This window comes from Sminthopsis crassicaudata, chromosome 1 (assembly GCF_048593235.1).
Source record: "Sminthopsis crassicaudata isolate SCR6 chromosome 1, ASM4859323v1, whole genome shotgun sequence".
Lineage (NCBI taxonomy): Eukaryota > Metazoa > Chordata > Mammalia > Dasyuromorphia > Dasyuridae > Sminthopsis > Sminthopsis crassicaudata.
Genome location: NC_133617.1, coordinates 419103616 through 419175704, shown reverse-complemented (window position 1 = coordinate 419175704; position 72089 = coordinate 419103616). Strand labels below are relative to the sequence as shown.

General features: G+C 37.7%; 1 protein-coding gene across 2 annotated transcripts; it reads right to left on the bottom strand.

The window, feature by feature from the left end:
- Nucleotides 1-13129: 13129 nt before the first annotated feature.
- On the bottom strand, nt 13130-44039 carry PHF24 (PHD finger protein 24). 2 transcript variants are annotated; one of them, XM_074280269.1, is made up of 10 exons: nt 43712-44039; nt 32471-32521; nt 29794-30175; nt 29028-29213; nt 24455-24533; nt 23799-24004; nt 23151-23311; nt 22663-22764; nt 19084-19196; nt 13130-14543 (listed from the first exon to the last, which is right to left on the bottom strand). In XM_074280269.1, exons 3-9 carry the CDS (start codon nt 30169-30171, stop codon nt 19100-19102), a joined length of 1209 nt encoding a protein of 402 aa, XP_074136370.1. In that variant the 5' UTR covers nt 30172-30175; nt 32471-32521; nt 43712-44039; the 3' UTR covers nt 13130-14543; nt 19084-19099. The 2 variants fall into 2 exon arrangements, with proteins under 2 accessions (XP_074136370.1, XP_074136369.1); XM_074280268.1 differs by lacking the exon at nt 32471-32521 and having other exon boundaries at nt 13130-19196; nt 43712-44038.
- Between the last annotated feature and the right edge of the window lie 28050 nt (nt 44040-72089).

Here is a 72089-nt window from a genome sequence, read left to right as displayed (position 1 = left end):
AATGCTTATTATCATTGCCGCATCTATATTTGAAGCCTTTTAATCTTAATTAGACCAGGATTTTGTGCTTTGCTGGCATAACCTTTGAGTACCCAGAATGACCTCCACTGATAGCATATGGCATCAAAACAGGGTTTGGTGGAACAAAATAAATGATTTAAATAGCATTTTAATGTACATCATTGAATGAGCATACTTTTCATTTTGAATGTGTATCTCATTTTATTTCATATCAATGCTGTAAAGAAATTAGTATAATTATTATGCTTGCTTTTCAAATGAGGAAACAGATTTAGAGGTAAGTAATTTGTTCAGCTAACAGAGAAAAACCAGAATTCAAACTCGTCTTTTGACCAAAATAGGGTTAGTCCATTGCCCTTTGCAATATAGCTCTTAATAATCTGCAGTCAAGCCTTTGTGCCTCTTCAAAATTCTCTTCTCCAAGAAGCCTCTCCAGATTAATTTGAGAATAATCCAAATGTTCATTTATTCATTCATTCACTCATTCATTCATTCAAGAAGTAGTGATGAAGTGCCTACCTTGTATGTTGCATATGCTATCATCGCCCACACTGTGTGTGTGTGTGATGTGTGTGTGTGTGTGTGTGTGTGTGTGTGTGTGTGATGTGTGTAGGTGTTTGCCTGCAAGTCTGCATCTGCTGGAGATTTAACTCTTGTAAGTTTGTTAGCAGGGACTGTGATTATTTCGACAGCTCTGGATAAATCACCAAACCATGGAATTCCTTGTGGAACTCAATATATTATTTTTCCATCAGACAAGATAAGTCAAGCACTACTGGAGGAGATTAGAACTAAGATGGGGTGGGATAGGATATACAATTAGAACTAATTTCAAAGATGGATACTCTAGTTTGGGAAGTAGAAAACTGAGAAGGTTCAGGATCACCGTCCATAGAATTAGAAAGGGGTGGAATGGACTTGGTTCTCAAACCCTAGAATTTGAAATCTCTTGTCTTCAATCTCAGTGTCTTTCTTGAGGTATATATATCTAGAGTTTGACCTACGTCAGGCTCAAGATTCTCTCCCAAGTATATTTCCCCTAAATTTACTTAGGTTGATGGAACTATTATTCACTCATCTTGAATCCATTCTTTTTTTTTAAATTTTATAATTATAAATTTTTTTGACAGTATATCTGCATTAGTAATTTTTTTATAACATTATCCCTTGTATTCATTTTTCTAAATTTTCCCCTCTCTCCCTCTACTCCCTCCCCTAGATGACAGGCAATCCCATACATTTTACATGTGTTACAGTATAACCTAGATACAATATATGTGTGTAAATCCAATTTTCTTGTTGCACGTTAAGTATTGGATTCCGAAGATATAAGTAACCTGGGTAGATAGACAGTAGTGCTAACAGTTTACATTCAATTCCCAGTGTTCCTTCTCTGGGTGTAGTTGTTTCTGTCCATCATTAATCAGCTGGAAGTGAGTTGGATCTTCTTTATGTTGAAGATATCCACTTCCATCAGAACACATCTTCATACAGTATTGTTGTTGAAGTGTATAGTGATCTTCTGGTTCTGCTCATTTCACTCAGCATCAGTTCATGCAAGTCTCTCCAAACCTTTCTGAATTCATCCTGCTGGTCATTTCTTACAGAGCAATAATATTGAATCCATTCTTAACTAACCTTTCATTTTCACTTCCCACTCCCATCAAATTAGTTGTCAAATTCTATTGATTCTCTACCTCAATAATATCTCCCCTTTCATCCCCTTTCTCTCCACTCTTAATGGGTATTCCTAACTCCAATATCTTCCTTCTCAAATCTACCTTGTACACAGTTGCCAAAATATCTAATACCTGCTTGATCATGTTCCTCTTCTCTGCTCAAAAATTTTCAATGGCTCACCATTTTTGACTAGGATAAGAGGATGGGAAATGATCAGAGGACTTTTTTCTTTTTAAAGTAACATTTTTCTATTTTTAAAATATACGTAAGAATAGTTTTCAACATTCACTCCTGTAAAACTTGGCACTCCAAATCTTTCTCCCTCCCTTCTTCCCCACTCCCTTAGACAGCAAGCAATCCAACATATGTTAAACATATACAATTCCTCTCTCTATATTTCTATATTTTATCATGCTGCACAAGAAAAATCAGATCAAAAAATGGAAAAATTGATAAAGAAAATTTAAAAACAAGCAAATAACAAAAAAGATGAAATTACTAAGTTGTGATCCACATTCAATCCCCACAGTCCTCTCTCTAGATGCTGCTGCCTCTCTCCTTCACAAGTCTATTCGAATTGGCCTGAATTACCTCATTATTGAAAAGAGCCATGGAGGACACTTTATACTGTATATATATTTATATACAGAACATTCAAAAGTTCTGACTGAACCTATCTTTTCAGACTTATGTCAGCTCAAGAGTGTCTCTTACGGTCTCTTACGGCTGCACATACACTGGACCATGTGATCATCTCCTATATCTTTCTCTCTGTCTCTGTCTCTCTCTCTCTCCCTCCTGAGTCAATTGGGGTTAAGTGACTTGTCCCAGGGTCACACAGCTTGAACTCAGGCCCTCCTGACTTTAGGGCTGGTGTTCTATCCACTGCAACACCTAGATGCCCCATCTCCTATATTTCTTTGCTCATTTCCATTTCTATGTTTTTGTGCATGTCATCTCCTATACTATCTTTTTTCATCTTTTACTTACTGACAACTTTTACTTTCCTTCAGAGTTCAGCCTGGGTCCAACTGTCTTCATGAAGTTGTCTCTCTCCTCCAAACCCACAAACTTTTTTTTTATTAATTTTTTTAAAATTTTAAAATTAAATTTATAATTATAGCTTTTTTTTTTGACAGTACATATGCATGGGTAATTTTTTTTTACAACATTATCCTTTGTATTCACTTCTTTCCCAAAATTTCTCCTCTCTCCCTCTACTCCCTCCCCTAGATGACAGGCAATCCCATACATGTTAAATGTGTTACCGCATATCCTAGATACAATATATGTGTGTAAAACCAAATTTCTTGTTGCACGTTAAGAATTGAATTCCAAAGGTAAAAGTAACCTGGGTAGAAAGACAATAGTGCAAACAGTTTACACTCAATTCCCAGTGTTCCTTCTCTGGGTGTAGTTGTTTTTGTCCATCATTGATCAACTGGAACTGAATTAGATCTTCTCTATGTTGAAGATATCCACTTCCATCAGAATATATCTTCATATAGTATTGTTGTTGAAGTGTATAATGATCTCCTGGTTCTGCTCATTTCACTCAGCAACAGTTCATGTAAGTCTCTCCAAGCCTCTCTGTATTCATCCTGCTGGCCATTTCTTACACAGCAATAATATTATCCATAATATTCATATACCACAATTTATTCAACCATTCTCCAATTGATGGGCATTCATTCATTTTCCAGTTTCTAGCCACTACAAAAAGGGCTGCCACAAACATTTTGGCACATACAGGTCCCTTTCCCTTCTTTAGTATTTCTTTGGGATATAAGCCCAGTAGTAGCATTGCTGGATAAAAGGGTATGCACATTTTGATAGCTTTTTTGGGCATAATTCCAGATTGCTCTCCAGAATGGCTGGATTCTTTCACAACTCCACTAACAATGCATCAGTGTCCCAATTTTCCCACATCCCCTCCAACATTCATTGTTATTTGCTCCTGTCATCTTAGCCAATCTGACAGGTGTATAGTGGTATCTCAGAGTTGTCTTAATTTGCATTTCTCTGATCAATAGTGATTTGAAACACTCTTTCATATGAGTGGAAATAGTTTCAATTTCATCATCTATCAGAACCTTTAACTGTAAAAATGTTTTCCCAGTTTATTGCTTCCCTTCTAATATTGTCTGCATTAGTTTTGTTTGTACAAAAGCTTTTAAATTTGATGTAATCAAAATTTTCTGTTTTGTGACCAATAATGATCTCTAGTTCTCGTTTGGTCACAAATTCCTTCCTCCTTCACAAGTCTGAGAGATAAATTATCCTATGTTCCTCTCATTTATTTATGATCTCATTCTTTATGCCTAAATCATGGACCTATTTTAATCTTATCTTGGTATGTGATGTTAAGTGTGGGTCCATGCCTAATTTCTGCCATACTAATTTCCAGTTTTCCCAGTTTTTGTCAAATAATGAATTCTTATCCCAAAAGTTGGGATCTTTGGGTTTGTAGATTGCTATAGTTATTCACTTTTTTGTCCTGTGAACCTAAACTATTCCACTGATCAACTAGTCTATTTCTTAGACCATAAACTTTTTTATTTCCCACCAGGCTGCTCTCTTCTGGACTTTTCCATCTTGCTCTCCATCTGAATGTTTTCTCTTTTCCTCCCCTCTCCCCCATTCTTTTCAGTTTCCTTATATCTGTTGTTTTCCTCATTAGAAAGTAAGTTCTTTGAGAGCAGGGACAGCCCCTTTTTTCTATTTGTATTCCCAGTGCTTAGCACATAGTAAGATTTAATAAATGATGTCTTAGCTTGGCTTGAAGAAAGTTTTCCTTCCTTAAATCTTGTAGGCCTCAGGGTGGCTAGGTGGCACAGTGGATAGAGCACCAGCCTTGAAGTCAGGAGGACCTGAGTTCAAATCTGACCTCAGACATTTAAGACTTACTAGCTGTGTGACCTGGGCAAGTCACTTAATCCCAACTGCCTCAGTAAAGAAAAAAAAAAAAAAAAAAATTCAGTAGGCCTCTCTATTTTACCTATTTTACCCAGTGTTTTTGAAACTTATATTGTGTGTGAGTATACCTTTTCCATTTTGCAAAGACTAATATATATTATATCTATCCCTAATGCCTAACATAGTTCCTTGTATATAGTAAATAAATGTCTAAGGTTTGTTGAGTTTAGTTGAACTAGAACTGGGGTAGATGGCAATGTCTCCTTAAAATTTAAAAGTGGTAATTTCACGACAAATAACAGTAAGATTTTCTTTCTTCCTTCCTTCCTCTCTCCTTCCTTCTCTCTCCCTTTCTTTTTGTCTCTGTCTCTCCCTGCTCCGCTCCTCCCCCCCTCTCTCCCCTCTTCCAGTAGTTACTTCATTTCTTCATACTGGATTACTGGGATTGTTATTCTAATAGATTTCCTTATCGCTAGTCTTTCTCCTTTCCAATCTATCCTATACATTGCCTTCCTAATGCAGATGTTGAGAAATAGTGTAGCATAATAGATAAAGAGTTGCCATAGAGTTAGGAAGTCCTGAGTTTTACCTCTGAACCTCAGGACTTCAGGCAATTCTCTAGGTCTACACTTTAAAGCAGATAAGAGTTTTCTCATTGAAGAAATCCAGTGAGATCACAAATTTGGTTTAAAAAAAATTCAAGCCAGTCCCTTGCTCAGAAACCTTCAAAGCTTTCTGTTACCCATAGGAATAAGGCCAGATTATTTGGCTAGGCATTTATGGTCAGGCCCCAAGCTAATTTTACAATCTTATCTCCTACTGATTCCCAATGCACACCCTCCATTTCAGTCAGCCTGGCCTATTTCATAAATATATCTTGTGTTCTCTTTGTGAACTCTTCCTTCATGCTGTGCCCATAGTTGAAGTTCCCTTCTTCCTTTTCATTCTCTGTTGACCCAAATTTTGCCCACATTTCAAGGTCCAATGAAGTTCTATCTCCTCCATGCAGTCATCCCTGACTGAGCCAGCCAATGACCATTTCTTCCTCAAGTTTCCTAGCACTTCCTTCCTCTGTACCATTCATGAACACTTAGCATATCCTGCTCTGCATTGGCATTTCCCTTTCTGGGTCTTTCTATGCCTTGCTTTCCCTTCTCTGGTAGCCCATGTTTTATTTTTAAAAGCCTTGAGGGCAAGGGATAGCTAACAGGCCCAGTGACTAGAATTCAAAGCACCTTGAATTCAGATAGGACTTCACACACTGGTTGTGTGACCCTTGGCAAGACCCTGACTTCAGTTTTCTCAACCATAAAATGCGGATAATAACAATACCCATCTCCTAGAGTTGTTGTAATGAGCACTTAACATAAAGCCTGGGATCAATAGCTCAATAAATGTGTGTTTTCTATCTTTTTAATCCCTACAATGTCAAACTCATTGTTTTACCCATAGTATTGCTCAGAAAATAACAGGTTAAATGAATAAGATAGTGGTTCAGGTTGATAATACAATAAATTATAATATTTAAAATATAATATATACAGTTTATAATATTTACAATATTTAAAGATATACTGCCTAGATGAATACGTGATGTTAGATCTCCAATTCCAGGGGAAATTGGAACTCTTATGAAAATGTTATCATAGAGGGAAGCTACCACTCTCCCCAATAAAACAACTGGGTCAAAATCAGATCACTGGACTGGAAGGAACCCAATTCCAACTTAGTGATAATGAAGAGAGTACCAAAGATTGTCACCAGAGGGCACCTAGAGCTCAGCTCTTAACTAGCTCTCCTCTGTTTTCCAAAAGTTTAGGATGAATGATGAATTCTTCAAACCCCCCGCCTGTTCTCTAGGCCAGACTCTTCCTCCCTGCAGGGCAAGCATGGATGACTGAGAGGTGGTGGGAGCTGTGTGGAAGAAGGGAGAAAACGTTTACAATTGGGTATTTTTTTTTATTTTTATTTTTATTATTATTATTTTTTTAGTGTTGCAAATCCAGAATGATTTTCTTTCTTTTTTCTTTTTCTTTTTCTTTTTTTTTGAAGAGTCTAAGGCAATTTTCTTTTCTTTTTTCTTTTTCTTTTTTTATTATAGCCTTTTATTTACAAGATATATGCATAGGTAATTTTTCAGCATCGATAATTGCAAAACCTTTTGTTCCAATTTTTCCCCTCCTTCCCCTTACCCCCTCCCCCAGATGGCAGGTAGACCAATACATGTTAGATATGTTAAAGTATATGTTAAATACAATACATGTTCATACAATTATTTTGCTGTACAAAAAGAATCAGACTTTGAAATAGTGTACAATTAGCCTGTGAAGGAAATAAAAAATGTAGGCGGACAAAAATAGAGGAATTAGGAATTCACTCAGCATCAGTTCATGTAAGTCCCTCCAGGCCTTTCTGAAATCATCCTGCTGGTCATTTTCTTACAGAACAATAATATTCCATAACATTCATATACCACAATTTATTTAGCCATTCTCCAACTGATGCACATCCACTCAATTTCCAGTTTCTGGTCACTACAAAGAGGGCTGCCACAAACTTTCTTGTACATATAGATCCCTTTCCCTTTTTAAAGATCTCTTTGGGATATAAGCCCAGTGTACCTTTTTTTTTTCTTTACTATGACTTCATTGATGTACAGAATTCTAGATGAGAAACTTTTGTCCTTTTCTCAGAAATTTAGAGACTTTGTGAGTTGCCTGGGATACTGAGAAATTAAATAACTTGCCCAGGAACATAAAGCCTATATGTGGTAGAGGCAGGATGTCCAACTGGGTCTTACTGATTCTGATATCAGCTCCCTGTGATTTAGAACTAGAGGTGATTTCAGAAGACATTTAGTCTAACTCTCTTATAAACCGCTTTAAGTCCCAATGAGATCCACAGATTCACAGAGATCAAATGATCTGTCCAAGGTCTCACAGGTAGAAAAAGATAAGAACTGAATATAGATCTTTTAGGTCCAATACTCTTTCCACTGAATTTATCCATTGGACATATGTCCTTTATGTTTGGGCACTTTTTAGGATACCAGTATCTCTCATGTCAGAGAAAAGAGCTGGGGACTGGGTTAGGAAAAAGACTGAAAGGATTAAAATCTTTACACTCCTCAATTTCTCCCCAATTTCTACAAGAAAGAGAATGTGCCCCCTATCTTCTGTCAGCTCACGGGTGCAGTTTACAAAATTTTCTCACCACAGTCCAGGGAAATATCTCTGGGTTTGGAGTCAGTGACCCTCAAATCCTGGCTTTGCCACTTACTACTGCCTTGATCATTATGTGACTAGCCAAACCACTGCAACTTTTTTTGAGAGTCAGTTTTCTCATCTATATACTGAATTAGAATAGCTGATTTCTAAGATATCGTCTAGCTGTAATAGATAGATTGTGTAATTCGATTCCTTTGAACTTTAGCTTCTTAATTTGTGGCTGTTATGATCCCATGGGAGGTCTTCTAATTGAATGTGAGGGTTGCAAAATTATGATTTATTATCAGCAAATGTTAGATTTGCATACCTATTATATATACATTCATAGATCCTGAGTCACACAAAAATTTCTCAAGCAAAAAGGGCCTCGATTTAAACCACATGGAGTAATGATGAGAATCTATACTGGGATGGTGGCTATGGAAAGAGAGGGGAAAGGCTGGATGAAATAGAATCAAGTGGCATTTGGGAACTGAATAGATATAACCAGTGAGGGAGAGGGGGAAATCAAACCTCACCTAAATGGGAAAGGTAATATCAAAAAAAGAGTGAAGTCATAGGGAAAAGCAAGTTTGTGAGGAAAGATCATGAACTCAGTTTTATACAGGGTGAGCTTGAGATATTAATGAGAAATCCAAGTGGAGATATCCTCTAGGCTGTTCAAAAGAGAGGTCAGGGCTGGAAAATAGATTGGAATTTTTCTTCAAAAGATAACAAAATTATGTTCCATACAAAAGAAATTGGAAGTCCGGGCAACAAGATTGCAGAGGAAGACAAGGACAAGCCTTTAAATAATAACCCCCAAAAGATTTAAGGTGAAGAAAGCAAAGAAAACAGAGTGGGGAAAATCAGGGGAAGAGTATGGTGTTTCTAAATTTGAGAGAAGAAGGTGTTGGCTATGTCAGAAGTTGCAAAGAGGTCAGGGAGGTTGAGGACTGAAAAATTAGTGGGGAAACATGTTATAGTGTTTTCTGATGCACAGTTATCACTTAAAAACTGCAATTTTCTAGACAGGGGACTTAGGATTGGAGCAAAGTTCCCAAAAATGTTTGAAAGAAAAAGGCTTTTATCTTAGGTCTTTGTCCATTGTACATGCGTTATATAGTTATTATCTGCCTCCAGGCACTCTACAGAGAAGTATATTTCTCTCCCTAGAGAAGAGGAGATATTTTTAATATTTCAGCAAGTTCTCAAGGGCTAGTTGGGAAGTGGTAGAGGACTGAGAAGAGAAGGAAATCTCAAGGAAAGGCCTCCTTGGGAAATAAAGTTTGTGGAGTTAAGATTCTAGGACATCGTGAGGGGGAGTTAAGGGACATGCCAAAGCCACTGCTAGGAAGGCTTCCCTTGGGAAAGGGAATCTGGGAAGGGACCAGTAGAGGAGGAATGGTATAACTTCACCTTCATTACCATTAAGATACACAGTTTAATACTTTTCACTCCCAGTTAGGGGCAGTCATACCAAGGAAGGGTGACTTACTTCTTAGAGAATTTGATTCTTATCTTCATACCTTCCAGTCCCATTGAGGAATTCAGGAAAGGATGAAGCTGAAAAAAAGCACGGTGGTAGACTCCCTCTGCCCTAGGATACAAAAATGTTCCTTTGGTACAAGAGGACAACAGGCCTGGGAGAGGGGGGTAAAGTGATAATGAGACTATTAGGGAATGTTAGGCCATTGCAGGTGAGGGAGCAGAGGGTTTAGTGAGGAATAGGATATGGCCTAAGGAGAGCAGAATCACAAGGTTAAAGCATCCTGGATTGAGGCTGTTGGTTATACCTCTAAGTGGGGGGAATAAGACAATTATATACAGATGATTATAACATATAATCCACACAATGAGTGCATTAGAGAGGTTCAGAACAAAGTTCTTTGCCATGGTGGGGGTGAGGGCTTTGTGGAAAAAGTATCTTTGAGTTAAGCTTTAAAGGATGATTAAGAATTCAGTAGAATTATTAGGTATCGGAAATAACAGAGCAAAATTAGAATAGACATACCTCTCTCTCACGATTGTGTAGAGTCATAGCCACAAATTGTGGAGAGTCTTAAATGATGGATAGAGGTATCTAAATTTTACTTGGACTGAAGATTTTTGAGGAGTGACTTTACATAAGAAAATGTAACTTGAAGTTACACAAGTATTAGGTCATATTCATTTGCTTCCAATTTGTTTTTGTTTTCTTTTTTTGAGGCTGGGGTTAAATGACTTGCCCAGGGTCACACAGCTAGGAAGTGTTAAGTGTCTGAGACCACATTTGAACTCGGGTCCTCCTGAATTCAGGGCTGGTGCTCTATCCACTGCGCCACTTAGCTCCCCCCCAATTTGTTTTTAATCATGTGGTTGAACCCAACCTTTGCTGCTTATTATGTGACATAATCCAATTCATTTAGCCTCCTAAAGTCTTAGTTTTTTCATGTATAAAGGGGACTAGGATAGATAATCCCTAAAGTCACTTTTAGACTCAAGTCGCTGGACATGTGGTCCTACGAATTGTGATTTGGATGTTACTGTTGACCTTTAGAGAGTAGTAGACTGGTAGTAGTGGTGGTAGGGATGAAGTGGGATCATTGAATATTTCTCAGAAGTTTGCTAATGAAAGGGAAGATAATAATAGGACAAAAGGTAAATATAATTGAACCTTAAGGAAAGGCTTAAAAACAAAAGGATTGAAAGATCTAAGTATGCCTATGCAAATAGGAAGGTGCAAAGGGAGGAGAAATTGAAAGTGTTGTGAGAGAATTGTTTGGATTAAGGTTCTGCTGGAGATCAAGGACATAAGCAGAGGGATTAATTTTAGTAACAAATGCATCTCTTTAGATTCAGAAAGATGGTGAATGTGGATAATACTGCAAAGTTTTGAGGAATGTTAGAAGTTCATGTTAAATGATCTTGATTTTAGCTAAGTAGGAGACTGGATCACAAGTGTTGGGGTGGAGGTTGGTAGTAACCATGAGTAGAAAAAAAAAGTAATGTCATGCTGGGGAATCATGGGAGATAGATAGAGAATGAGGGTAAAGTAGAATTGTTAAGCACAAAGGGTTTAAATGAGGAACCAACCTCATAATCTACTTTTTCACCATTTCACATGTTGGCCTTTTTCAAAAATATTGTGAACTTTTTGACATCATGTACTAGATCTTTTCCTCTTTCCCCAAAATAGGATTAGGTACATATCAACCATTCAGCAGTTCTGGGCAATTTTTATTGCAAAACCACAAGTTAAAAGCTTTTATATAGTAAATACTTAATGTAATCTATATTACATACAGAATATATAATATTCTAAACCTAGAATGTTAGATCTAAAAGAGACATTCCTTGAATACCATCAAATACTTCATTTTTATGAAAAAACTAATGCCCAATTAAGTTATAGTATGATATAATTTTGAAACGTGCAGTGTAGGATAGATTTACAAAATGTAACATTTAATTTAGTTTTATCTTGATAATGTTTTTGATTTTCTTTGGAATATGGGGTGATACACTGGGGATGTAAATAACTTTCACGCCCTCAAAAAACAGGGTCTAGGATTTGTGGGACAGTCTCAATTGGGTTGTCTGGTGCCTTCAGCACCACGGACAACAGCCCCAAAGTGTCAGCAGTGGGGATACCTTTGAAAAGCAGAAAATCAGCTGCTAGGAAGAAAATGAATTCTGTTAACGTAAAATCTTGTTTCATTTTGGTTGGAAAGGGAGGTATTTTTTAGTTCTATTAAAGGCTATTGATTTCATTAGAGAGTTCAGGACAATGGCTCCTTACTCTTAACTCCTTTTTCAATGGAGTATAAATCCAAAAAATCTCAAAAACCCCTTTTTTAGCCAGAGACTCATAAGGCTCACTTACAGTATGTTGTCTTTGCTCTGGACACCCTTCTTTTTTCTGGTAAATTTTATGCTCCACACTTTTCCCCTATATGATTCCAGGATCATTTACTAGTGTCTCCCTTACTATGCCTATATTTCCTATTAAGTATATCTATCTTTGATTGCCTTAAGAAGCTAGCCTGCTGTGAAAATGGGAGCACAAGACGTTATCAACTAGGAGTGAAGCAGAGGACAGTTTGCCAAATTCAATGGTAACCTCTGAAATATTTTTGATCTTTCTCTGCTAATTATGATCTGAAGGATTGAGGCTATAACACTTGATCCTTACCACTCAGTTGAATCCACCTATTATGGCAACTGTAATCCCAGTGATATTTCTTAGGCCAAATCTTTTGCTTTCCTACTAGGCCTCTGCCCCAAAGGTTTCATTTTAATCCTTAGTCCTAAAACCAAGTTCAGATGGGATGTGATGGTTTTGGGGATTGATTTGATCCAGCAAGGTCTGAAAAGCTGGGGCAGCCCAATCTCCAGGCTAGAACTCAGGGTATTTGTATTTGTGTATCCATCTTGTTGGTTTATGAAAATTTTAAAAATGAGATAGCCCAACTCTTTCCTCTGAAAAGCTTTACTTAGCAAAATACACCACCATTTAAGAAATTGTAACATAGTAGTATTTTCATTTTTTCTGTTTTCTTGCATTTTGTGTTTGTTTTTGTTCCTTTTATTGTGCATCATGATAATTGTGGAAATATGTATATAGAAGATTTGCACATATTTAACATATTGGATTACTTGTTGACTAGGAGAGAATGAGGAGAAAGGAAGAAAAAATTTGGAACCCTGCAAAGATGAATATTGAAAACTATGTATATGTTTTGAAAATAAAAAGCTTAAAAAATTAGGTAGCAGTGTTGGTCCATAGATGATCAGAGATCAAGACTGTTTGCTCAGATGCAGAGAACACAAAAACTCCAAATAAAAATGTGTGTTTAATCTAGGATCTTTGTGTGCTTTGTTCCAAACTTCTAATATGGGGAAAACCCAGCCTTGGTGATTCCAGGTTATCAGGACAGTGTGAGTGTGTGTGTATATGTAGGAGATCAGAATTTCCATCAGAGGTGGTATAACCACCCTTTTCCCCTTTCTATCCCTTAATAGTTCTTAAGAAGATTAATACCAGAAATGTCCTGGAGATAATTCAGGATCTGTGATTCCTTGGGAAGACTCAGTGTTATGTATTTTCCTCCTTTCTGGGAAACTGTAGACCCTCTCCAACTAAAGGGACAAATGTAGGTCAACATCCTGAGAACATGAGTATCCATGTCAAGAGACATGGGATCTGCAAATGAGTCTGGCAAACATATATTTTCTAAGGCTTGACAAGAATGTTTTGAGTTCAGGTCTTTCTAGCTGGCTCTTGAATTAAATTTCCACCTTCTTATAAACACCACACATGGAGGTAGTCATGTAAAGATTTCTTTATTAGGATATCCTTTATGTGCCCAGACTTTGGGAGTACCAGCTCCATTTGGCTGCATTGCCCACAAGGACTGGGCACCGGTAGAAGAAACATGCAATTATAGTCAAGGGAAAAACAAAATTGGGGATCTTAACCCCTTAATATCCAAGTTAGTTATTCGCAGATAGGCAGGTACAGGGCTTGGGGGTAGATTCTTTTAAAAAGGGCATGCCAACTCCTAAGAGTGAGAATGTGGAGGAAGAAGGGATATGTGACCCCCTGCCTAAGTACTCCTCAAATATGTTTTCAGTGTTCTTCAGAAAAGGATCAAAGGAGACAGATATCTCTTCAGGCATTGTGGCCAAGCTCCCAGAACTAGGATCCAAGACACCTCAATTCTATCTTCAACCCTCTCCTTGTTTTAGTATAGATTTTTAGGAAGTCCCTTTTTTGTTTTGTGCCCTACTGCCATTATCTATTAAAGGGATATGCCAACCCAATGCCAAAGGTTACAAAAATTTAGAGAGCTGTGGAAAGAAATAACCACCTAAGGCCAGTTCCAACTGCCTACATACATTCCTTATCAGGATGAGGCATATATCCCCAATATGAAACTGAAGACTTCCCAAGAAGTAATAAATGCCTGGATTATACAATAGGACCCACTTCAAAAGCACAAAGAATGAATGACATGCCACATTGTATCATGAAAGAAATATGGCACAGAGAGAACGACTCTAGTCATCCTTAATTTTTCTTTCTTTAAAAATCGTGGCTCATTCCAAGGTCTACCAAGGGTAATGGTAAAGACTGGATCAAATGTAGGACAGTGGCTGAACTGTCATGAAGAGTCTGATAAGGAAGTCAAGTTCACTGAGCTGCAGCAAGCACACAATAATGTACTTATTCTCCAGAAGCTCAGAGATCCCAAGTGATTATAGAGTAAATGGCATGCAAAAGGCAGCAGCTGAGGGTTTCAACTGTAAACCTGTATAGTAAGTGGCTCTGGCTGTGGCTTCATGCTGGCTGATGGTGTCTCCTGAAATTCTAGAATTTGGGCTGCTCAGCTTCTTACTGCATTATCTGCACACTTCACACTACAAGCTGCCAGCTGAAAGAGAGTACACTTTGGTTTGCAGGGTCCACTAAGAATTCTGGGTGGAGAAAGCATCAGCATCCCCATGCCACCTGCTATGTTGCTTCTGGCTACAGTTTTGACATCTGTGTTCATTCACATTGGTGCTGGCATGATTACAGTAGGTATGACTTTCATAGATTGGAGATTCTAGGGGTTTCATAAGTGAGACCTCCTCTTCTAAAGTGGCACATCTCAATAAGCAATACAGTCCATGCTGTGTTTCCAGTTATAAAAAGGCAAGAGCTTGGGGTGAGTAGGGTTTTCATAGTGGTCACTCCTGTAAAGGATAAAAGGTTCTAGGTTTTTTGCCATTCTATGCAGATGCTCCCAAAGCTTGGATGTCAGGAGCAGCTTAGCAAGGCTAGTAGATCTGAACAGAAATCACTCTTCAGTCACACCTTCATTCACAGTGACACTGGGTGGGGGAAGCAATGTATTTGTTTGTGTGTGCTCTTAGCATTTCCATTGGCAAAATACTTTTGTATGGAGCTGGAGATAAAATAAAAGATGAACCTGTGAGAGTGATTTTGGTGTATAACCTCTTCCTCTTTGAATCTCAAATATTAATGATGATCAAGAATCCAAGATTAGCTCTATGTATTTCTAAATAATGTGTAGGAGATAAGGCCTCTTCTTTTTTCAATCTCAAGTGTTAATGATCAAGAACCCAAGATCAGCTTTTAGTGTATCTAAATATCTAGAGCCTGTTCCTCAATATTAAAGGAAAACAGGAAGACAAGAGGCTACAGGGAAAGAGTAATGGCAATACCACTGTAGGTGGTTGCAGCTGCTTTTTTTGTGGCAGGTCCTTTTCCATTCAACCTGATAGCAGGGAATGCACAATTTTAATCTGGTTTTAAGGAAGTAGTCTGATGAATGATAAGCAATTTTATAGTAAGTAGTTTTCTCTAAAGATATTGATGTATAATTAATACCTCTTCTCAGAAGAAAAAAGATGGGGAAGAGATATTAGGATCATGTTGCTGAAGTCAATGAACAGAAACTGAGTCTCTTTACTAGGAGAAGACATTTATGTTGACAGAATTTACAGTAAGATCATAATTGAAAGGTCTTAGGATGACCTAGGAGGAAGGAGTTAAAGTTAAAGGGGCTTATTTTAGTTCAAATATTCCAAAAAACTCCCCAGTGAGGCAGCAGGAGGAAACAAATTGTAGAAGACAGGACTTAGGCTGTCAAGGACTTTGAACGCTGGCTTCAGGTAGAGCTTTGGAATCTCCCTCTCTGGCTAATGGTTTATAAAAAATGGGAGAGCTATTTATTTGTCCAGCCCTGCCAAGAGGCAAGAAGAATGGACATTTCAAGGTTCATTCTAATATAGGGAATCTGGTTCTCAACTAAGGATCCACTTCTATAATACTCTTTGCCTCAATCCTTTTGAAAAGAGGAAAAGAAACTCCCTTAAGCCTCACCATAGCACCAAGTGAACGGAGCAATGGTCAAGCATACCAAATAACAGTTCTGCTTGGGTGGATTTCCAATGTGTCTTCCTTACAAGCTGTTCCACACGACTTTTCTCACACATTCAAGACATAAGGCTCTGGCCAAAGAGCAATCTTTTTGGCATCACTTTTCATCTAAGTGAACAAGAGCCTAGACTCATGATCTTGGTAATTAATGAAAGTCATTAAGTTCCTTAAATGCAAAAGGATGAGAAGATACCTTAAGTTTTTTGAAGAATAATGTGTGCCCCTCCTGAAATTACCTTGTGGAAACCAAATCTATTCTCTGAGAATCACTCTTTAGTAATCCCCTAGGTCTCTGACTTGATGTACAGTGAGAAAGTGTACAAATGCTTCTTGGGATAAAAGCTTAGGATGGAATGCAATGTTCTTGATGCCATCATGAATGAAAGAAGGCAGCTTACTTTTTTCTTTTTTGGTGGGAATGACTGAAAACTACCATCAGCCAATATTTTGAACACAGTAGAGGAAAAACAAAATAGCTATAGCTTGTGAAATTCTCAAAACACAGTGAGTCCCACTCTTATCTTGGGTTTTTATCTTCAATTCAGGTTTAAATACTCAACTTTCATTATTGTTCCAGGTTGATTTTTTTCTGTCTTGTGGACCACAAATTTTCATGACTTCATTGCATTTATGTGACATTCTTTTGATAATCTCAGTATTTCACTGGATCAGTAATATTAGGGTGAAGGTTCCTTCCAATAATGTAGGTAGAAACCCATTCATGCCCTCTTAATCTTGTGCACTTCTTGTCCATACTCTCCCATTTATAAATCCTCTACAAGAGGTCCATCTAATGTGCTGTAGGACTTCATTCTTTTGATACGTCATGAATGCCAGCTGAGTTCTTGTCTTTGTAGTGGCCATGACATTTTTTTTTTTCTAATTATCTGATGATATCTTTTATTAAACTTTTTCTTGGTTGCTTACATGTTGCATTCTACTTCTGTCCACCCTATGCCACTCTATTGCCTGTTAGGTAATTTTAATTCTTCAGACTGTGGTATGCCATGACTTGAAGCCATATAACACACACCACTGAAAGAAGAGTGTTAAAAAAGATGAGTCTTTGTTTTAATGAGAAATTTGGAGTCATTAAAAGCACTGTGCATTTCACAAAGGTAATCCAGCCCATTCTCCTCCTCCTGTTCAATTCTGGACTTGGCTTATTGTCAATGATACTGATGATCTCAAAGTATCAAAAACACTGGGTCCTATTTCTCCATTTTATTGATATGAAGTTGCCAAGGAACTTCTCTTCAGCACTCAGGGAAATTTTGGCTTTCATATGCCAGAACTCATTCTTCAAATTTTTAGGTAGAGAAACTAAGGCATTGAATAAGAGTTCGATTTACCTAATCCATGTCTTTGAGTTAACAGAAGAAAAAACACAGAAGCCAAGAGATTTGCTCCCTATCCTGTCCAAATCTATTTTATCTGGGTTGTAGTATAAGGTTTCTTTATATTATTTAACAGCTATAGAGAAGACTTTGGGAGGATGAAAAGGGGTTCCTTTCATTTTTGCTCTTCCTAAAGATCAGCATTCACAATGCTGGAGCATGGGGAAAGGACATAAGTGTTTTCGGTGGCAGTCTGTAGGTCTTAATTATACTTTAAGTTCACTAAGGAACTAGAAGCATGGAAATATAACAGCTTTCCTAAACCAGGTCAGATCTTGAAGTTAAAGTACCAGTCACCATCCCCTATTTCATTGTACCCCAAGAGGATGAACATTCAGGCAATCCATAATTTAGTCCCTCATGCTGATCCCAATTCTATACTGATAAAATCTAATATCCAGAGCAGATTTGAAGGGAAGAAGTAGTCACAAAATGCTGTTACATAGCCTAATGAGAATATATGTGGAAAGGACAATCTAAGACTTAGTTTGGCTTTCTGACAGTGAGAGGTGGGGCAACCTCCTCCTCTCTAAGTCACTGCTTGTTCCATTAACCCCTAACCCTAGGAAAAGCTTTGTTCATCAGAAAACAGGGGAGCCCCATTCCTATTCCGAGTTTCCTTCCAGTATGTCACATATTCTAAAAGTGGTATGGAAGGATCACCTGTAGTACTAATAATTTAGAAAAATCCCCTTTTCCTTCCTAGAGATGCTAAGGAAGATTTCTTTTTTCTCTATAATGATGGCTTATTAATTACTCTTGTCTATAGGAACTGACTAAACTGGAGACAGGAGATATGAGTAATACCTACTTAATAAAGTCCCTGAACTGCTAACAGGAATTGATTTTCTATACTGCCCACCAAATCAGGCTTTTAGTTCCAGGAAGCCAGAACTACAATTCATTTTGTCTACTTCCAAAATAGTGACACAACACAGTCTCATCTAAGGTCACCAGTTTCATTTCCAAAGCTAATTAGAATTGTAGTGACTTTGGGTGAGATTTCTTTCAGCCAAAGTTACTGGAACTGTGGGGTGGATACTGTTTTCCTGTCTCTACTCAGTAGTTTACAGATTAGTAAATTAGGTATAGTAGACTGCTTATAATTTAGCCAATTGGAAATAAGAATTTAGGGACGATTAGGAGGTACAGTGGATGAGCACAAGCCCTGAAGTCAGGAGGACCTGAGTTCAAATCTGGCCTCAAGACACTTAACATTTCTCAGCTGTGTGACTTTGAAGAATTTAAAAGAATTAGGAATTTAAGGGACTATGGTCATTTCTGGCTAATCAGAAATCAAAAGTCTGGCTAACTATGGAAGGAATATGCCTACCCTCCACTCCAGCCCCTACCCCAAATTTAGGGAGTTTTTGTAAAGGGATAGGATAGAAAGTTAGGAGACTTGTTTCTACTACTGGTTCTGCCATTTGCTCACTGTGTGACCTTAGGCAAGTCAAAACTACTCTGGATCTCATTTTTCCCCATTTATAAAATGAGAAAGTTGGACTAGGTGACCACTAAGGTCTCTTTCAGCTATAAAGATCATTTAGAATATCAATCAAGTTTGGTCCTTCTCATCCAACTAGAAACCAAACTTCTAGCAACTTTAGAGGAATAAAGAATCCTGAATTATCCCATCAGTGACACTGATTGAGATGAGGAAGGAATAGTAGAGGAGGGAATCTTATTTTTTTGTGTGGCTAGCAACAGCACAAGTGGTTAGGAGTAGAGAATGAGTATTGTCTCTTTTCCCAGAATCTCTCCCTTAGGAAATGCACTTGCTATCCTTCCTATGAAAGGAAAAGTTATCTAGATGCCCTAGATGTGGCAAAACTTAGTAATAAAGATGCTGGAGGTCTCCCCCCTCCCAGTCTTTATCAGTGTCAAGAGTTGGGGAAGGAGGTTACCCCACATTGTCCCAGCTGGGACTAACCCTCATTCCAGAGAATCTACCCTAGGGGTTTCAGGTGAATGGCAGCACTGTTGGGGCGGGCAGCAAGGATGTAGATGATATTCTCCTTCAGGAAAGTGGGCCAATCCACAGACCTATAGTGGGAATGAAAGAGCAGAAGGTGAAACATTGTCTCATGATACTGAAACAAGATGAGATAATTCAATTATTATTGGCTAGATGTGAGTTTGGATGAACATAAATAAAGTGACTACAAATGGGTGAGAAGTTAATAGTTGTGACAAGAACCCTAAATTTTTGCTGACAGCTTTGCTTCTATACATGTGCTGTTAAAACAAAGATAGAGAAATCATACAACCATTCTTACTGGGTCTACTACAAATTTATGTTATACAACTTCAAATGGGTCCTTGCTGTGGCTAGGAAATCTACTAAGCCTCCCTTATCAACTATTCCGTTTTCCATAATGACTTTTCTAAACTTCTTAATCCCTCCTCAAATCTCCATGGTTATTGCTCTCCCCACCCTTAAAACTGAGAAGTTTGCCCATAATTTACAAAAAAATTTGAGGCCATTCATCGTGAACTTCCTCTTTTCCCTTCTTCCTTATCAAGTGTCTTGTGGCTTTCTTTTCCCCTTCCCCTCTATCTCATCTCATATAAGGTGAGTTACTCACTTACCCAGGTTAACTCTTCCACTTGTTCAAGAGATCCCATTCCATTTATCTCTGCCAAAAAATTTTCTTCTGTAGCTCAATTTGTCTACTAGTTTATTTCCTACTGCCTATAAACAAGCCCTTTCTTCCCTTATTCTGAAAAACCCCTCACTTGATTTTTCTGTTCCTGCTATTCTATTTCTCTTCTACCCCTTGTAACTAAACTTGAAAAAGGCCATCTATAATAAGTGCCTTCAACTTTTGTCTCCTCTTACTAATTCACTTCTTACAATCTGACTTCTGTTCTCATAATTCCACTGTGACATTTTTATTTTAAAACATTTTAATATCTTATTTTTCCAAATACATGCAAATATAGTTTTCAACATTCTCTTTTGCAAAACCTTGTGTTTTAATTTTTTTTAACTCCCTCACGCCTTCCCAAAACAGTAAGCAATCTGACATAGGTTAAATGTGTAATTTTTCTAAACTTATTTCCATATTTGCAAGATTGGAAAAATTCCAATTACAAGTGATGCCAAATCAAAAAGCTATCTTCTTTCTCTTTGACTTTTCTGTAGCCTTTGACACATTTGATCACTCTCTCCTTCTGCATAACTTTCCTGGCGATTTTTGGTAATTCTTGATCCTCTTATTTACATGGTCTGGTCCTCTGCCTCCTTTGCTGGATCCTCTTTTTCAGATCATAACCACGAGACACAAGAAGCTCTCAGGATCTGTCTCCTCTTTTGTTCTGCCTCTATATTACTTAATTTGGTAATCTCATCAGTTCTCATGGTTTTAATTACCATCTCTACACTGATGATTCTTAAATACACCTAGTTCTGCCAAAATTCTCTACTGACTTCCTTCTTTCTCCTCCAAATGCCTTTCAGACAACCCAAATTGGATTGTCTACTAGACATCTTAAATGCAAATCTAAAATTGAAATTTGTCTTTCCCCCACACCATTCCTCTCTCCTATCCTTCCTTACTGCTGTAGAGGGATACACCATTGTCCCAGTCCCTTAGGCTATCAACCTACAAGTCATCTCACTATCATCTTCCATACCTGTGTTCAAGTAGATTTCACTTTTAAAAACCTGCCTTGAATATGGCCTACTCTCTGACACTGTCAACATTGAAGATCTTCATCATTCCAAGCTACAATTATCTTGCTTGCATTATGTCTGCCTCTAATCTACCCTTCATTCATTGAATAAAATAATTTTCCTAAAGCTCAAGTCTGATCATATTTTCCAACCATATCTATCACTCAATATATTACAGTAGCTCCCTATTGCCTCCAGTAACAAATATAAAATATTTTGTCAGCAAAGCCCTTTAAAACCTAGTTTTCCCTACCTTTCCAGTCATCTTATAGGTTACACACTCTTTCTCCCATGCTTGGGTCTGGCTTTAGTCCAGCAATACTTGCCTCTTGGCTGTTTTGTGAAAAAGACTATCTCTTGGCTCTAAGCATTTTCCCTGTGTTCTCCATGCTTGGAATGTTCTTCCTTCTCATCTCTGCCTTCTGACTTCTCTAGCTTCCTTTAATTCATAACTAAAGTGCCATTTTTTTTTTACCAGAAGCTTTCCCCAATTCCACTTAATTCCAGTGTCTTCTCTTATTTCCAATTCATTTTTTATATGGCTTGCTCTGTATATATTTATTGGCAAGCTGTATTCCTCATATAAGCAGATATTGTCTTTTGTCTTTTTTTGTAGTCCCAGAACTTAGTACAGAGTCTCATATGTAATGTGCTCCAACTGAGACAATAAGCTAAGAGACACCACAAGTTTGTCAAGACCTCAATTCATGAGAAGCAGGCTTTCTTCTTGGCCAGTGTAGTAGGCCTATCTTATAATATATGAGGAACTAAGGTCAACCAATGAAAATGATGGCACCCTATAGAGTATAGAAATGTTGGCTCTTCAATCCCCAATTGATAAATGTTTAAAAGAACAGTTTTCAGATGAAGTAATCAAAACTAGGTATTGCCATATGAAAAAATGTTCTAACTCACTAATGATTGAAGAAATGCAAATTAAAACAATCCTGAAGTATTACCTAATTGGTAGGTACCTAACTACCTAATTAGATTGGCTAATAGGACAGGAAAGGAAAATGACAAGTATTGGGAAAATGAGACATTAATGTATGGTTGGTGGAATTGATTCATCCATTCTGTAGAGCAATTTGAAACTATGGTCAAAGATTTAAAAAATATGATAAAAAATAGCAATACTATTATTAGGTCTGTATTCCAAAAGAAATAAAAAACAAAAAGACAAAGGACCTACATGTACAAAATATTTATAGCAGCTATTTTCTAGTGGCAAAGAACTGGAAATTGATAGGATGGATGCCCATCATTTGCGAAATGGTTGAACAAATTGTGGCATGTGGTATGATTATGATGGAATACTACTGTACTTTAAGAAATAATGAGCAGGATGCTCTCAGAAAAATCTGGAAACACTGAGCTAAAGCAAAATAAAATGCACTATCTACAAAGTAATAGCAATATTGTAAGACAATCAGCTGTGAATGACAAAACTATTTTCAGCAATACAATGATCCAAGACAACTCTGAAGGACTTATGATGAAAAATGCTATCCGTCCTCAAAGAAATTACTGATAACATTTTTTTACCATTATTTTTCTTGAGGGTTTGTAATATTTTTGGATTTTTGGAGGGTTTTTTCCCTTTATAACATGACTATTATGTTATAATAGTTTGCACAACTACACATGTATAACATATATTGAATTGCTTGCCTTCTCAATAGGGTGAGCTTGGGGAGTGAGGAAGGGAAAGAATTTGGAATTTGTTTTTAAAACTAATGCTAAAAATTGTTTTTACATGTAACTGGACAAAAATAAAATATTAAGGAAATGATGGTTCTTGCCAAGGATAGGGTGATGACACAAATATCTCACCTGGGCTCCTCCTGTTCAGCTGTCTGCAGAGGTTTCTCTGGGCTCCTGGCACTGCTGTTGCTGGCCGGACTACTTTCTGATATGGGTCCCACATGGCTGATACTGTGTGGCACAGGGACATATGGTTGGGAATAGACAAGATCAAGAGATTTGGCCCTATGCCAGAGTTCCTATGAGATGATGCATCTTATTCTTTGACTTGTGGCAGCACTTAGCTCTTAGCAATGGCTGCCCTGGACTCTAGGGATCACTCTACTCTGTTTACCAGGAAGGTATGGCACACATAGAAGAATTCCTTTTTTAAATGGGGTTGTGGGATGGTGGCAGAAAATAGTAAAGGAGTTGAGGTGCTTTCTTGGATTGGCTATAAATGATAAGGAGTTATAAGATAAGTTATAGATAAGGCAATTATTAGGATTTCAGAAAAGGTTTTGGGGAGATTAGTATGGATTTTAAGAAGGAAAGTAAAGTATAAAAATAAAGCATACCTAACATTGCAAGATGGTGCCTCCAAGGGTCGTTTTCGGAACCAGGTGTGTTGGGCACGACGGCATTCCGTCTCACTGATATAACCCCCAATGCCTTGGGCTAGGAAGGCTGTTCGAGCTCGTTCCCGCTCCTTAACTGTGAGTAGCCTTAATAGAGAGTTCTTAGGGAAGAAGGATATGGAAATCAGAGTACTATAGATGCTTTCTGCTGAAACTGCGGCTTTCTAAAACTTATTTTTGGTATTTATGACCTGCATGACCTTGAAAGAGTCTTAAGCAGTTTCCTTACATGTAAAATAAGATGGTTGGCTTAGATTATATTTAAGGCCTTCCCAGCTATAAATTCTACAATCCTAAGGTCTCTAGGTTTTATATGAAATATTGAGGTTTTAGAATAAACAAAAGTAAATTATTAACCTCCTTTATAATCTCACTATCCAGATACCTTTGTCCCAGCACATTTGGTCATTAGTCACTAGAAAAAATCCTAAATTCTATCTTTACTCCTGAGGATTCTTATGTTCTTATTTCTTTCACCAAGTCATTGCCACAAATAGTTCAAGAACTATTGTATTCTTGCTTCCTTAATCTCAGTTTCCCAAACCCCTTTTCCATCTAGTGTCCTAGGGTCAGCCACCCTTGCCACACCTGTGGACGAAGTTTCTGCAGTAGTTGGAGGGACTCATGGGACAAGAAGTCAGGCCATTCAACATGGCCTCGGTGCTCAGGATCGAGGGCAGCAAATTGCTGAGCTGCCCTTTCTTCCTGCTCTTCACTCAGTGCCCTTTCACTTCCTCCTCGTCTTGCTGCCTGATGGTGGTAGCGCAAAAAGTCCTCCAGGGTCAAGGAACAATCTGTATAGAAAAAAAGCCTTCACTAGTTTCTTGTGTACTTTTTATCAAATTCTCGACCCAGCTCATCATTTATCTTTAACCTGTCCCCCCTCCCTCCACTTCCAAATATTAACCTTTGGTCCTGTACATTGGATGCAACCACAAGTATCTCTCTTTTCTATCAAGTAATACGAACCCTCAACTAGGGGAGTTTGGAGAAGTCACTTATTTGGGGGCTAGAATTCTAAATGGAAATGCATAGACTTACAGGGACCTCTAAAATTTATTTTTCCATACTACTCCCCCCAAAGACCACATATTATTTTCCTGATATAACAGGAAACCCCACAATCCTTCAATTTAAAAAATATGGTTAAGATGGTTATTTAATTATACAAATATGACTTCATATTTGGGAGAATCTGCCCAATGTCCTTCCCCAAACTCTGATAAACACTTGGCAATCCTCACCAGGAATAATTTTGCATTGCTGGAAATTCTCCATGAGGCTGTACATCTCTTCTTCTGTGAGAAGCAGGTTGAGATTGTTCTAAGAAAAATAAAAGAGCTGCAGATCAAGTAAACAGCACTAGTATTGGCAGGGATATTATTGCTCCAAAGACAAGAAAGAAAGAAGGATTAAGGGTTGGTTTGGAGTTCTAATCTTAGCTCTACTCCTGACTGCTTGGATCATCTGAAACCATTCTACTACAATGCTAAATGACATACATTTGTATAACTAGGGAAATGAAGTGTCAAAAAATTGTTTACAGTATTCTGGAGTGCTGATGTTTAATTGAGGGTTCCAATTTGCCTAAAAGTGCCATCAAAGAACAGGTAGATGCAAAGCTTCCTGATTAAAGAAAACCATCTGTGAATCTCATGAGGAACCACATCAGGCTGGGACAAGAACCTACAGATAATTGATTAGTGGTGGTGAATTCATGCATAGTTTAGTGGAGACAGCAGAAAATGGGGCTTTAGCTCAGAAAGGGGAAACTTTCAACCTAATTATGAGAGGAAATTCTACCACAGCAGAAAATCTTGAAGCAAAAATGTCATCAAGGAAGAAAGTTAGGGTTTGAAGGGATGGTAGCTGACATTTGGGAGAAAAAGTAGAGTTTCACTGCAGATCTATTTGGTCCCTCAGTAACTCCTAGAAGAGGAATTCTAATTGTTTATATTATATATATATATATATATATATATATGTATATATATATTATTTGATCCTGAGATGTCATCTTGTTCAACATAATCTTACAGATGAGGTCTAAATGACTTGACCAAGAATACAAAGGTAGCAGATAACAGTACCATGATTTATATTTATGTCCTTTGACTCTCAATATTCTTTTTATTTCACCATGTTGGAAATGCTAAAGGAAAAAAGGAATCCTTTTTAGGAAAGAAGAATAACTTCAAGATTTTCATAAGGTTGAGGAGAAACCATGAACTGACTCATTTACCCAGAAGGTTAATAATTAATATATTATCCCTAGGATTTCAGATGAATGAGACAGGAAATGCTAGCAATAGAAATGGCAGGTCACTTCAAGAATGGTTTGTTATCCCAATTCTGTCACTAATTAGCTATGTGGGTCTAGTCAGGTTAGTTATTTTTTCTGAGACTAAATTTACTCATTAGTAAAATAGGGATAACAAGTGTTCTACCAACATCATACAATAGTTATGAGTATAAAAGAATGATGACGATATTGAACTTTACCCATTTTGAAATCAAATACTAGATGGGAATGTAAGCTTCTGTGGGAAGTCAAGAGAAGTTGGCCTCAATTATTCATCTGACATTTTTAAAATAAGGTATTGACTTCTGATCATTTCTAATTCACTGTAATTCCCATTTCAGAGATGAAGATCTTAGTGCTCCTGAAATATTAAACTTCATGTACAGGATCAGAGAATAGGCTACAAAAGTCTCTGGACAAAAATGTTGATATAAGAGCGATATTTGGGGAAAGTCAGAGGAAGGATCCATTTCTTCTTCCTCTGCTCTGGTTCTCACTCAGGACTAAGATGCTTCCAGAAGAAAGCAGTATAGCTAAATTTAGTGATCTGCCTAATCCAGAGTCAGGAGTAGGATAGTCAAACTGGAGCACAACTAAGCTCATAGTGAATAAAATCAATGTTGACTCATGATTAGAAATCTGAACCCAAGTAGCCTAATCAGCTTAGTTCATAATGGCTTTGGGATAGCACCATGACAGAGGATGTGTATATATTGTGTGTTACTGCTTTACATGTATTCTTCTTGCTTCAGAGTTCATTTGAGTACCTTGATTTAAGTGGTTTGGTTAGGGAATAAGGACTTGGAATGGAGGATGTAAGAAGCCCTTTGCTAGTATATTTGTCCACTAGTAATAAAAGAATACTCATTTATATGATCATTTGTTGTAAGAAGCACAAGGAATACTTTTTTCATTTTATGGAAGAATAGCTTCTAAAACTGTGGCAAAAACTCAATACCTTTCCCCCAAATTCCCACAAAATAACAAAATAGAGTTAGACCAGTAAGTATCAGTCAGGGCTAGTAAGGTGAGGAAGATGTTTAAATGCAGGACTTTTTTAAAGCCAAGGATCTGAGTAGATCAAATCTGAAAGATAGTCATAAATGATGGCAATTACTACAAACTTTGAACCAAAAAATCTTTATGGGCATAAATTATATGAAGAACCTTTTGCTCACAAATCAAAATTTTCAAGTACGCTTGAAAAAAAGAAGTAGCAACTACCACCATCTTTACATAGATATAATATATTGTCATTTGTCACTAAAAACATAGCCATAGTATGGGATAACACTGAAAGTGGAGGGCTACGAGGTTTAGGTCTCCTTAGGAAACAGCATTGTGTAGTGGAAAGAGCACTCAGTATGAGTCATAAACCCTGGCTTCTCTCCCAGCTCTGCCAGTTTATTAGCCATGGGCTCTTAGATTTTTTAACTTCTCTGGGACTATTTCCCCATTCATAAAATGGGGAAAATAATATTTGTCCTGTCTACTTCATAAGGTTGCTGTGAGGATTAAAAAAAAAAGTTAAAAAACAAGTTAACATCTTAAAGTCTAAGTACTATAGAGATAGCAGGAGTTATTTATTATTACTAGCTTTGGGGAAACAATATTCTCTGGAACCCAAATCTCAATAATTTCTCTTTTAATTGCACATGTTTCCCATGGGTTTTTGCCAAGCTTCAGTTTCAAATGAAGAAACATGTGAAGTACTATGCAAGTTTTAAAGCATTATATAAATGGTAGCTGTTATTATCATTATTGTTATACATCTAAAAAAAGTGTGAGGTTTCTATCAGGAGTTCTTTGTATTGTGCATGCTCTTAATGGATATTTGCTGAATTAATGAATTGCTAACTCTAATCTCTGGGGTTCCATGCCCAATGAAGGGCTGGAATAGGCCTATCAATTTCTATTTATGATGAACTAACTAATAAACAAGTATTTATGGAGCTCCTATTATGTGCAAGGTGCTGTACTGAACACTGCATGAAAGAAACAAAGGCATGTAAAACATGGTCTTTGTTATGGAGTTTACATTGATACATACTAAGAGCAATATGTGCAAAATGCAAAGAGTATTTCAGACAATAAAAGTACACAATAGCTCATTGTGTACTTAAAACATCCAGGAAAGACTTCAATAGAAGATTTCAGGTGGACTCTGAAGGAAGGGTAATATTCAGACAGGTTGAGAGGAAAGTGGTGAAAGTAGCAGGGCATATACAAAGGAAAGATGAGGGGAAAAAAGTTACTTTATAGAAATTTGATGCTAACTTAGGGGGTCTTCAATAGAGTACCTTAGGGATCTATCATTGGTCTTGTGCTATTTGATATTTTTTATTAATGACTGAGATAAAGGCAAAAAAGATTGTCAAATTTGCAAATGATAAAAGCTGGGCAGTACAGTTAACACGTTTCTAAAAAGATCTTAAAAGGCTGGAATATAGGGCAAAAATTAACGATGGAATTTAAGAGTCAATGTGAGTTTTCACACTGTTTTAAAAAATCCCTTAAATCTAAGGTAAGTGAGGCATGGCTGGACAGTAACCCATCTGAAAGAGATCTGAGGATTTTAGCAGTTTGCACATGCAATCTGAATAAAAATATCACATAATGGCCCAAAAGGTTAATGTAGCTGTCTGTTGCATTAAGAAGGAGACAGAGCATAACAGTCTAAGGAAGGAAGAATTCTACTTTACTTTGCTCTACAAAGCCCACCTGTGGAATATGGTTTTTAGTTCTAGACACTATGTTTTAGGAATGACATGAATACATGGTATCCACAACAGGATGATAAAGATAGTCAAGAATTGTGATATGTTATATATTCATGTTATATGTAGAATGAAGTTAAGTTATTATGGTTAGCATGGAGAAGAGAAAATTTGGGGAGGTGAGGAGGTAGGAGCAACTGTCTTGAAGTATATAAAGAGCTACCACATGGAAAGAAGATTAAATTTATTCTCTTTGGCCCCAGGGAACAGAACAGAGATTAATGAGTTGCATAGAGGCAGTATAGGCTTCCTAACAATTAGAGCTATCTGAAAATGGAATTGGCTGCTTTGGGAGATGTTGAAGTTAAATTTCAATAAGGATTAGATGACTACTTATTAAAAATATTGTTGAGTAGGACTCAGATATTGGCCTTTTGTCTCAGGATCACCAATGAAAGAAAGCCATTCCATACAAAAAGTAACATTTTGAAATTCTGTTGGGCTTCTTAGCTGAATAAAATTTAATGTTTGGATATGGCTTTATGAAGATGAGAAACCATTATAGAAATCATTTGTGCTATCAAACTTTCTTCTGGGTTTATTTACAGGCCAGAATCTGGAGAATAAAGGCGTCTTAAAAACAGATATCCCTACTTCTTTTCAGACACCTTTTGAGTCTATTCTAAGTTTGGAGGGCCAGTTGACTAGAGGATTCCATATGATATAGCCGCTTGTAAAATAACTGGCTTTAACTGCTTTGTCTTGACACCTTTACCACTACAACCCCACCAAACTCACACAATAGTAACAGCTCCATCCTATTTCAGTATGTGCCATCTCAGTCACTTCCATTGTACTGTCTCCTTGTAGATAGCCCATACGGCGTAAACAGCCATCATGAAAAACCCTGGTGCAGATCCTACATGGGAAGAGACTCTCAGCAGTCCATACTTCACAAATCTCACACATCTCATCATTGATAACCTGAGAAGTAAGTAAAAGTGGAGAAAAGGGATATTCAACAACATGAAATAGGATGTCCATTTGTATTTAAGCAAAGCCTTGGCTTTTACACTTAAATTTCTTGGTCAGACTATTAAGAAATGTATACTTTAGGTATATATTCAATAATGGTCAATGCTAGAACAACAGATTAATTCTAGAGAAGAGAGCCAAAAAACTCTACTATTCTGAACCAGAAGAGGGGTATACTATTCCAGCTGACATGCTATTATATAGTAGAGAGGATAGATGGATGTGCAGTGACTTCCCTATTTCACCCTTTACTTCACATCCCCCTGGCTAAATTATTTTCCTATGATGAGAACTCAGTAATATTTGGACTCAAGACAGAAAAAGTTAAATCAGTTTGTTTTGGATTAAGGTCCATCATCTTGTTAAATTTTTTTTCTTAATGTTTTTTATTCATACCCCACAGCTCACTGTCCTGCTATCTGATCCCTAGGCAGCCTACCATTTATTCTGTAAATTTGAGATCTTCCTTCCGGATTATGCCCATTCTCCCATCTCCCCTATAGTTCTTCTGCCTTACTCTAGAACTCACAGGTTCTCTAGGTTCCAAGCAGATATCAAGTGGCTTGTCATCATGTAGCTCCCGAATGGGTCTGATAAAGGCAGGTGGCGTGAAGCGATTGACACGGTCAAACTCCTCAGGTTCTACCCCACGGCCATCTCTCAGCCTTTCCCAAGCTGCTTTGTTGACACTGTTTTCTTCCTGTGGGACAGCAGCCACTTTCTCTGGCTCATCCTCCTCTTGTACTTCCTGGACTGAGTGTTCTACAGTGCCTCTCCGAGACCCAGCCGATTCCCCTGTGCGTCGGAGAGAAGGCCTATCCCGCAGCCCATCCTTGAAAGCCGACACAGCCAGGCTCACCTTCTGGACCTGCTCCACTGTCTGCCGTTTGGACATCAACACCCCCATGATTCTGTGAGGAAAAGAGCAGAGGCATACAGGTATGAGGCTAAGGACACTCAAACTAGAAACATTTATTAAGCTTACTTAGCTTAGGTACTTTGTGTACCTACTCTATCCTTGGCACTAAGATTACAATTATAAAAGTGAGACAGACTGCTCTCAATGAACTTATATTCTAACAGAATGCTACACTCAGCCAAATGGATTTCAATGTGGTATCCAAAAGAGATCATCAATCAGTAAAAGGGGCACATGCCATCTGTCACTGAAGGTGGTTCTCAGATGACATAAGTTTCTGTTCCTAAATCTAATTTAGTTCAGAGTTCCAGAGCTCTGTTCTATGAAAACTAGAAGAGGCCTCAGGACCTAAGCCAAATTTCTGCCAACTGAGAGATTCTATGGTAAAATGGCCTGGTTTCTGACTTAGAATTCTGTAATTTTAGGCACAAAGCCATCTGACCAAGAGAAAGTGATTATCTTTTTACATGTCTTTCTCTAGGAAAACTCTTGGATCAAGTCAGAAATCTGCCACTCCTCATCCCAACTACAGTCTTATCCCTGACATAGTTAAAGATCACTTGTATACAAGCCAACAGTTCTTATAGCCAGGAGCTATATATCTAATTCCATTCTGCAATCCCTTTTACATGCATATATATGCATGTATGCACGATATGAACATCTCTTATTGGTTGCTTCTCATTTAAGTCAAATTATTATCAATCCCATATCTATTGCTTGGACTAGTTTAATTGAACTGATTTAAGATAAGAAGTAACCTAACAATTACGGTTTTCCTTGGTGTTAATGATGTTAAATTGGAAAGAAAATAAAGACATTACATTAAACATCTCTACTGATCTTTTCTAGGCATCATGGTCTAGCAAAACAGGAGGAGAAGCTATTCAACTTGATACAGAGAAATGAGGAAAAAGGAAGTAGAAATTCATTTTAACCTTGGTCTCTAGTTTCTTTACTTTTTGCAAACTTTGACTCATTATAAGCTATTGTATATAACCAAATGGCAGCCAGATCTTTGCATTGTCTAAGCTGTTAATTCTCCACATACTTGGTGGGACTAGAGACAAGAAACCAGAAGTTTGTGTATTTTCTCTAGTAACTTGATGATGACATCACTTGCATAAAAGTGATGCAAATTTCTGCCTTAGTGTTTGCTCTGCAATCAGCCGTTACCAAGGAAACCCAGATTCCTGAATTTGGGATCTTGGCAAGTAGAAGAAAGATTTTTTTTTTCCTCCTCAAGCATTCTGTTTTTAAAATAGCTAATTTCAAGTTGTTTCTTTTTAGAATTGGCTAAGGAAGATTTACAGAGCATAAATAGCATTGGCTTTTGTAGACTGGATATGGTGAAGAAAGATTTAGGAACAAATTAAAGAATACACTTAGGGGAGCCACATCTCCAGAGATGTTTCAGTTTCCAGAAACTGAATCCCTAACTCCTGCCTCCCCTCCATTCCCCTCCCCAGAAAAAACCCTCAAAATAGCTTTCTTCTAAGTATCTAAATATACCTGAATGAATTTAAAAATTCTTTCACATTATATAGGTAGATCAAAGTTAATGCTCTAGCCAGTGGAATTCACAAGAATTGAGTGTTATTTCAACAATCACAGACTTATTAAATTCAAAGTCATTACATCAAACAGCTTTTTAACAAAGCAATTACCCATCTTACAGAGGGAAAAACTGAGACACTTAGAAGCCATCACCAATCAGATTGCAAATAAGATGCAGAACTAGAAATGAAACTCAGGAATCTTGCTATTTGAGGGCTATATACTCACTTCTTCCAGTTAGGAAATGCTAGATTTGTCTTTTGTGTAATTTTAGATTTGTCAGTCTCATGTTTTGCTTCAAAGAACTTCAATGCAGTGGGAAGAAAATTCAGGAGAAACAAGTTAAATTCACTTTTAAAAGACTGGCTCATTGGGGTAAGATAAAGGCTGTGTATGTAAGTGGGTTCTTATTGGTTTTGTGGGAAGGCATATTAAAATGTATTGAACAAAGCCCAACCAATCAAAAATGGATGCTCTCAAAGTTATTTGACTTAATGATATTGTATCAGCATTTTAAATGTCCTAACCTCCCAATGACCCCTTTCTTTCTATAACCTATTGTTCTGTACAATTACAAAAATAATCACTATTTTAGAAAATCTAAATTGTTAATGACACACTGAAATGATCTTTGTAATTCATTTACACAAGGATCCTGAAAAAGTATTCGTTAGCATAAAGTCACCTTATGCCTTGAATAAGCACTCTGTAAAATCTATGTTTTTCTTACCTGAAATAGCTCACTTTCCTTGGCCACACTAGGTTTGTATGTGCAGCAGTACTGTAGTAGGATCATGAAAAAAAGAAAACCACCAAAATTAGGATCTCTGGATATTAAACATGCTACTTTTAGAATTGATATAGCTTTGATTTTGAGGGGGAAAACTGAGAATACAACAGCCCACTAATGAGGCTAACTTACTTGCAACTTTTGGTATGAACAAATTAGAAACTGCATAAAAGGTATCTTGATTAAATGCTGTTTTTAAAATCACAGTGATTTGTGCTTAGGTGCTTTTGAGGAAAAAAAAAAACAAAAAACAAACAAAACAACCACAAGCTTAGTTGCAGGACAAGTGGAAGATTAATGATTGGTCAAAACAAAAGAAGAGGATTTCCATCTGCTTAATAAAAGCCAGTGAAGTCTGGTGGTGGGGGGGTGAGGTAGAAACAAGGCATGAGGATGGATGTGCTTGTTGAAATTTCCCTGGCTCTGCCTTTCATTTTCTTCCCAAGATTATTCTAGAGAAATATGGAATCAAGGGATCCCTGCTTTAGCCATTAAGCTACTCCTCAGAAAGCTACAAAACTAGAGTAACATTCTCTCAGATATTCCTAATATTTCTTTAGAATATTCTTGGGAAGAAAATGAAAGGAAGTATAAACATAGCAAATAGAGTCAGTAAGACCTGAATTCAAATCACATGTCTAACACTGAAAAGCTGTATGTATAATCATGGGCAAATTGCTTAATAACTTTCAATCTCTGGTTTTTTTTTCTCTTGTAAGAAGGTGGTAATAATTAATGCATGTAGCTTCTTCCTCAAAAGGTTGTTGTAGGGCTCAAATGATATAATGGACACTATATCTTGCTGTCCTGTCCCATAGATGCTCAATTACAGTTATAGCATGAATTCTGTGGGAGACCATGGGAAGACAGTCCATTGTGTTAAGATTCTCTCCCTCAATAATAATAGCTATGTAGATTGATATAGTCCTTTGCATTTAAAAATTGTTTTCACATATATTATCTCACATGATTCTCATAAGAACTGTTTGAGTACATAGTACTTCAAACTTCAAGTTCAAGGACTCTTCTTATACTATCTTTAAAAAAATTCCTCAAGATGGGGTAAAGGTCAGTGAGACTAAAAACTTAACTTCAAAAATCTTTATGAACTCATCCAACCTATACCATGACTCACATCTATCTTGTTTCTCCAGTAACTAGGCAAATTAAGAAATGAGATCTGGTCATCAGAAATAAAAATAAATCAGCAATTAATGACAGTATGATGACTTCTCTAATCACAGGACATAGCTAGCATAAACCACATTAGCAGAACAAAGGAGACTAATTATACTAAAATCAATATGGTACTCAATGTTGGGGGTCATCTCCTGTAGTACCCTGTCCTTTTTTTTTTTTTTTTTTTTTTTTTAGGCTGGGGTTAAGTGACTTGCCCAGGGTCACAGAGCTAGGAAGTGTTAAGTGTCTGAGGCCAGATTTGAACTCGGGTCCTCCTGAATTCAGGGCTGGTGCTCTATCCACTGCGCCACCTAGCTGCCCCCAGTACCCTGTCCTGTAGCACAAGAGACCATCAAAGGAGAGCTCTTGATTTAAGGGAATATGATGAAGTTTGAAGTCTATTTCCTCAATCTGGTAGGAGTATATCCTGAGTTCCTGTTAATACATGAAGATCATGGCATTTAGGATTGGTTTGTTATTGGTCCAAACAGATACCAACCAATTTGTCTAAATGGCCAGGAAAAGCCTGTGCTTCATAGAGACTATGACCTTATGTGGCTAAGAAAGCCATAACTGCTAGATTATGTGCTTACTACACAATTTAGGTTTGCTCTTGTTAGTTATATAATTATAAGTTTTTAGCCTGTCAGAAAAACAAGTCAGTCCTTTTACTGTTGATAGTAAACATCAATGTCCAATGTGGGCTTACAGGCAACATTAAGGGCTGTGTGATCTGTAATCATCTGATCAATGACTGTTACAATAAAAATCCAATATATACTCAAGTACCATATTTCCTGGTGAGGGATCTGTTCTAGCCATTTGATCACCTGGTAATAACCTAGGGGGCTATTTTTAGATTTGACTTCTCCCTAGTCCTAGGAAGAGCTGCAGGTGGTGCCACTGGGTCTCTGTTCTTCACATCTGTTTGTCCAGGGCTGCACCAAAAAGTTTAGTCAGCATCTGGAGAATAGTCACCAAACTTGCTGTCTATGATATACAGGTTCTCAGGGAACAGATAGCACAGTCAAGAGCTGAGGCTTTTTGCTGGCCACTCAAAAGCACCAGAAATTAGATTGTCATAAGTATTGAAACCAATTAGGATAAAGTACGACAGAAATCTATTCTCTTGGTTAAGAGAAAACTTAGGACTACTATAAATTTTTAGCATCAACACAACATAAATCAAAGAATCTGTTGTTTGATAATTTTTTTCAAATGTTTCTGACTCTTTGTGTCCTCATTTAGGGTTTTCTTGTCAAAGATAGTGAAATGGTTTGCCATTTCCTTCTTCAGCTCAATTTAAAAATGAGGAAATTGAGGCAAACAGGGTTAAATGACTTTCCCAAGGTCACACAGTTAGGGTGTCTGAAGTTGGATTTGAATTCATGAAGATGAATCTTCCTGATTCCAAGCTCAGTGCTCTATTCACTGCACTACCCTAGCTGCCCTTAAAGAACTTGTTGGTATGTTACAATTAGTAAGTACATTACTCAGAGAAAGAGGAAGAAAAAAATCCAAGCCAGGAGTATTTGGTGGGCAAAATGCCATCAGTTTTGTGGTTTATTTTAAGAAATCAAATAGATTGGAAATGAAATGGTGTTTCAAACAGTTAAGTGCTAAAACTATCAACACAATTTTTTGCAGAGAAAATGAGCTTTTGCAGAGAAGTGAATAAGAAACCTTGGATATCTTTTAAGTAATGTTTTATCTCCATATTTCATACCTGTATCTCAGGCAGCTGAGCACTTTTATGCCAGGAAGGTTTTCTTTTAGGAATTATTTATCCCAACTATACTGATGTTCAAGTTTGTTTTTAGATTCGCCACCATTGTATAAAAAAATTTATGAAGTTCCTAATTCTGGATGGTTCTGTGCAACAGAATAGTATAAAAGCTATCATACACAAGTCCTATTCTTTATAAACTTTGGCCCCACGTAGGACTACTAATGTCCTTCATATTCATTCTTGTTATTTTATCTCCACAGTATCTCTTAAATTTCTCTTCTTTCCATTCACATCTACTACTCCTGATCCTAAAACAACCTCTCACTTAAGACAATTACAAAGGCTTCCTAAATTGTGCTCTCTACCTCCAATCCATTCTAGCAGGTTAACATATTACCTCCTTATATCTCCCCCCACCCAAAAAAACAAACAAAACAAAACAAAAAACTCCTGGCATTATCACAGCCAATCAAACAAAGCAAAAACACTTTGGAGTCATTTAACTTCCCTTTCATGACAACACATTATTCTCTTTGAAACATACTAGAATCAAATTGGACTACAAGCCATTTGCTAATCTTATCTTATTCTCTCAATTCCAAGCTGCTTATATAATGTACCATACTGAAAAAGATACGCCACCCTCCATTTCTAATTTTTGAATGCTTTCCCTTCTTATAAAGTCTAGGTTAAATGCTATCTTCTAACAACAAACATTCCACTAGAAATTCTCTCTTTTCTAATTTACATTATAATTATGTGTACATGTCTTATTTCCTCTCTTATGGCATATCTTAAAACTCCCTGAGGCCAGAGACTGGCTTAGATTTCATCTTTGCATCTTTAGCACCCAGGACAATGTCTTGTACATAGAAGTTGTTTAATAAAGGTCTGCCAAACTGAATTCCCTCTTGCTGGTTTTCCCATGCTCACTTTTGTTACTTTTGTTGGACACTCACAATCACAAATGCCACTCTTTTCTTGGACAAAATAACATGGCCTTGGGCTCTTTTTGAATACCATTCGAGAGTTTCAGCTAGAATTTTGGTTAACAACTATAGTATATCTTCTACACATTTCACAAACTTTCTAGGACCAGCCTGCTGGTTTTGCTATTTTTTTCCACGCTTTATAACCCAACACATTTTGCCAAAGGTTTAATACATTTCCTCTCTTCCATGTGTCTTTCAATAAAAGATCTTTTAATCTACATTTAAAATCCCCCTTCAACACTCTAGATATTTTTGCTGCCTCTCATTCTGCTGTGCATGACCAGATCGTTCAGAGCCTTGGCTCATCCCTACGCATATCAATTTCTTCCTCTGCTTCTATGCCCACCAGGAAGAACATCTTTGGAGCTCAGACCCTATGGATTGATGCTCTTATATTCTACTTAGTAACCTCAGAAACTTTTCTACTCCCTACTTTTGGTGTGATGGAAATGACATGAATCTGGTGTCCAATGATCTATGTTAGAAAAGTAGCTCTGCAGTCAACTCCCTAGGACTCAGTTTTCCTTATTTGTCAAATGAAAAGACTGTACATCTGAATTTCCTTCTAAAGCCAAATTCAATTCTCTCTTCTATGCTGCATGTGAGGATGGATGTGAGAATGGGTAGAAGAACAGGTATGGTCCAGGATCCTGTTTAAATGGGAGTACACACCTCATTAAAGAGCCATTGTGAGTAAATTAGGAAAAGATAAAGAGATGAAGCTACCAGGTGGGTTTTTTATTTTTATTTTTAATGAGAATAAGAAAAACTGAGAAGAGGCAATATGGTGTAGAGGTTAAAAAGGTGGCTTCAGCATTGGAAAGAACTGGATTCCTTGTCCTCTCTTTCACACACATTGGCTATTCAAATACCATTTTTTCTTTCTTTTTATTATTATTATTTTTTTATTATAACTTTTTGTTGACAATACATATGCATGGGTAATTTTTACAACATTATCCCTTGCACTCACTTCTGTTCTGACTTTTCCTTTCCCTCCCTCCAGCCCCTCCCCTAGATGGCAAGAAATCTATGTTGAATATGTTATAGTATATCCTAGATACAATATATGTGTGTAGGACCGAACAATTCTCTTGTTGTACAGGGAGAATTGGAATCAAAATGTAAAAAATAACCTGGGAAGAAAAATGAAAATGCAAATAGTTTACACTCATTTCCCAGTGTTCCTTTTCTGGGTGTGGCTGATTCTGTCCATCATTGATCAATTAGAACTGAATTAGATCTTCTCTTTGTCGAAGATTTCCACTTCCATCAGAATTGATCCTCATATAGTATTGTTGTTGAAATGTATAATAATCTTCTGGTTCTGCTCATTTCACTCAGCATCAGTTGATGTAAGTCTCTCCAAGCCTCTCTGTATTCATCCTGCTGATCATTTCTTACAGAACAATAATATTCCATGACATTCATATACTACAATTTACCCAACCATTCTCCAATTGATGGGCATCCACTCATTTTCTACTTCTAGCCACTGCAAAAAAGGCTGCCACAAACATTTTGGCACATACAGCTCCCTTTCCCCTCTTTAGTATTTCTTTGGGATATAAGCCCAGTAGTAGCACTGCTGGATCAAAGGGTATGCAGTTTGATAACTTTTTGGGCATAATTCCAAATTGCTCTCCAGAATGGTTGGATTCTTTCACAACTCCACTAGCAATGCATCAATGTTCCAATTTTCCTGCATCCCCTCCAACATTCATCATTATTTTTTCCTGTCATCTTAGCCAATCTGACAGGTGTGTAGTGGTATCTCAGAGTTGTCTTAATTTGCATTTCTCTGATCAATAGTGATTTGGAACACTTTCATATGAGTGGAAATAATTTCAATTTCATCATCTAAAAATTGTCTGTTCATATCCTTTGGCCATTTATCAATTGGAGAATGGCTTGCAAATACCATTTTTTACAAATATCACTAAAATACTGTGACCCTGGGTAAGTCACAACTTGTCAGAGCATCAGGCAACTGTCAGACTATAAATTACTGATCTGCAATGATAGAGGGAATTTCCTCAATGGTAGTTTCTACACCAGTGAAATCACAGGTATAGAACACTGCTTTCCCATTAACCATCAATTCCCCCCCCCCAAAGAATGGAAATTCCATTCCATTCCATAAACATTTATTAAGCATTTAATCTGTGCAAAGCAACAGGAGACACAAGGGCAATTTCTGCTTTCAAGAAGTCTATATTCCATTGAAAGATAAATAGTAAACAGAAAAATCAAAGTGACTACTAATAACTGGGGGATGGTATGCAGGATGAAAAAGGCTTTTTTTTTTTTTTTTTAATTAGAAAAAAAGCACACAATCTGAGTTTTGAAAGAGGCTAGGGATTTAAAAAGATAGAAGTACATTCCAGGCACAGGGGATAGTCTATGCAAAGTCACAAAGAAGTAATAGAAGGGGTGTCAAATTCAGGAAATAGCAACTAGACTATTTTGGCTGGAATGTAGACTTCATGAAGAAGAACTACTGTGGAAAGGTACACTGAAGACAGATTGTGAAGGATTATAGCTAAGCTGAGGAGTTCAGAGTTTATCTTCAAGTCAATAGGATTCTTGAAGAAAGTGACATGTCTGTGCTTTAGAGTAAGATTATTGTCAGGTGTGTGGAAGAGAGACTGGAACTGGAGAAGCTTTCTCAGGATGATCAAACAATTAAAATACAGTTAACAATATCAACAAATAGTTTGTGACACAAATAAAAATATGGGTGCCACCATGGTAGACTAGACAAATTATAGCTATAAGAAATTCAGAAGCTCACCTAAATCCAATCCATAACTGAACACAAAGTCCCTCTACAACACATCCATAAATAGTTACCCAATATTTATTTAAAGATCCCTAATGAAAAAGTACCTACTATCTCTCAAGGCAATCAATTCAACTTTAAGATAAAGTGAATTATTAGGAAGTTTTTTCTTATAACAAGTCTAAATCTGCCTCTTTGCAATAGTCACCCTATTGTTCCCAGTTCTGCTTCCCTAGGGCTTAGAGTAAATCTAAGTCCTCTCATTAACCTGTTCTTGATGATGTGATCCTAGCTCTTTGTAATCACTACCTCTTTTTCTAGATTACTTATAGATAAGACTAAACCTTGTTCCCTTAATTCCACCAAGTTGTGAAAGTAAGTACAGGCAGCTTACATTGAGGGTAGTAACCCATGGGTCCAGATAGGAAGACATTTTTCCTCTAGGACCTAAAAGAACTGTGTAAAGAACTAAGATCAACCCATTGAAATGTTACTAGGACATTAGACAAAGAATAGCTATTTATTTTCAATGTAGTAAAGGAATATAAATACTGTGTAGCTTTCTAAGTAACTTTTTGGAACTCTGTAATTTTTTCTCTTAAAACATTTGGGAGCCCTAGTCAGTAGTAAATAATTAGGGAAAAAAAAACTGCAAACATCTCTGGGGAAATAGAAGGAATTGGCAAAAAACAAACAAACAAACAAACTGCTTTGTCAGGAGATTATATAAGCACATTAACCAACACATAAATCAAGAAATACTAAAGCACCTACTAAGAGTAGCTAGGTGCTGGGGGAGATTCAGAACTAGAAGGGATCTGTGATTCCAATAGTTCAATATAAAATCAAAAAACTGAAGCCCAGAAAAGTGAAATAATTTGCTCAAAGCCACAAAGGCAGTAGCAAATCTTGGGATTTGAAGTCCATGTCCTCTGATTCTCTACTGAACCACTTTGTTGCTATCTTCTCCCATTCCCCACTGATGTGGTAAATTGAGAGACAGACAGCCTGGTACAGTGGAAGGGACTCACTCAGAACTGGAAATCTAAAAACACCTGGGTTTGAACCCTGGCTCTGACATTACTAGCTATGTGATTATGGGCTGTTTTAGTTTTCCTAACTTCATGTAGACAACGTGATACTCATACTACTTAGTTCATAGGGTTGTTTTGAGCAGTGTTATGTAAATTTACTTTGGGGCTCATCTGGTAAAGTCTCTGATATTAGCTAGGTTGATCTATGGGCAGTAACCCTACAAGCCAACCCTAGGTTTCTGACTTGATAGGACCTGCCAGAGCTTATACTCCCTTGTCATAGTCCTTGAAAACTGCAAACCACATGCACACCAGGTTGAGACATTGGAGGAAGGCTTTAGTGGGTGTTATAGCACCTTATTAAATAAATTATTGTGCTCTTTGCTTACTAGTGAGAAATGTTATAGATTCCTCTGGATCATCAACAGGAGAGGAAGAAGCCAAATGGTGGTGGTGGTCAACTCTAAGATCACAGTCTCCTGAATCCCTGGGTTTTTGGAGTGTGATAGGAAGAGATATTTCAATTCAATTCAATAAACACTTATTAACAGTCTACTGTATATAAGGCACAGTAGTAGGAACTCAAAATACAACAATAAAAAAGAAAATGGTCTCTGCCCTCAAGGAGTTTAGAATCCAGCATGGATGAATATGAGCTACACAAAAAATAATACAAATCAGAATATATGATCTGACAGAAGGGGTATAGTGGTGGATTAGATGGGAGTGGATGAGGGAAGGCTTCATCTAGAAGGTATCACCTGAGTTGGTGTAGGAAGAAAAAAGAAAGACAATCTGCAGAAGCAGGACAGCACGTACAAGATGCAGAGATCAGAAAGGGCTAGAAAAAACCCAGAAACATTAAGTGATCCAGTTTAGCTGGAATATAAGATGCATGAAGGGAAAGGATTTGAAAAAGACCTGGAAGGAGGTTGGAATCAGATTATGGAATACCTTTAACGCCGGGCTAAGAAGTTTGTGTTTTAGTAGTAGACAATGGGAAACTTGAAGTTATTACAGCAAGGGAGTGATGAAATAAAATCTGTGCATTAACAATATTATTTTGGTAGCTCGGTAAAATGAGTAAATAGGACAAAGGAAAGGATAGGAAGGAAGACAGTTTCATTTCTGTTATGTTGAAAGAGAGTATCTAGAGGAAGGAGAATTGAGATAGAGATAAGGGATTAGTCACCTAAATAATTTAAATTACAAGCATAAATAAGCTACATAAGAAATTAGATATATTGGAAAAGGGATGTCTGGAAATAGGCCTGGGGAGTTCCTGCTATTAATGGATGTGGAAAGAAGAAGCATATTAAAGTTGCTAGTAGAACAATATGAATGGAAGGAAGAAAATCATAAGAGTTTGGTCAGAGAAGCAATACAAGAGTGTCTAAAGCAGTAGACTGAGAATTGTGGCACTGGAAAGGGAGGGAGGGCATTACATTTGTTTCTCCCATGGTCTTTTGATGATATGGATTAAGCTAACCAGAATATTTGCTTTAAATGTCCCTTTCCTTTGCCTGGCTACTGATCCCTATGTCTTCTGCTGATTACCATCAGAGCTTATCTTAGGTACAGATGCAGATCCGCTGCTCTATCCTTACTGGAACAAGTCATAGTGGGAGGCCACCTACCCTAACCCCAACTTCTAGTGTTAGTCACTCCCCACATGACTGACTGTGAGAATGGGCCTGCTCTATTTGGAGATGGTCAGACCCAGCAGGGCTGAACACCATTAATTGTAGTCAATTTGCAACAGGTAAGGTCACCTCTGTCATCTTCAGATTCCCCTCACTTATTATGGTAAGCCCAGCATCAGTGCCCATTTCTATGCTGCCTCTTCTTGCCTACTGATTTGAGCTCTTCCAAATTATATAGGAATATCACAGTGCTTATGCTGTTAAAGACCATGAGTTGGAAAGAAACCCTATGATGCAGCAGAAAAAAAATATGGAGATGTGGAGTCCCTCTCAACTCAGTGGCCTTCTGTAAATCATTTCCTTTCTGGAGAATTCTGAGAGCTCAGTTTCCTAATCTGTAGAATTATGTATGGCTCCTTTCATTTCTATCATTCTAAATTGGTTGGGTCCTAGATAGACTGAACAATAAAAGGTTTGGTCTGGTGAAGCCTGTGAAGCTCTTCTCAGAATGTTTTAAAATACATTAAATAAAACCCATAGTATTAAGAAGAAAACTCATCAAGCTGAACTAGAGATGTAATTTCCCCCCTCAATCCGAAAGGTTTATTAACTCTTTGAAATCTATCCCACCGGGACAGCTAGGTGGCGCAGTGGATAGAGCATCAGCCTTGAATTCTGGAGGACCCGAGTTCAAATATGATCTCAGATACTTAACACTTCCTAGCTGTGTGACCCTGGGCAAGTCACTTAACCCCAGCCTCAGGGGGAAAAAAAATCTATCCCCCCAACCCCCGGTAATCCTGTGGAGCCCAGGTAAGAACTCTTGCCTAAGTAGGCATTTTTTGCCTTGGTCTCTTAATGCAGCATGTCAACATACACACATATTCTTTCCTGCCTCAAAGATAGCTTTTTCTCTTACCTTCCTCGCTTAACAACAACAAACAACAACAACAAAAACAAATTAAAAACACTCAGCAGCTTTGGGGATCCCTTACTAAAATCCATCTACTTAGCTTTCTCCTTGGTGACGACCCCTTTCTCTCCAACCTCTCCATACCTATCCACTAGGACTGCAAACACAGGTATACTGCCTATTTTTAAAGCAGCACAGAATTTTAAATGGCAAATAGAAATCCAAGTACTGTTTCTAAAGAACCTAAAGCATCTTTCTGGAAAGCCTGTGCCTTCAGGCCAAATGCTCCCCAGTTCGCAAATCCTTCTCCAGACAAATGAGCCACACCAGTCCTTTTAATCTTCCTGGAGCTTCCCTCTCAGTTTGCCTCCCCAATCACACAGCTCCAACTTTCGCTCCCTGCATCTGCCGGGCCGGCTCCTGCACACTCTTCCTTCCCACGGTCAAGTCCCTCTGCAGGGGGGACCTCAGAGTCCTGGCGGGTTGGTTCATTCCATCCAACATTTTGCCGGGTGCAAAAGGCAACATCAGTCCTCTCCCTGGTCAACAAGTACTGCTAAGCACCTCCTGAGTGCCTTGAGAGCTCGGTGCTCAGTCCGGGAGATGAGTAAGCTCCGAGACAAACGCAGGGACACCTCCGCCAGCCTGCCGAGCCCAGGCGCGGCCCTCGGGGACCCTCACCTGCAGGGACTGGGAGCAGCCACGCCCCGGGGCTCTCGGGACCCGGGCGAGGCCAGGTGGAGGGAGCTGCAGGGCGTGGACAGCTGCGGGCGGCCCCTGGACGGGTCCGCATTCCACGAACGCCCCCCTCGCTCTACCCTGCCTCCCTTCCCCCCTTTACCTCCCGGCCCAGCAGCGCTCCAAGCTCATCTGTTCCACCTTCCCCCCCTCCCGGCTCCCGCCGCTTACCCGGGGACTCGGCTCCGGCTCGGGGCACGGACTTACGACGTGGTTTCCTCCCTGAACATCCTCGCCTCCTACTCCGGAGCTGGGGCAACGGCGACGCCTTCGCCTCGGGAGCTTCGCAGGGAGGGTCCTACCTAGGACACCCTACCTGCCCCACCCAGGGACCGGACCCGTGGAAGGCGGGGCGAGAGGCAGGGGGCGGCGAGCCCCGGCCAGGGGCGAAGCCCCCGACCCGCACCCGCCCAGGAGGCTCGGCTCGGCTCGCCCGGCGGCGGCAGTTATCGGCTGCTGCTGCTGCAGCTCCTGCTGCTACGGCCCCACCGTTGCAACCGCCGAGGCTACTCCGGCCCCGCGCAGGCAGAAGCGCCCTTGGCTAGTGGGCGGGCGGGGGGCGGGCCAGGAGCCTTGCGCCCCCTCCCCTTTCCCCTCTGACAAGCGGGCGGGCGCGCGCTAGGGGGCGGCAGGGGGGGGGAGCCGCAGGGACTGTGAGGAGGCTCGGCGCGCGCCGCCTGCTGGAGGGGGAAGGGAGGAGGCACGGGGTGGGGAGGGCGGGGGGGTGGGAGGGCATGAGCAAGGAAGAGCGCGTGGTGTTAGCCCGAGAGCTGGGCGGCGGGCTGAGGGCTGGGGCTGGGGCAGGAGTCTGGGTGAGTGGGGGGAGCAGTATAGCAGCTTCGGCCTGACGCAGGCGGGCTGGGGAATACCAATGAGCGCCCCCCCGCCAAGCTCGGGGACTGCAGAGCCTGGGACTGCACCAGCTAGTCCGTCCGACTGGCACCGGCAAGGTCAGTCACACGCTGAGCCCTCCCCTCCCAGGCCCCTCGGCCCAGCCCAGAACGGGAGGGGGACTGCGTGCGTGCATGCATGGATTCATCCAGCAGCAGATTGCAGTTTGTGGAGGTGTGCGTGCATGCATGCATTCGTTCATTCATCTGCCCGTTCATTCATTCATTCATGAGCCCCCATCAACTTCCCCTCCGGACTCGTGTCTTAGAGAGAGAGAGTTCGTTAGAGGGATGGTGGCTGGGGAGGAGGCTCCAGGTAAAACCAACCTGAGCTTGGTTTCCGAGGATCTGGATTTAAGGGATCCAATACAACCCGAAAAACCCAACCGGAACTTAGACCCCTCCCTCACCCTCCTCCCTTAAAGCCCGGGGCGGGGGTTGGGGGGGGGGGAGAGGGGACGAAGCGGAGAACTTCGCTGCTCCTGCGGGCCGGCCGGCTTCCCCTTTCCCTGTGGCCCGCCTTCATTCCACCGTGCTCACGGAAGGGGCCGAGGTGTCGGACCCGAGCGGGGGAGGGTGAAGCTGCGGGAGCCAGAGTGGGGCTCTGAGAAGGAGAGTGAGCCTCCGCATTGCACACCTGTCTGGGGAGTGGAGGTTTCGCTCTTTTGCCGTCTCCTAAGGCCAGGCCTTGGCTTCCCAGGCAGGGGAGGAAACTGAGGCTCCGAGAGTTTGTGGGCTTTTCCAAGGGCACAGAGGCGCTAAATAGACTCCGGGCTAGAGCGGTCCCGCCTGGAGGCGCAGGCACTCCGGTCTCCCCCGCGCTCGGGACCTGGCCCTTCCTTGACCTTTTCCAGGAGACCCCTCCCATCCCAGGAGTCTCCGCTTTTAAACACAGCGGTTCGGGATAACCCAGTGGCTGCACACCTGGGGCCGGAGGAGCTGTGCCGACTTCTGCAGGAGCAGGTGCATCTGGAGGAGGAGAGGGTTCAGAGGGAAAACTCATGGACCATTGAGTTTGGGAGGCCTGTGATGGATTCCTTTGAATCTGGGAATCATCCTCCTAGAAATGATTAAGCCCAGGAGAGCTGAGGAGCCAGCCTTCTGTGTACTCTTTCCTGCAGTAATTAATAAGACTTCTATTTTTGAGAGCAAGGTCTGTCTAGCTATCTTGATACACTTTCCCTGCCTGTTCGGCTTTGCTTATGCTGCTTCCTATGTCACGAATGCCTCTCCCCTATTCACCTGTTGGATTCCCACTTAGTGTTTATAGCTCGGTGCAAATACGGTCTTCCTGGGGAAACCTTCCCCGAGCTCTAATGACTTCCCGTCCCCTACTTGGAATTCACATTGCATTGTTTTGCAAATCTAATCAATGTCTTAAGTAACATCATATATTGCAATTATTTGCCTTATCCTTCATTATTGTGTCTGCAAGCTCTAAGAGGGTGGAGATTGTATTTTATCTCAATTTACGTCTTACAGTTCTTAAGACAGTGACTCGTACACAGTAGGCACAAGATAAGGGCTTTGGGAATGAATGAATGCCTACTTTATGTCTAGACTGTTCAAGATGCTTTTGACAACATTTACCCAGGAACCTTACACAACAGATTAATACAATGGATTTTTCCATTTATCTGGCATAGATTCTTTAAATACCTAGAATATTCAAACCTAGTATAAAAGTTGTACCAAAAAAAGAAATTGCTATACAGCTGAAAGAGTTACAAAGAAATGTGATTACATTCCAGTGGTATTCAGTGAACGCCTCGATTTACATTATTGCATGTAATTTTCTTGGTGTTCAATTTCCTTTGTTAATAATGTACTAAGTTGGTTTTTTTCACTTTTTTTCTAGATCCGATTTTTCTTGTACATCAAGATAGCTGTATTAACATGTATATATATATATATATATATACATATATATATATATATATATATATATATATTGTATTTAAGATGTATTGCATTTAACATGTAACCTGCCATCTAGGAGATGGGGTTGGGGGTGAGAGGAGAAGTTGGAACAGAAGTTTTTGCAAGGGTCAATGTTGAAAAATTACCCATGCATATGTTTTGTCAATAAAAAGCTATAATAAAAAATAATGTACTGAGTTATGCAACTCTTCTTTCTAGTATGCTTGATAAATAAACATCCACACCATTTGCTGTGACAGCCCTGACAAGTAAGTAGGCAGTGGTGTTGGGACCCCATCAGAGCTGAATTATTCCAGTAACTTTGTAGGCAGAGGACTGTAAAGGGTGATGGTATTTAATGTCTCTTCAGCTTCTTTCTGGTTTAAAACTAGAGCTGTCAACAAAGAGGAAGAGGTAACAAATCTGTTCCTTAAGAAATCTCTGCTGACTTCCTGGAATGTAACTGATTTCTTAAACCCATAAAATATACATTATTGCTTATCTAAAAGTATTAAAAGCCATAGCTTAATTTATTTATACTTTTCTGCTCTTTGCAGCATTTCTTTTCTCTTCTGCCCAAGTGATTTTAGGATACACTAGATTCCTGTATTGAAGGGACATAGAGCATATGATTGATCACAGTGGGATAGGGATAGTCAGAGGAAACTTCTTGAAAAACCTGAGCTTTGAGCTGAGTCATAATGGAGGAAAAAAAAAAAGAGGGTCAGGCAGCCTAGAAAGAGGAAACGGAATGCACAAAGCCCTGTAGATGAGTGTGCAAGATTTGTATGGGGCTAACTTGATTAGAATAGAAAGGGTGTTCTGGGAAGCAGTTTGCTATATATTCTTATATCATTTGTTCTTTTATTGTTTTACATTTGTAACAATAAGAATCAGCTGCTGCCTTAAAGGATTACTCTGTTTTTCCACTGGATGGGCCTCTTTCAACTCGACCCATGAACAAGGACTAACTTCAGTCCTGGGGGAGATCCACAACCTGAGAAAAGAGTCAGCCTTTTTCTCACATTCTTTGGCTCTTTAGAAACCTAATCTGGAACTTTGCAGAGAATTGCTTAAGGTTTCAGTTTGGGCTCATGCCTAAGGTCTCTGCCAAAAAGTAGGGAGTAGAAAGGGACTCAACCAATGCAGATAAAGTTTGTTAAACATTTCTTTTGGAGGAAATAAATAACTAACAAAACCCGTAAGTGCCCCTTGCCAGAAGAAGCCAGTAACATAGCTATTCTTACTTTCTTTCCAGAGGTTGATATTCAAAACATCAGCATATGATGCATTTTGCAGGGCTGCTGAATTTTCTGTGCTGTTAAATAGTTTCCACCATATTCTTGTCTTCTGGAAAGCCTCATCAAAGGTTGATTGATCTTTTTCCTGGCAGTAGTCATCCTCTGCAGAAACTCACTTAGCTCACCATTCTCTCTAAATAAGGGACCAAAACAAAATCAGGGACCCAATGCCCAGACTCAGTGACTGAAACCCACACATGCTTGAGCTGCCATGTGCCAAGTTTGCTATTCCTCAGGCCATCAATCCCCACCCTTACCCCTTCAGGGAGAGACTCAAAGACTACTTATGTCTCCAGAGAGAAGAAAAGAGAGGTAGAAGGTAGATTCACTGCTCTTTTAAAGTCTACTGAGGCTGTTTTTGCTCAGTGTCAATAAGGGGACTGTTTCTTCATCCCAGGGTGCCCATTTCCTAAAGAAATGGCTACAGCAAGCATAGACTCATCATTTCCATGGAGTGTACTCCAGTCTGCCTCCTGCCGTGTGCATATTTCCTCTTCCCAAACAGACTGATGGTTTTTAGAAGTCAGGACCTATGTTTTCAATTTCTTTTTCATCTCCCTTAGTATGAAGTACAGAACTGTGCAAACAACAGATAACTGATGTTCAATGAATACTTATAGAGTGAATGATTGAGAAGCAAAAATGAGGACAGCTGTAAATGCTTGGTGAGAGGGGCACTATATTTTCTTTTTTTATTATTAAAATTTTTTTCAAAACATATGCATAGATAATTTTCAGCATTTAGCCTTGTAAAACCTTGTGTTCCAAATTTTTTTTTCTTCCTCCCTTCCTTCCTACCCCATCTCCTAAAGGGCAAGTAATTCAATATATGTTAAACATATGCAACTCTTCTATACATATTTTTATAATTATCATGTTGCACAAGAAAAATCATATCAAAAAGGAAGAAAATGAGAAAAAACAAAATGCAAGCAAACAACAACAAAAAGAGTGAAAATGCTATGTTGTGGTCCACACTCAGTTCCCATAGTCCTCTCTCTGGTTATAGATGGCTCTCTCTATCACAAGACCATTGGAACTGGCCTGAATCAGCACTGTGTTTTCTTAAGCAGAGTTATCACTCTGTGATAGAGACAGAGTTATCACTTCACAGGGCCAAAGATATCCTTAAGTGTAGGCATTCCCTTTAGTGGTGCACATCTGTACCTATCCATGCATGCTTTCTCTTCCTTTGACCCTTTTCCATTTCTTCACATACATTCTCCATATGAAATCTAAAATTAAAACAAGAAGTAGAGGAATAATGTGGTTGAAACTGTATAGTGACTCCTAGATTAAAAGACTAAATTAATGGTTGTTTATATTTTTTTTGCATACTGTTTTAAAAAAGAAAACATTTTTATCTAATTACAAAAAGGAGAGACACTTAACTTAGGTCTTAGTCCTTTCATTTTATAATAATTCCTTGTGGATGTGAAAAAGATAAACACAGAATCTCATTAATTCCTGCTCCTCTCCCATCTTAATAAAGTAGCTTATTAGCTTTTAGAAATAGGTGCCTCACAGGAGTACCTTTCCTAAAATGGTTTTGGGATACAGTCCACTGAGAAGGTGCTTAGGATGTTTGCCTGCTTATGCCAAATACCCCTATTTACTGCTGAAACATAGGCTCCATGCTTCTCTTCTTACTTGATGACCTAGAATGAAGAATTACTATGGCAACCAACAAGGAATCACTGGATTTTCCTTCAGAGAAGTCCCAGGGCTTTTCCATCTGGAATTTCTAGACTGCTCCATTTGCTCTTTATTCACCAAGAAAATGGCAGGAAGGTTTTTTTCTGGTAAATGTTACACTCATCATTTATCTCTTGGCTCTGTTGTCAGAGATTATTGGTTTGATCTACTATGTAAGATCCTTCAGTATTATTTCTCAGAAGTAAGCCATTATTCTCCAAGGATGGCCTAGGTATATTTCTCATAATTAGTTGCTCAGAAATGGTTAACCCTTAGGGGATACTAAATGGTCACTTTCTTAGGTCACTGTCCGATTTAAGCCAGCAATACTTCTTCAGGGGAAGATTATTTCATGATTTATTTAGTTTCACCCAATTTTTTTGCTTCAAGCTTTCCTTTTATTCCTCAAAGATTCACCACAGCATCCAGAACCATGCCATGTATAGAGTAGATGCTTAATTAAGGTCAATTGATGGATAAAGTTTTATCATTTTTTTATATAACCTCTCCAGCCTTACTTTGTACATTTTATTTGTAAAAGTTTTGATTTCTAAATATCTTATGCATTTGTTATCACTAGATTCTCTTACTACTTGGTGGGAAAGATAAAGCTGAATTTGCCCAGCAGATAGCAAGCTCATGATATTGTTATATATATGTATTTTGTAGCAGTTTCTCCCACAAATGGAACTTTGTTAAAGCAAAACCATTTAACATAGTGACCCTCTTTAATAACATTTGCAACATTCAGCATCCATGTCCTTCTGTCTCTCAACTAAGAGATAGGATATCTGTTTCGTTATCTATTTTCTAGGACTGAAGTTGGATATTGCAATAATATTTGAATTTGTACACCATAATATGCTCAGCAATTCCTGGATTTATGGGTATTCATTTTATTTCTAGCCTTTTGATACCACAAAAATGCTGCTGTGAATTCGTTGAATGTATATATGTATGAATGGTATATATGAGACCTTTCCTTGATTTCCTTGGGATATATTCCTAATAATAGGATTCTGGGTCAAAGGGCATGAATAGTTTAATAACTTTTCTTACATAATTCCAAATTGTTTACCAAAATGTTTGGACTAATTTACAGCTCCACCAACAGTGTGCTAGTGTTTTTGCCTTCTGATAGTCCTTCTAACACTATTTCTTTTTTTTTTTTTTTAATCATCTTTGCCAAATTGATAAGTATGAGGTAAAACCTCAGAGTTATTTTAATTTGCATTTCTCTATTAGCTATGTGGAGAATTTTTCATATGGTTGTTGGTTTGCAATTCTTCTTTTGAAGACTTTTATTTATTGCTAATGGCTCTTGGTCCTTTTTATTGTTTCTGTTCTCTATCTATCTTTGAAACCAGACTTTCATCTGAATGAATATTAATACAAAATTTTAAGTAAAATACTAGCAAAGAGGATATGGCAATATACTAAATAATAGTAATTCTTCAGCTGTACTTTTCACAAAATCATACACAAAAGGAGTGCCACAAATACTATCTTATTCAACTTGTACCTAGCCCAAAATTGCTTCTACAATATCTCTATTCTCTGCTTGTGAAGTAAATCTTTTAGTGAAAGATTAAAGATTCTCTCTTGAAGAAACATCCTGCTTTCGAATCTTTTCAATTATTAGGAAATATTGGCCTCTATGGCTTCCAGGCATTCCTCCTACTTTTATCTTATGGAGCCAAAAAAGGGTAAGCCTAGTTTTTGTTTCATATGCCAATCTTTAAATACTTGAAAAGATCCATAATGTCTTATTCCTACCAAATCTTCTCATCTCTAGCCTAAAAATCTGTACTTCCTTCAACAGATGGCATATTCTCCAATTTTCTTGCCATTTTGGTTACCATTTTTGGGATATGCTCCAACTTATGCATGCCTTTCCTAAAATGTGGTATCGGGAAGTAATTACTAGTACTCTAGAGGTGGTCAGACCAGGGCAGAGTATTATTTTCTCCTGAATCTTGGATACAGGATACTTTATTTCATGTTATCTAGAATAATAGTATTACATTTTTGACTGCAATATCAACATTGTTGATTTCATATTGATTTTTCAGTCCATTAAAACCATCTTTTTCATATGAATTACTAGCCACAACTCCTCTTCACATACTTTTTTAATCCAAATGAAGAATTTTAAACTTATTTGGAATAAATGAATTAGAATTTGACTCATCTTTATAACATGTCAAGATGTTTTTAGGTCTTTATTTTGTCTTTCAATATATTAGCTATCCATCCCAGCTTTATCACATCTTAAAATTTGCCAAATATCCCCTTATTTAAGTTATTGATTAAAAGTGGCACAAGGCCAAGGTCAAAAACTTGGAACATTTCTCTAGAAATCCTCTTCCAGGTTAACTGACTAATTAGTGACTACTTCTTTGTTCTAATCATTCCAAGCACTCTGAATCTTCCTAACTGTGATATTGTCTAGCCCATACATTTTTCTCTTATTCACAATGATAACATGATAGATCTTATAAAATGCTTCTAAAAGTTGGCACTCCCCTTCCCTAAGAGTATAGTTTTTTGTTCTAGAACCGGGGAATCAAAAAGGGGCAATGAGTGTAGTTTGTCATGACTTGTTCTTGACATACCTTACTAGTTTCTAGGAATTATTGCTTGAGATTGTTCTTTACTTTGTAATTATTGAAAACATATCTTTGGTTATATGGGTTTTTTTCTGTATTTACCATAAAAGTCAAGCTCTTTAGTTTAATTTGGAGATTTTATATTCATCCCTTTTTGAAAATCAGGACATTTGCCCTTCTCCTCTGCTGTAGCATTACTCTCCTGTTCTCTGTGATCTTTTATTGAGCTCAGCAATTAAACACAAGAGTTCTTTTACTACCTTGAAATATAATATATTCTATCTTGGTGACTTACTGTCATTGAGGGAAGTGAGAACTCTCTTTTGGTCTCTTCACTTCTCTTGTACTTTTTACTTTCTGCTTTGAAAAGGAAACACACAGATTAAGAATTGATAATCTTCTATCATCCACTCACAATAGTAATTCTGTCCTTTCTTTGATCCTCCCCTTTATTCCAAACAGCTAACCCCCACCCCACCTTGTTTTTTCACTTACTGTCAATCTTGGCTCATTGTGGGCTTTAGGATACTAGGCACTCTTGTATTCATTCCTAGTTACTTGACTTAGCATTCACTCTCTATACATCTAATGGGGTATGGGGAGTTGTAAGGACAGGTGTTAATTTGAGTTGCTTGATATGTTCCTGTGAAATTTATCCTTTCGGTTTTTAAATCCCTCTATTATCATGAATCAAAAAAGTATTAGGTTCTTGGGTTTTCTCTATCTTTTCTCTGGATCATTTCAAATTTTCTCTGGATATCAGATTATATTAAGGCTTTTGTCTTCTGTATCACCTGTCATTTGATGAAGTGGTCACTCCCAAGGTTCCTGTCATTTATATGTCAACAACTGGTTCTTCCTTGTGGGTAAGAATCAGCTATAGAATAGCAGTTCTCGGTGTCATTTTCTTTTCTTTTTTCTTTTTAAATTTTTTTCTAAAAAGCAGTTTATTTTTCCAAATACATGTAAAAATATATTTCAATATTCATTTTTGTAAGATTTTGTCTCATTTTCTTTTGAAGGATTAAATAGTAATTAATTTATTTTATCAGTTGCTCTACTTTTCTTACATAGGAGAACCAGCAGATCTTTGGGTGGTTTCCACATCTAATTTCTGGTAGTCTTTGTCTCCACAACAACACTATCCTCTGTGTTGAATTTCTTTTTGTTCAAATGGTCTGTTACATAGTTTCAAATAATATCACTTCTCTTTCTTTATTGATCTTCACTCAAAAAGTCAATTATGTTTCCCCTTCAGTTTCTCAAATATGCTTTCGAGTATATATTCTTAATTTAATTCTCCTCTAATGCTTCCTTTATATCTAATCTCAGGCAGGTATTAATAGCACAAAACTATCCTTATCTTCCAAATTTCCTGTCTTCAATGGCATAAGTGATGCCAGTTTCTTTGTCCCTAAAGTCTTTAGTTTGTTTGCCAAGGATTTCCCAATCCTTAGCATTGTTCTCTCTTAAGTTTCTTCTAGTGGTAGTGGTATAATTTACCCACACATGTATCACCAGAAGGGGATTACGATCATAAGGTTTGACAAGCGCTCACATTATATCAACAAATTATTTTTTTATTTAGTAGGAAATCACCAACTACCACTTTTTATCTCTATTCCTCTAGCTCTTGTTGAATGATGTCTCATCTTATGTGAATTCTCATCATCATTCATTGGAGTATCAGAAATTGTATTCTCCAGAAATGGTTCAGCATGTTTGGTAATCTTTCTATTTATTCTGTATAACATCGCTCCATATTCCATCTTTGATACAGGTGAGAATTCTCCATATTTTCAACTCCTTTTTGTTCATGAAACACTTCAGTTCTTTCAAGGACTGCTTCATTTTTTAAAGACCTTTTCATATGATCTTTTTGTATAGATATAGGCATTTTAGTGAAAAAAATATAAGCTTAGCAAACTATTTGCAGACTGTTGCAAAAACAACCTTTTTTTTGTTTTCTTTTTTTGTTGTTCCACATAGCTTATGATGTTGGTAATTGCTTTGGTAATCTGCCTTTAAGACAGAAAATTGGCCATAAATGAACTTCCTAATAAAAAAGCACCAGGACCAGTCGGATTTACAAGTGAATTCTATCAAACATTTAAAGACCAAGTAATTCCAATATTAAATAAATTATTTGGAATAATAGACAAGGAAGGGGTCCCACCAAAAAAGCACATGATAAAATACAACATTCATTTCTATTAAAAACCACTTAAAAGTGGAGTAGCTAGATGGCACAGTGGATAGAGCATCAGCCATGGAGTTAGGAGGACCTGAGTTCAAATGCAGCCTCAGACACTTCACATATTAGTTGTGTGACCATGGGCAATACATTTAACCCTGATTTCCTAGCCAAAAAAGACAAACAAATAAAAAACCACTTGGAAGTATAAGCATAAATGGACTTTTCCATAAGTTGTTAAGAACTATTTATCTAAAACTATTAGCAAGTACGTTTTGTTATGGGAATATACTAGAAGCCTTCCTAGTAAAATCAGATGTGAAACAAGGATGCCCACCGTCGCCAATATTATTCCGTATTATATTGGAAATTCTTGTAATAGCAATAAGAGAAGAAAAAAAAATAGAGGGAATCAGAATGAAAAATAAGGTAATAGAATTATCTCTTTTTGCAGATGGTATGATGATATACTTGGAAATTCCTAAAGACTCAAATAAAAAGTTAATTGAATTAATGAAAATTTTCAGCAAAGTAGAAGGATATAAAGTAAATCCACATAGAATAAATTCAAAGGAATTAATGGAAAAAATGTAAAGAAAGGAAGGTTAGCAGTACCAGATTCTAAACTATATGATAAAGCAATAATTACCAAAACTATCTGGTATTGGCTAAGAATCAGAAAGATAGATCAGTGGAATAGAGTAGACATACAATCTACAGCATCAAACAAATATAATAAGCTAGTGTTTGACAAGTGTAAAGACTTAAGTTTTTGGGATAAGAATTCATTATCTGGTAAAAATTGTTGGGAAAACTGGAAAGCAGTTTGGCAGAAATTGGGCATAGACCAGGATCTTATACCATGTATCAGTATAAGGTCAAAATGGATCCATGATTTAGATAGAAAGGAAATAGAATAAGAAAACCTGTAGAACATGAAACATATTACCTTTCAGACTAATGGATAAGTGAGGAATTTATGAACAAATAAAAGAGTGTTGTAAGATATAAAATGGATAATTTTGATTAAAATTAAAATTTTTTACACAAATTAAATGTAGCTAACATCAGAAGTAAGCAGAAAACTAGAGGGAAATTTATAGACAGTTCTTTAGATAAAGGGCTTATATCTTAAATATATATTTAAGATATCTATATATAGATATATAAAGAACTTTTTAAATTTTCTAAGATTGTGAGTCTTTCTTCAATTGATAAACAATCAAAGAATATGAATAGGCAGTTTTCAGATGAAGAAATCAAAACAATTTATAGTCACATAAAATTGCTCTAAATCATTATTGATTATAGAGAGATGCAAATTAAAACAACCTTGAAATATTGTTGGAGTTCTGAGGCATTATGGTATTATCTCTGCAAGAATTCAGGCTCAGAATTTCTGACCCAGCAAAGGCATTTATTTGGGCATTTAGGGGAATAGAGGTTATTCAACTTATTCTCTTTAAGGGAGGGAGCAGTAGCCTAGCAGAGGAAGTCTGAGGTTTATATAGAGAAAAAAATAGGAGAATTGGGCAGAGCAAGAAAACTGGATAATTTTAGATGAGATTTCACAAACATTTGGAGAATTTCAGATAAGGATATATATGAGAAAAGTACCTGTGATTGAAAAAAGGTAAAATTCAGATAAGGTGTGCATAGAAAAGTCCTTTAACTCTACTGGGGAGAGAGAGAGAGAGAGAGAGAGAGAGAGAGAGAGAGAGAGAGAGAGAGAGAGAGAGAGAGAGAGAGAGAGAGAGAGAGAGAGAGAGAGATTGAGAAATTAATTTGGACTGGGGAAGCAGCTAAAATTCCATCAATATCATCTCACACCAATCACATTTGCTAAAATGATAGAAGGGGAAAGTGACAAATGTTGAAAATAATGTGGAAAAATTGGTATCTTAATTCATTGTTGGTGGATCTGTGAGCTAATCCAACAATTTTAGAGAGAGATTTGGAATGATGCCTACAGAGTTATTAAACTACCTATACCATTTGATCCATTAATACCAATATTATGTCTGTTTCCCAAGATGATTAGGGAAAATGGAAAAGAACCTAAAATATTTATAGCAGCTCTCTTTGTGGTGGCAAAGAAATGAAAATTATGGAATGCCTGTCAATTGGGGAATGGCTAAACAAATTATGGTTTATGTTCATGATGGATTATTACTCTGCTATAAGAAATGATGAGCTTAATGATTTTAGAAAAGCATGGAGAGACCTCCACAAAATAATGAAGAGCAAAATGAGTACAACTAAGAAAACATTGTACACAGTAACAGCAACATTGTTTTAAGAACAACTTTGAGCAGTCAAGTCATTCAGACTTATGAATACCCAAATTAACTGCAAAGATCCTATGAAAGAAGATGCTATTTGAATCAGTACATATATATGTATATTTATGTGTGTCTGTATAGACACATACAACATATTTATGTCTAATGGTAGCCATGTAAAAGTTTGGGTTGGAAGAAAGTGGAAAAAAAAGGAAGTTACATAGCTTTGTTGCATGTTTGAGAAGAATAACAATTTGTACATAATGGATGTTTTTCTACCCGTCTTTGTTATGAAAATGTTATATTTCCTAAGTTCAGAATAAAATTAATGATTTTGTTTTAAAAGACATAAAACTGATTTTTTTTTTTTTGGGGGGGGGTGTTCCTGAACAAGATTCAACTTATTTAGGATTAGCTTTTCTAACTTTTCTGTAATATGACCCTACGATCAGTTCAGCTTTCTATAATGGATAGTTTATTTTTTTTCCTAACATACAGAGAAGCAAATCAAAGCTGCCTTACAAATAAAAGCCCAATTGTTTCTCATTGCTCTTGATCTTCAGATACATTTCTATATATTTCTGATCCTTAGTTCACTACTTTGGTGGAGTGGGATAAGGTTGCTAACTAAGCAAGGATGCAAACAAAAGCCTTCATATGGGAACAACTAGAATCTGTCACCTTAGAACTACAGCCTGGATTTGAATTCCACTTCTCTTATGTGACTTTAGCTTAATCATTTAACTTCTCTGAAGGGCAATTTCTTATCTACTAAAAATGGGGGAGGGTTGGATTAGATGGCTTCTGAGGTGTCTTCCAGTTCCAAATCAATGATCCCATGCTTTTTTTTTTTCCATCTTGCCACTGACCTTCAGATTCCCCTCTTATTTCCTTGGCTATAAATAAATCTCTAAATATATCACTATCAGTCTATAAATAATGTTCAACATTTATTACGCACATATTTTGTACCTGTGATTCTGGAGATAAAAAGAAAAAATAAAAGTAGTGCCTGCCCTCAAGGACTTTATATTCTGATGGGGGAAACAGCAACTGTATCAAAGCATACAAAAGAAATTCGGAGTAGCAAGTAGGTAACCTTGGAAGAATAGATGGCACTGGCAGCTGGAGGTACATGAGGAACCAGAAAAGGCCTTCTGGAGGATTTTGAGTCTTAAAAGAAGCCAGGGATTCTAAGAGTTGGAGTTTGGAAGGGAGAACATTCTAGGCCTGGGATACAGCCCGGGAAAGAAGGACAGAAACAGGAGATCTTGGGTGAGGGATAGGGAACTAGATCAGTTAAAGTTGGATTGTAATGTTCTTGCAGGGGAGGAGAAGGTGAGAAGATTGAAAAGGGCTCAGGTTCTTACACTGGAGATAATAGAGAACTATATGAGTTTATTGAGCTTGCTGGGGGAAAGAGTAGGGGGTGAAGATGATGTCATAGTTCGCCTGTACTTGAGGAAAATCACTGGCAGCTGAGTGGAGGGGGATTGGAGGAAGGAGAGGTTTGAGGCAAGGAGAGCAATTAGAAATATTAAAAGTGGATTTTGGGTAAAACATAACTGATATAATTTTGTTCTGTATTTTTCATTTTGCTGTGTTCATGAACTTCAAGACTAGCTGCAATAGTTGGTTCCCCTTTCTTCTTTGCACCCCTAATTGGTGTAAAAAGATTAAATTGCTAAAAAGAAAAAAAAGTACTTCAACAGTCTTGGGAAAGCCCTTCTCCCATATCTAGCCAAATAGGTAGTGCCCTTGGATTTTGTGCAACTAGCTATTCTTTTATTATTATTATTAAAGCTTTGTATTTTCAAAACATATGCATAGGTAATTTTCAAGTCACACTTGCAAAACCTTGTGTTCCAAATTTTTTTCTCTCTCTTCCCATTCCCTCCCACCAAGTTATATTAAAATATGTACAATTCTTTTATACATATTTCCACAATTATCATGCTGCACAAGAAAAATCAGATCAAAAAGGAAAAAAGGAGGAAGAAAACAAAATGCAAGCAAACAACAACAAAAAATAAAAATACTATGTTTGATTCACATCCTCCCCACAATCCTCTCTCTGCAGATGCAGATGGCTCTCTTCATCACAAGACCATTGGAACTGACCTGAATCATCTCTTTGTTGAAAAGAGCTACATCCATCAGAATAGATCTTCGTTTAATCTTGTTGATGTATACAATTATCTCCTGGTTCTACTCACTTCATTTAGCATTAGCAACTAACTATTCTGAAAAGGATATATCCATTCTTTACTTCTTATAGCTATTTACATTCTTCTTAATGTGCATTTTTTGTATAACCAGCTATACTATAAATGAAAAGCTATATTTTAAAAAGTCTTATTTAATGTATGAATAATACTAGCTGAATTGTGAATGACAGAAATATATTCCCAACAACTGCTGATGGGGTGTGTCACCTTCTGAGTGTAATAAAACCTATTTCTCTGATTTATACTGACATATTGGTGTTAACTAGTCAAACTTATAAGAAAATCCATGCAACAAAAGGCTATTGAAATAGTCTAGGCAAGAAATAATGAGGGGCTCCTGAACTAGATTGGTGGTTTTGTGGGGAAAAAAAGAGCATATATAGGAGAGATATTATACAGACAAATTATAAGATTTGGCAACTGATTAAATGTGTGGGTGAAAGTTCATAACAGAGGTTTAAGTGATTAGTAAAATAGTGGTGCTTTTTTAGAGTTATAGGAAAGTTCAAAGGAGGAAAAACTTTGAGGGAAAAGATAAATTCTGTTTTGGACATGTTGAGTTTGAGGTAGCTATGTAATATCCTCTTTGGAATGTCCAATAGGCAATTGAAGATGTGGGAATGGAACGCAGAAGAGAGACAAGGAGTGGATAAACTGATCAGTGATTTATCCACATTGAAATATTAATTGGGGGCAGCTAGGTGGCGCAGTGGATAGAGCACCAGCCTTGAATTCAGGAAGACTTGAGTTCAAATCTGATCTCAGACACTTAACACTTCCTAGCTGTGTGACCCTGGGCAAGTCACTTAACCCCAGCCTCAGGGGGGAAAAATATTAATTGAATCCAAAGGATTTGAGTACAAAGAGAAAAGAGACAAGAGCCTAGTATAGAGTTTTGAGGGATATCTAGAGTTAGTGGGAGTGACAATGATAATGGGTCCACCAAAAGAGACTAAGAAGGAATGGTCAGACAGAAAAAAAAAAAAAAAAAAAAAAAAGGGAATTAAGAGAGAATAGTTACAAAAACCCAGAATATTCAAAAATTGGTCTTCAGTGTTATGAGCTTTAGAGAGATCAAGAAGGATGAGAATTGAGAATAAGCCATTAGATTTGGCAATTAAAAGATCATTGGTTCTTTTTTGGAAAGAGCACTTTCATTTAAGAGGAAATGTAACCATTGGGTGTTGATAGCTTTTTCAGAGAGCTAATTGAGAAGGGCGATAAGCCCAAAGTCATCTCATTTATGTGATTTAAATGTGGGGTTTATAGGTGCTAATTTGATGAAGAGACAAAAGATGAATGACAGAATCAGGACAGTGACTGAAACAAACATCTGGAGAAATTGGAAACTGGAAGAATCTTGGAGCCAGAGACAAATGATCTCGGAGTAAAGAGGTGATTAATAAGGAAAGACAGGAAGTGCAAATTGCTTAAGAAGAAAAGACTTGAGAGATGAAGAATGACTTATGAAGGGAGAGTGTCAAGCTGGAATTGGAGGGTGGCAAAATTGCAGAGATGCGAGGAGCTTCAGAGACCATATAGTCCAACCTGCTCCTAAACAAGAATCCCTTGAACATTGTGGCTGACAAATGGTTGCCCAACTTTCACCTAGAGAGTTCTTGGTAGGGGAATGCACTACCTCTATAGGCAGCCCATTCCACTTTTGGATAGTTCTGGCTTTTCTTGCTTACACTAAGTCTAAATCTACCTCTGCATCTTTTACTTCTTCTTCTCAGTTCTGCCATCTATCTGGTCAAACAGAACAAGTCTAATCTTTTTACATAACAGCTCTTCTGATATTTGAAGACATCTCCTCTCCACGCCTTCTCTTGTGCTGTTAAATATCTTCAATTCCTCAAATTGACCATTATAAAGCATGACCTTGAGAACCTTCAATACCTCTAGATGTTCTTCAGTTATCAGTGTCTTTCCTGAAATGTGCTCAGAATTGAACAGTTATGGTTCTGATTTGGTTGTCCTTCATGCTTGAAGGGGACTGAAAGGACATCACTATGTCGGGGTCACGATACAATATGCCTGACTGCCTGATCAGTCAGACAGGAATATTTGGAGTGTCACTAAATGTGCACACTGCGCATTTCTTTTGAGTTACTGCTTTGTTCATTGAGCATAACACTTTCTTGGATGCTCTTTGCACGCTCCTGTGCCAGAGTTTCCCAAGTCTCACAGTGGATCCTGAATTCTTCAGAGACACCTGGAGAGTGCCCTTGTATGGCTTTTCATGACCTCTGCATGACTACTTGCATTCTGTGAGTTCTTCAAGTAGTCCTTTAGGTGAACATGTTCGGCGTTCGAACCACGTGGAGTTGTGTTCCCTTGAGGTTGTGCTCTCTGCAGTAGGGTGAGAATGCTTGGCAGTTCAGTCTGAAAAAGCACCTCCGTGTCTGGTACCTTGTTTTGCCAAATAATCATCAGAATCTTTCTAAGATAATTTAAATGAAAGTAATTCCATTTTCTGGCATGGGGCTGGCAGACTGTTTGGGTTTCACAGGCACACAACAGTGAGGTCAGTACAAGACTCTGTAGACCTTCAGTTTGGTAAACAGCCAAATATACTGCCAAGATAAGTCAATTCATCCACAGCATTTACAATTCCTCCATTTGCTAAAACTAGTGGTTCCACATATGGATACAGTGATGTGGAGAACCTCTGTTAGCACAAAACCTAGAGAACTGTTCCATATTCTCTTGTATTTTGGCCCCAGAGGCTTAATTGAGGACGTAATCATCTGTGCACAAAAAGTTGCATTCTAATTCTTCCTCCCCTTTAGTCTTGGCTATGGTCTTGCCAAATTAAACAACGTGCCTTCAGGTAGTAGCTGATCTTGATGCTGTTTTCATCTTCGTTGAAGGTGTCTGACAGTACTGGGAAAAGGCATGGGGGCAAAAAAACAGCCCTGCTTCACTCCCTTGGTGACTGGGAAAGCTTGAGACTGTCATCCATGTGCCAACATGCCAGCATGAAACTGACTACAACACTGACGCACTTCTCTGGGCCACCAAAATTTGTCATGATCTTATACATGACCAACAAACAGTATCAAAGGTCTTGGTCAGATCAGCGAACTGTTTTGACTAGAGCAAGTATGTGAAACTATCATCTCTTTAGTTATTTTCTTATTAGTATTTTATTTCCCCCAATTACATGTAAAAACAATTTTTAGTATTTGTTTTTAAAACTTTGAGTTTCCTTTCTTCCTCCCCACTTCCCATTCCCTTTGAGAAGGCAAGCGATTCAAAGTAGGTTATACATGTGTAGTCATGTAAAACATATTTATGTATCAATTAAGTTGTGAAAGAAAACACAGACAAAAAAACCCTCAAGAAAAGCAAAGTTTAAAAAGTATATTTCAATCTGTATTCAGACAAAATCACTTCTCTGTCTGGGGATGAATATAATTTTTTTATCATAAATCCTTCTAAGTTGTCTTAGATCATTGCATTGTCATTCACAACTAATCATCTTACAGTGTTGCTTTTTGTACACAGTACGTTTTACTTTGCATTAACTCATGGAAATCTTTCCAGGGTTTTCTGAGAGCATGCTGCTTATCATTTTTTATAAAATAATACTCTTCAATCACAATCATATAGCACAACTTCATTGCCTTCAGAAAAGAATTGCTATAAATGTTTTTGTACATATAGGTCCTTTTTTTTAATATAGGAGATATTTGTGGATATAGATATGTAGTGGTATTGCTAGGTCAAAGATTATGTGTAGTTTTAAAGCCCTTTAGGCATAGTTCCAATTGCTCTACAGAATTGTTGAATCAGTTCACAAATCCACCAACAGTGCATTAATGTCTCATTTTTCCCATATCCCCTACACCATTTGTAATTTTCCTTTTCTATTTTATATGCCAATCTAATTGGTATAAGATAGTACTTCAGAATTATTTTAATATACATTTCTCCAATAAATAGTGATTTGGAGTATTTTTTTTTCATGTGGCTATAGCCACTCCAGGAATCATTTTATGGCATTATTTTAAAATGTTTTGAGGGATTCTGGGGATAGCTCAGAGAAATCAAGGCCTTTTCTCCACCTTCTTGGCTCTGGGCACCCAGTGCTTCTGGCTACCTCCTTAGTTCCCACACTACTCTTGTACCCCTACATTGCTTGATCTCCTCTTACATAGTCACTCCTCCTTCTGATCATGCTATTCCTGGATTAGGGTCCTTCCATCCCTTTCCCTGATCACTCTGTTCTTGAGTGGAGTCCCTTGACAAGACAGTGGACATTTCCATCTAATCCTAATCTAATTCATGGGACCTGATTTTCCCTATGCCTAGTCAACTCTCATTATTCATTAGTCTCTCAATCAATGTGATATTTAATGCCTAAGAGTAAACTACCTATCTGTAGTCCATCATTGATTTCTCATCACTATCCTCCTCAACTATCCCCTCCTATGTACAAATCCAGGTCTGTCACTCCCTTCCATTGTGTCTGAAATTCCCATTGTGGAACTAACACATTTCCCCCCATTTTGTTCCTCTTCCTCGCATGTGTTTTTTCATCTTATGGCACATCCGAATTCCCCTAGATGACACAACATCCCTGACTATCCTAGAACTAGCTGTACCCTCTTTTAAATCTTAGTAATCCTGGTACTCAAAGAGAAATTGGAACACTCTTTGCTTCCCACTGCCCCTTTGAGACTTCCACCTTGCTATCATCACTCTGCAACCTCTTTTTCTTTGAAGCTCATTCTACCAAAATGTATTAGCAAATCTAGGTCATGATGGCTATTGCCTATTGGAGTCCAAGGTTAATTTTTTTATGGTTTTTTATTTTTTAAAATTTATTTTTTTTTGAGGAGTACAGTATCTGGCTTTCTGTCTTCCTCTACTCTCAAATATCCAAACCTCCTAATTTCTCAATTTTCTTAGATACTATGGCTTTCTCCACTCTACCTCAATCATATATAGGGATGGTTACACCTTACATTTTGTTATCACCAACAAATGTTCCATTTCTACAGTAAAAAAAAAAAAGTTGACATTATTTTAACTGATCATAACCTCTATAACTTACTCCTCCTAAACATACTCTTTATTCTCAATGTGACCTAGAATCTTTCTGATACTGAGTATTTTCTTAGGCTATTATTCTTGTTCTAATTTTACTTTTCTCTATTTTTTTCAATCTCAAATCTATAGTTAACCAGATTGAATTTATATTTCTTTTATACTCAAATCACTTGCCCCTGTCCTACCCTGTTGCTACTTATGCCTGAGAATTTTCCACTCTATTCTCATTAACAGCTGAAGATAGCAGGAAAGAGTGCACTTAAAATTTATGGTGTTTTGTTTTGTTTTGTTTTGTTTTTACCTCCACTGAGCCTCCCATGCAGTAAAACAATCTTCCTATATCTTCCTATCTTTATCCCATTTCTTACAGCAGGTGTTATAAACCTTTTCTCTGCTCAAAATTCACCCTTAGTGAAGGGTCTTGACTCATACTTGACTGAGAAAATAGAGATAATTTTCCTTGAGAAAATAGCGATAATTTATCTTCAGGTCCCTCTTTTCCCCTTTTCTTCTTAAAATCTCTTGATACATTCTGCCCTCTCTCCTTTAATCTCTAATAAGGAGGTGATCTTTCTCTTTGCCAAGTTCAGCCCTTCTTAATACACCTTGGTTTCTATTACACTGGTGGTCTGCAGATTGCTTCATCACCTATTTTTCTTGAATCTTGAATCTCTGCTCATCTACTGGCTTATTCCCTGAAGCCTATGAATATGTGTAAGTCTCTTTTAAAAATCTTTACATGTACTCAAGCTATTGTTCTTTATATTTTCTCCCTTTCTCAACCAAATTCCTTAGACAAAGATGACTAGACTTGTTACCTGTCTGTTTTTTCTCAGTCTCCTTTGCTGGCTTATTATCATCCATATCATGTTTCCAACTAAATCTACACAGAGCCTTCTTGTATTCTTTTTTCTGTGATCTCTTCAGTTTATTATTTTTATAATGACCCAAGTTCCTGTTAACAGCATCCACCCTTATTAGAGATTGATGTCCCATAGACATTACAAACTCAACATCTCCAAAACAGATGTCACAAAGTTTCTTATTTCTGTCAAGAATACAGCCATATTTCTGGCTGTATTCTCCCAAGTTTATAATCTCAGAGTTATCCTCAATAACTCATTCTCCACCCCACATGGCCAATCATTTTCCAAATCTTATTTTTGATATAAGATCTCTTGCTTTTTTTCTCTTCTTACTATTTCTTTATCTTCCACTGTGGCTCAGGCTTTCATACTTTTTTTCCTGGACTATTGCATTGGACTCTTAATTGATCTGCCTACCTGCTTTTTCTACACCCTCAGGGCTGCCAAAATATATCTTTGGCTCACAGAGCCATTTATAATCTTGCCCCAACCTACCTCTCCAGGTTTTTTAGATATTCCTGTTCTTCCCACACACAATATGGTGTAAACAAACGTTCCTTCTTTCTTTTCCTCGTACATGGCAGTCCATCTCCTGTCTGTGTACCTTGGCACCGGCTGTTCCCCAGGCCTCAAACACATTCCTTCCTCATTTTTACTGTGTAAAATCCCTTATTTCCTTAAGGCTCCAACTTGAGCACTGCCTTCCAAATGAAGCTCTTTCTGATCTCCCATATGCTAATGTCTTCCCTTCCTCCCCCGAAGTATCTTGTATTCATTTCATATTTATCCTGTACTTATCTATATATGTGCATGTAGTCTCCTTAATAGAATATAAGCTTGAAAGCAGGGATTGTTTCATTTTTGGTTCTATATTCTCTGCTCTTAGCATGATACCAGATACCGTGCTTAATGATGCTTTATAAATGTTTGTAGATTAATTGACGCAACCATAGAAAGGACTTTATCCAATAATTGTTTCATCAGTATCAAGTAATATCAAGAAAGGGACAATTGTAATTGTTATGGTTGCTTGCCAATATCTATCCTTATCCTTACCTGACCAAGAGTTCCTGGTACTTTGCCTTTGCTTGAAGAACTCTGAGGAAGAACCTCCCTCTCTCTTCCTCCCCCTCACAAACCCAGGGTCACACAACTGGTAAGTATCTGAGGCTGAATTTGAACCAAGGTCCTCCTGACTCCATGGCAGGTGCTCCATCCACTTTTGCTACCTAGCTGCCCCTCTCACTTTCTCTTTAGGCAGTCCTTTTCTTGATATTACTTGATACTGATGAAACAATTACTGGATAAAGCCCTTTCTATGGTTGCATCAATTAATCTACAAACAAAGGTTAAGAACATTTGGTCTATGTGATGGAATGCGATATTATTCAAATATTAAACTATAAAATCTATAATCTATATACAATTCTAGAGTACCTATTCATAGGACTAGATGGCAAGAAGGTAAATTTGAGTCCATAGATTGGGAAGGAGTTAATCATACAGCATAGAACTAAGGCAAAGATAAAATAGTGGTTTAGCAGTCTCACAAAATGTTTCACATTTTGATGTTTTAACCATCAACTTTCTGAGAGAGAATAATAGAAGCTGTAGATGAACTGTTTGATGTTTTAGATCTTTGTTAATGTGTACTTAGGAGTCTTTTACAATATAGCCATTTCTTTTGTATGTAGGGAATAACTGTCTTATACATGGTCAACTTTGTTTGTTTAAAGCGTATCTGTTCCCCTTTGGAGAAACCCTAGACATAAGATAAATTTAAACTTTAAGTGATTTTTCCTGAGGCCCTGGACAGGGGATGTAAAGAACTTGAGAGTTTAAGAAAGAGTCTGAAATGTTCTCTTTAGAAATTCTCTAGATTTTCTCTAGGACTAATTCTGGTGCATGTGAGCCAGAGCTGGGGTCCCTCAGTGGAAGAAGGCCAGAACTGATCTATATTTACAAAGAAATAATACACCAGTACCAAATAAATAGAAATGTATTTAAAAGAAATCTAGTCAGTTCCAGGCAACTTGACACTTAACTTTGTAAATCATTCTATTAAGCTACAATTCTTTAGGCTTAACTTGACCTGTTGTTATCTTTCCTACATGGGTCTTATTTAGATATCTGTACTCCCAAGAGACCTGGACCAGTTTAGGAATCCACCCATGTGGATGTTCTGAATGAAAGTCATCCTCTTATGAAAAATGAAAAGCTCCTCCTTAACTAATCAGAAAGCTTTCTGATGACACAACTGACTTATAATACTCCACACATTTCTGGATCATTGAATTTATGGTTGACAAGAGCCTAATCATCTAGGCCAGTTTCTACAATTTACAAATAAATCAGCTGAGGCTCAGACAGGGGAAGGGATTTATACAGTATCACATTGGTAATAAGCAACAGAACTGGGATTTAAGCACAGGTCTTATTATTCCAGATCCAGTATTTAGGTAATTACTTGCTCACTGTATAATTTCCTATTCTTCTCACCTCTACTCAAACTCCCTATACAGTTAAGGAAATATAAATAACTGTTTTGTGATTCTCATAATTTAGCCCAGCACACAGGAGATGTCCTAGTTTGTCATCACATACTCCTCTGCACTGTTACATATATATGCATTTCATAAAAACATCTTAAATATGGATCTGTGATTCCTGCTAGATCTAGACTAGTTATTTTAATGGGTCACTGGGGTTTTGCTGGTGTATATCAGGCATGTTGAATTTCCAAGTTACTGTTAGTTATTTTTAAATACTGCAGAAACCCTGTCCTTGCTATTTTCGCTCCCTCCCCAATTTCTAAAGTTAATTGATTCATAGAACTTCACACCCTTAGGTGAAAGGCTCCTGCTGCAGGAATGATGAACATGATATTATTCCAGGAAGGTTATTCCGGTCACATGGCATGTGAGATTGCTTAGGAAATACAAGTAAGGAATTATATTTTTAGGCATGTGTTTTGTTTGAGATATTATAGAAATGATTAAAAACTAAGTTTAACATATGTAAATATGTAATAGAAGCTAATGGAAATCATCTGAAATATAAGGTCATGGAGAATAGTGAAAGTATAAGTTTTCTGAGGAGGAGGAGCTGAATATGGGCAAGAATCTCTCTCAAATCTGAATTAATAGGCTTTATGTATGTTTTGTTAATATTATCAATAAATATCTTCATTCAACACCTCTCAAAGCCCTACGAGGAATATTAAAATTACCTGTGACTTAGAAAGAGTTTGTTTGCTCTTTTATAGGCATCATTATTCAAGAATACAAACTATTGAATGCTGGAGTTAAAGCAGGACCTAGGGAATCCAAGCTCAGTGGATTCTGTTTACTTCAGAATCACAAAATTAGACAGATCCTCAGATAACATGGATAGCTTAACTAGAAATCCCCTCCCAAGGATGCCAACAGTGCTTGTGCAGCCTTTGCTGAAGACCTTTCTGGCAATGAAGGGAGCTTATTGTTTCTTGAGCAGCCAGTTCCACTTTTGGATTGCTCTAATTATTAGTGTTTTCTTGAATCAAGGCCTAAATTTGCTTTCCACAACTCCTAAACACTGTTCCTAGTTGTGCCCTCTGGAGCCAGTCTAATGGCTCTGATCTCCCAGCCTAATAACCCTAAGTGCTCTGGTATCTGACAGTGCTTCAACTGCGGAAAACAGCTATCATGTACCTCCCCAATCTTCCCCTCTTCAGGATAAATATCCCTAGTGCTTCCATTAATCTTGTATGACATGATCTCAAAGCTGTCCTTTTTTCCTGGGTGCCCTTATCTTGATTTTTGGGGGACTTATCAGTAGCCTTAATAAAATATAGTGCCTAGAACTGAACAAATCACTACAGATATGTTATCTGACCAGGGCAGAGCACCAGCAAGACTTTTCCTTCCCTAATACTGGGTATTAAGCTCATTTAATGGAGCTGAGATCACATTACCTTTTTTGGCTGCCATATCAAATGCTGACTCATATTGAGCTTGTAGTTCACTAAAGCCCCCAGATCTTTTTCCAAAGCAGCACTAACAAAACTTCCCTCATTTTATACTTATAATTTTAGTTTATTTGAATTTAAGCATAAGACTTTATATCCATATCTAGTAAACTTAATATTATTAGATTTGACTGAATATTCTAGCATTTGGTGAATCTTTTGGATCTCACCTTTTTCCTCCAAAATGTTAGCTATCCTTCCTAGTTGTATGTTATTAGCAAATTTGGTGAGTGTTCCTTTAACAAAGTCTTAATAAAATTATTAAATAACACTAGACCAAGAATAAACTCCTGAAGAACTTCTCTTAGAAATCTCCTTCCTTAGAAACTTCCTTCCATTAAGCCAGAATTACCTACTTTGGTTTGGATCTGGCTAGTCAGCCAATTACAAGTCTTTATCTACCAGTACTATTGTTCAGTCCATATCTATTTTGATGTCCTTCTTCCCCCCATGACTTTGTCATATGCTTTGCTAAAATCCAGACAACACTATGTCTATGGTATACTTCTGATCACCCTGTTTGGATCAAAATAATTCTGTTTTTAAACGAAATAAGATTAGTTTAGCATGACCTGTCCTTGATTAAACCATAACGAAAACTTGTTATTACTTTCTTTCCCAGATATTCACTGTCTCTTTTATAACCATTCCAGAATTTTGACAGGAATTGACATTAAATCCACAAATGTATTGTTTGAAAAATCTACTTCTATTTTTGAAAGTTGGGACATTTTGGAATATGTGCTTCCAGGACCCTGCTCCTGTTCACTGTGATTCCTCAAGATCACTGCTAGAAATTCATCACTCCCTGTAATGATACACATCACAACCCATTGATGCTCACAACTCCCGTGTAGCATCTGTCGCCTGCCTTTATGAGCTTGCTATCGGGTGCCCACCTGCAAGGCCGGTAGGTGTCACGGAGTCAGTAGAGCATGTGGAGGAACCATCTTGCTCCCTCAATCTCATGAGACAAAGACAAATGCAGACTTGCCTTCCAGCCCTCTTCAATTTCTGCTGTGATGGCAGCATCTGCACATAGGGTTTATTTTTCAGTACTTTTCCAATTTTTAATACTTTCATGTGTGTTATCTCTTCAGAACACATCTCCCACTCGCTTAAAACCCTTTATTGTATTCCTTTTCCTATAGGGTAAAGTCCAAATTTCTCTGCCTGATATACTTTTCTAAGCTTTATCTCCTCCTGCTCCACTGTAAAAACTTAGAAGTTTACATGACTTAAAACTCTAGTTTTTTATGTGTATGAGTTCCATGTACTTTTTGTATCTCTGTTTCTCCACTGCCTTTAAAAAAAAATCTGAGGACCTCTGACAATAACCACTGATTCATCAATCTAACATTTCTCCATAATTGCCTGAAAGCTGATCCCATTTTGCCTCTGAAGACAGAAAAAGCTCCTTTCCTTTTCAGGTTTAGTCAGATATGGAAGTACAAAAAGTACTTTAAAGGAGTTTATGCTTTTCTAGGCTCTTGCCCCAAGTCTCCTTGAACTTTGGAAATTTTTAAAAATGAAGGTCAAAGCTGATTCCCTTTCTCTTCAGTGTACACCTTCAGTGCCACCCTGAGACACTATAGCTGTCCTGTGAGTCTGGGCCAATTTGAGAGTAAGGTTTTGGAACATGGAGAATGGCTTTGCTTATTAGTAGAATGGAAGGGTGATTGAATCCAAGGGAAAGGGAACCTGACAAGCAGCTGCATACTCAATGAGGGTTGCGGAGACCTCTTTTTTCCCAACACTGGAGATGCTAGAGATGGTGATTAGAATAATTACTATTGTTGCTGAACATCTTTATAGAATTTTGTAATTACTTATTAACTCTAACTCACAATAGCCCTAGATGATAATGCAGTATTGTTATAGACAGATACATTAATTAAGGAACAAGCCTTGGTAGCCACCTGACAATACTGCTAAGTGGGCTTAGCAGCAGCCCAAGTTTGGGAACTGATTTTGGTGGCTCTCCTAATCACAGTATTATTTTGGAAAATGATTCAATTGCTGGGCCTCTCTGTAGCCTTATGTTTAAAACAGGAAGAATATATTGAACTACATTAGAGCATTTCTATGAAGATGGCTAACAAAAAATAATTATTATAGCATATTGCAAAATTTAAAAAGAGCTCTAACTGTCCAATAACAAAAATAGCTCATTTTAATTCATATACAGCTTATGTGTGAATATTCTGTGCTTTGATGCTACTATTCTAGTGTCTACTGTTATTATAGCTTAGATGCTTAGAGGCATTAATTTAGAATAGATGTTGGATGCAATGATTAGATATGTGGGGAGGATCTCATGTTAATTTTTTGTTGACTGATTTTTGATGACTGATTATATGTGACAAAAATCCTTGAGGTTTTCTTGGCAAAGATACTTTTCCAATGTGCCCCCATTTTGCAAAGCTGAGGCAATTTGGGTCTTACAACTAGTAAGTGTTTGATTCTGGATTTGAACTCAGGTGTTTGTTGTATGGAATTACAGAAAAGATTAGGCTGGGTGAGGAGCTTACTGTTCCATCTAATGATTTTTGTATCAAGGATTGAAGGGACCACCAAAAAAGACATTCCTCTAGATGGATTGGGTAGAGGAGGAGAGAAGGATATATTTGTAAATGAAGATGATATGAAAACAAACATATCAATAAAAATATACTTTTAAAAAGAGATTCTGCTAGCTGGAATTCTTTAATTAACAAAGTTACTCCTTGAGCAGATTAGAATTATGCCCAAAGGGCTATCAAACTGTGGATACCCTTTGACCCAGCAGTGTCACTACTGGATCTATATCCCAAAGAGATCATAAAAAGGGGAACAGGACTCACATGTACAAAAATGTTTGTAGCAGCCCTTTTTGTGGTGGCAAAGACCTGGAAAGGGAGGGGATGCCCATGAGCTGGAGAATGGTTGAATAAGTTATGGTGTATGAATGTTATGGAATATTATTGTTCTGTAAGAAATGACCAGCAGGATGATTTCAGAGAGGCCTGGAGAGACTTACATGAACTGACGCAAAGTGAAGTGAACCAAGAGAACATTGTACACAGCAGCAAGATTATGTGATGACCAATTCTGATGGATATGGCTCTTTTCAACAGTGAGATGATTCGGGCTAATTTCCAATGGTCTTGTATTGGAGAACTCCATCTGCATCCAGAGAAAGAGCTGTGGGGACTGAGTGTGGATCACAATATAGTATTTTCATTTTTGTGCTTATTGTTATGTGTTTGCTTGTTTGTTTTTTTTTTTTTTTTGATCTGACTTCTTGTTCAGCATGATAAATGTGGAAATATATTTAGAAGAACTGCACATGTTTAACCTATATTGGATTATTTGTGTCAAGGGGAAGGGGGAGATGAAGAGGGAGGGGAAAATATGGAACACAAGATTTTGCAGGGGTGAGTGTTGAAAATTATGCAATACTGCATATATTTTGAAAAATAAAAAAGCTATTATGAAATTTTAAAAAATATTTTTAAAAG

What these genes read in the sequence shown, in the direction of transcription:
- PHF24 (XM_074280269.1), bottom strand. Translation starts at nt 30,171, where the DNA reads ATGGGGGTGTTGATGTCCAAACGGCAGACAGTGGAGCAGGTCCAGAAG. An exon ending in GCAATGCAAAATTATTCCTG is followed by an intron (nt 24,005 to 24,454) that starts GTGAGGATTGCC and finishes TTTTCTATACAG; the next exon opens with ATTGTTCCTTGACCCTGGAG. An exon ending in GCTGAACAGGAGGAGCCCAG is followed by an intron (nt 19,197 to 22,662) that starts GTGAGATATTTG and finishes TTCCCACTATAG; the next exon opens with GTCTGTGGATTGGCCCACTT.